This window comes from Platalea leucorodia (genome assembly GCF_965183815.1).
Source record: "Platalea leucorodia genome assembly, chromosome: 4".
Taxonomy (NCBI): domain Eukaryota; kingdom Metazoa; phylum Chordata; class Aves; order Pelecaniformes; family Threskiornithidae; genus Platalea; species Platalea leucorodia.
The window spans coordinates 1,189,171-1,259,930 of record NC_138826.1 but is presented as its reverse complement, the minus strand read 5'-3'; the positions used below and the strand labels follow the sequence as shown (position 1 = coordinate 1,259,930).

The 70,760-nt window shown below is 45.1% G+C and overlaps 2 protein-coding genes across 6 annotated transcripts; one reads left to right on the top strand and one right to left on the bottom strand.

Annotated features, from left to right (window-relative positions):
• The first annotated feature begins 13,339 nt into the window (after positions 1 to 13,339).
• On the top strand, positions 13,340 to 44,029 carry PPP2R2D (protein phosphatase 2 regulatory subunit Bdelta). Of its 5 annotated transcripts, XR_014227834.1 has the most exons (11): positions 13,340 to 13,456; positions 13,823 to 13,915; positions 27,966 to 28,063; positions 31,318 to 31,483; positions 33,183 to 33,295; positions 36,074 to 36,251; positions 37,096 to 37,260; positions 38,720 to 38,889; positions 38,978 to 39,069; positions 41,346 to 43,029; positions 43,872 to 44,029. XR_014227834.1 is itself a non-coding variant. In XM_082308237.1 (10 exons), the coding sequence occupies exons 1-10, from the start codon at positions 13,450 to 13,452 to the stop codon at positions 41,623 to 41,625; spliced, it is 1,362 nt and encodes a 453-aa protein (XP_082164363.1). In that variant the 5' UTR covers positions 13,340 to 13,449; the 3' UTR covers positions 41,626 to 43,803. The 5 variants fall into 5 exon arrangements, 4 of the variants coding, with proteins under 4 accessions (XP_082164363.1, XP_082164364.1, XP_082164366.1 ...); XM_082308237.1 differs by lacking the exon at positions 43,872 to 44,029 and having other exon boundaries at positions 41,346 to 43,803; XM_082308238.1 differs by lacking the exons at positions 31,318 to 31,483; positions 33,183 to 33,295; positions 43,872 to 44,029 and having other exon boundaries at positions 41,346 to 43,803.
• Positions 44,030 to 50,827: 6,798 nt separating this feature from the next.
• On the bottom strand, positions 50,828 to 60,929 carry BNIP3 (BCL2 interacting protein 3). Its single transcript, XM_082309263.1, has 6 exons — positions 60,806 to 60,929; positions 57,736 to 57,919; positions 56,478 to 56,562; positions 53,748 to 53,854; positions 53,493 to 53,642; positions 50,828 to 51,808 (listed from the first exon to the last, which is right to left on the bottom strand). The coding sequence occupies exons 1-6, from the start codon at positions 60,840 to 60,842 to the stop codon at positions 51,757 to 51,759; spliced, it is 615 nt and encodes a 204-aa protein (XP_082165389.1). The 5' UTR covers positions 60,843 to 60,929; the 3' UTR covers positions 50,828 to 51,756.
• Between the last annotated feature and the right edge of the window lie 9,831 nt (positions 60,930 to 70,760).

Sequence of the window (70,760 nt, the reverse complement as noted above, 5' to 3'; positions counted from 1 at the left end):
CAGGGAAAACCCCCTTATATCCCATCATACCGCATCGCAGCCCATGCTCCCTGCCCCCCGACCACAGGAATAACTTCAGAAGTAAACTTTAGTCCTTGAAAACCTTCCACTTCCCAAGGACAACGCAACTGTCTTTACCTACAAGCAGAGGTTGCTATGAACACTGAACGATTTAAGTACATAAAATGCTACTGCTTTAGCAATTAAAATTACGTGTTTCTGTATTATCCACATACTACCTCAAAGACTAAGGAATGTGCTTGCTTACTCTTAATTTTTTATTTATAATTACAAGGGAATTAAAGCTGGCATCATCCAGATCTCGGTCAAATCCCACGCCGTCGCGGATGGTCCCCCCGCCCCAGGACTCCCACCCGGGTGCTGGGTGGCCCCCGTGGCCCCCGCGGGTCCCTCGGAGCCCAGCCTGGCCTTGCAGCCAGCTCTAGGGCAGAGGAAACACCATCCCACACCTGCGGAGAGGCGTGTTACGGGCCGGGGACCCGTCTGAAGGCGAAGCATCCATTCCATTCGTTTGAATGAAGTTAAACCTACCAATGGCCAGTATCCCGGAGGAGGGCTGTGAAATCACCGATGGAGTCCCCAAAGCACTTGAGCCTCGGGGAGGAGCAGCAAAGGATCAGCTACAGCAGATTTCCCTGTTGCGGTTGTAGCTCTAGGACGGCAGAGAGCACTACTGCACGCAGGAAACACCACCAAGAGATGATGAGCGTTGTGTGCTTACAGCTAGAAAGTAGGCAAGCAGAACAGCAAACACGACAAAGCATTTTCTTCTTGTACAAGAAGCGCTGATAACAGGCAATAGTTGAGCACAGTATCAATTATGCCACATAAAAAAAATAAATATTTGCAACACATTAAAGGTGCTACTTTAGGAAAACAATGTATATTTGAATATTCGATACCCTAAGGGCTAAACTTCTCACAGGAACTGTATCTCGTGTTCAGAATTAGCCTAACGTTTGGTTCCAGAGAAGAGAGGAGGAGCTGCTTGGGTGCAGGAAGCGATGCTTTACCAAATGTCCTAACACTGCCAAGGGAACCCAAGAGACCACAGCCAAATGGTCAAAGTCAGTAACATTTATATTAAAAATAAAGTACAGCACTTCAAAGAAAAAAAAAAAACTGCATGAGTTTTAAATTTGCTGGATGGATAACAGCATATTTGCATAAGTCTTTAATTGCAGACTACTAACTAGTTCAAAAGAAATCAAAATACAATCCTTGTAACTTCAATCAATATTTAAAACTATATGGTCACAGCTGTAGATAACACCTTGTGCTAGCTTTCCACGCCACAGGGGTTAGCCAAATTTCCCTTATCAGTGTAAACATATAACCTGGGAATGACACATCATTCCCCCTGACAATGTTCTTGCCACTGTGTAGTGAAAGACAAGATTTGAGAACACCGTCCATAATTTATTTAGCCTAAACAGCATTAAATTGATACGAACTACCCGAACAATGCTCCAAATGAGGAGGAATCTATAAGTATTACATCCTAATTCCCAGCAGCCAGCTTCATTTTCTGTCTGATTGCACAGAAGTGTCGGGATGCAGCATCTATCCATGTTACTGTCAGTTTACACGGCAGTTTGAACATAGTTACCATAGCCTAAATTCTCAAGACAAGGACAAGCATAAATCTCCATAACCCGGTAACAGAGAGCGCCAGGGTGAAAGCTCAGTGCCCGCAGAACGGGTACGGCACACGGGCAAGGTCGTAACACTGCGCGGACAAGCAGAACTCCAGATCGTCTCAGCCCTCGACAGCAATAATCAGCAAATCTACGATCCCGCAATAACCTCCTCCCCATCCGACAGCCTGGCCCTCTCCGATCGCACCCCGGTCGTTTCAGGTATTTGCCTAATTCCGAACATCCTGGTGTGCCCGATTTTCTCCGCTGTCTCATCGGTCCCCGTTGTCCCCCAGCAACCTCTTGGGCTACGTCAAACTGCTGATGAACGGAGGGGCATTTTGTTCCCCGGCTCTGCCACCGCCACACCTCAGCACACTTCTGCTGACACTTAACAGAAAGGCCACGGGCTGGAGAGGAACTTACAGGCAGGAGATACGACCCCCTCCGCAGAAGCTGCTAAGCCATTTCCAGGCAGGTAGCTTCAGAACGAGACACCAGACTCATCCAGTTCCTCAGAAGCAACAAGCTTTCAACAGCCAAGGTGGGAGATGGTGGCTTTTTCAACCCCATCAGCTCGCCTCTCTGGCAGGAACAGTAATTTACTTTTGATTTCACAGGCAGGAGGAACAGCACTGTAGAGACCTATCTCATTGCTCTGACTGTTTCTGCAAGCCATCCATGCAAGCGCCTTCTTCCCTAGGTCAGCACCTATTCTGAAATGCATTACATGGCTTCATACTTCAAAATAAGTTTCCCTTCTCTGAATTTTAAGCAGCTCAACTTCCCATAAAAAAGTCTGCCATAAAGACACTTTGCTGTAGAGGCTTATTAGCAAGCCCAGCTCTCCCTACTGCTTCCCACATCTTTCGAATCACTGGAGAGAACAACTTTGCTTTGATTAGAGGAAAAACACCTCTCTTCAAGTTTCTGTCAGAGTGCTTGAACCTGATGTTGAATTCGGGATGGGGACCTCATACTTGTGCAAGACAAGTAACTGAGAGGTTCACACAGGCTGGAGAAAAAGCAAAGACCAACTGCAAACTAAACTGGATTGACGGACGTCGCTCAGCAACATTGCTCAGGGCAGCACTTTCAAGCTCTCAATGGAAAGATGTTTTTCCATGACCTTATAATTGAGATAATTTCACTGGCTGTTTATCACTGCTTCTCCCCTCCTCCCGGCCTGGGGAGGCTGAAGGCCCACAGGCCCTGGGCTCCCTTGCTCCCCTGTGGCCGTTCGCTGGGCTGGAGCCCTCAAGAGGGATTTTCTTGGGATGCTTCAAGAATTAATACTCATTACATGTCTAAGATAAAAAGAGGTTTTAATATAGAAGATTTGTAAAATGAGAAGTACGATGCCCGTTTTCGATGTGCTGAATGCAGGAGAACCTGTGAATGGGCTTGTGCACTGTTATCGGAGCGGCGAACCAAGAGCCAGCGTCCGCAGCAGGACTGGGAATGGTTTCGAACAGAGGCGCAGCTGGACGGGCCACCACCAAGGGGAAGGCTCCAGCAGCCCAGGCATGAGAAGAGGAGAGTTTTGACAAAAATATTGGCATGTGGGTAAAGAAGAAAGGTTAAACCTTGGAAACACTGTACAAAAAGCAGTAAAGTTTAAAAGCATTAACCATACGTGTGCTGCAACGCTGGAGTAAGCTGACTACACAGCTAAAATTGTCCGTCTGGGTGACAGCAAAAGCAAACCAGCAAGGACAGCTGAACTTGTACCTAGCGACTCCTATCCCAGCAAACCTCCCTGAAGGCATCTTCCCACGTAACCACCCAGTGCTTCTAATACAACAAAACAAGAACCTTAATACTTCTTTTTTAATGGGTATGCCTTTGTTAGCAGCTTTTATGACATTGAAATGTAAATTAATCAATGCAAAAGACTTGTTTGGAATTTTGACTTTAAAAAACAGTTTAAAAGTAGAGACAACTTGCACTACTAATAAAATTTGTAACCGTATACAACTAGGATATTCCGTTTCAGTCAGTAATCCTCAATCGGGAAGTGGCTGTAAACACTTTACAAGCTTGTGGTGAGAATACAGGGTCGTTCAAATAATTGAAACAAATATTTAGCAAATACCTGTGTTCCTTTTCTTCAGACTGTTGTTTGCCCTGGCTCCCTTCCCCGTGCAAGCCCACATCTAACAGCTCTGCTGAGGACACAGCTGTAGCTTCACTAGGCACTGGAGGACAGAAGCTAACGGCCCTTTCTTTAGCTGACCAGTTTGAGCAGAAACATTCAGCCAAGAATACCGGTAGCCAACACACAACAATATCTACTATGGTGACAGCTCTCTAGTTTTGCTTAGAGTATCTGTGACGCTACATGTTGTGGCAGATGAACATTTAAGGGCTTCCGTTGTGCAGCTAAGAACTTGCAAAGAGCTGCCGGTCTCTCAAGCCAGGCTAAGTTTTCTGACTGCTCTTCCTTTTCTGATGCCTGGCCTTGGCCGTGCCTGCACACGGCGACATTGCTACGACACCCCGGGGATACATCCATGGCTGTCTCGCAGTGGTTAGAGCCCAGGAGCCGCTTAAAGGCTTGCAGGTCTATTCCCTGCCACGTTTTACAGGTCAAACTGTAACTATCATAAGCACTAACATTCCTTTTCTCTTTTTTGATCAAAACTTACGTTTAACATTCTGGAAGACCTGCAACATGTGTGTGAAGTTCATAGCAAATCGGTGCATCACTGGCACGTGTATTTTGAATAATGGGGACTTCTGAGGGTTACACGAGCGTACACAGACGTGACCCGCGCCTCCCTGGCATGAGTGGAGAGCATTGATAACTTCAGCTGGTGCTGAAGCAGCTCGTGAGCGGGGACAGCAGTGCTCTGTGGGGCATTAGGCTTGGCCACTGTTTTCCGCAGGCTGGGACACAAAAGCACACTTAATGCGACAGTTCTTGGCGTTACACTGAGCTGTGCATTGTCGCGCACAGCCTGCCTTTCCAGCAGGAGCGTCCTTGTCCCTGCTTACATTCCTGAAGTGGCACAGTGGTGCAATAAAACTGTCCAAAATACACGTGGCAGCTTTCACTGGTTTGGAATTTACTCCTCTTCACACACCATTAATGCTAAAGGGTGCACAGGACAGACAGATTTAAGATAGAAGAATTTTATAATCCTTTAAAATTGCACCATATCGAGCCTGTAGTAAAACGCCTATTCTGTTACCAATATCCACCGACATCTCAAGTGCTCTTTCTGAGTCCTCCAACCAGGCTTACCTCTAGCATATGTTAGTGCTACTTATTTCAACACTGAATTTTCTCCATTATTTCACTATCGTTTAAACACTCTTTGGTTACCTTCCATATACGTTTAATTCTTACTGAAAAGTCAAATAATTTAAGAGGATGATAGGTCTGGAAGCAATCAAACTTAGCATCACCCTGTTGGACAAATAGTAGGCAGTATTCTTGTCTGGCTGTGAAAAGGTTTTAACGTTTCATTTAGTCTCATCTCTCTTAAAAAAAACCTCACATTGTTTGAGAGTTTTGCTTAACTCTTTTCCCAAATCAAAGCCTCATGAGCAGACCACCCCAAGGGTTTATTACAGCGCTGCTGCTGGAACATGCATCTCCTGCAGTAGCTAACAATGAACATAGAAGGGCTTATTGATCTTGTTTAATTTTAAGTCATGAATTTGGTCCCTGTGGCCCTTTGTTCTTTTGCCCCTCCCAAAATCATACACTGCAGTCAGCATGGTATGAGGGGGGAAAAAAATAGTCTTCACTCAAGACTTCTTTATCTCAAAATAGAAAAGCTGCATCAAGAAAAAAATGCCATTTCCCACAGTTATTTATATCACCACACACAGGTCTTCAGTGCTTCTCTCTGCAGCCTGTTCCAGTGTTCAAATAAATAGGTGTTTTCCCAACTTGAGTGTTTACAGTAGAATTCAAATATTTTCATTTCAAAGAGAAGTGTTTCTTTTTCTTCTCCTCCTCCCTCAAGCATCCATATTAGTTTTATACAGGAAGAAATACTTTAGAGCTGAGTAAGTCCTATACCACGCTTAATTTGCCAGACTGTTAAAAGGTGGGTAATGACTGACTTCTTGAAGTCAAAGGAGTGGAGTATCTGCAGCCACACCTAGCTGAAGAAGTGACTCATAACTCGGTTGTGACAGGTTTATAACTTTTCTTCTCCGGTGGAAAATGCACAAGTTGCAATTAAAATCTGGGTGAGGCTGGACAAACCCAAAAATGTTTGGAATTATTCTGAAGTTTTAACTGAAGTTGCACAGAATGGAGCAGCTGCGGCTGGGGGGGAAGGAGACTTTGACATTTAGCAAAGTGTCACAGAACAGAAATCTTGCTATCACAGATATGACTAATTCACTTCTGTGTCTGACATCCATCTTCTCCAACTTGCGAAATCGAGATAATTTCTACTCTAATCCAAGAGAAGCAGAGGGATGAGCAATTCCATTCAAATCAAATAATACAAGTTCCCTTGAAAGGTAACTTGAATATTTTCGCAAGATGTTCATCATTCATCAGCTGCATAGGTCTTAAATAGCATTAAGGTCCATCTGGATGGACAGCACGTCACAGAGCAGTGACACCGGCTATCCCCCAAACCAAGACTATTTAGATGAGAGACCACCATGTCTTCAGGGAAGCTAGCCACTAGTAGAAAACACAGCAAGTGACAAAACAGATTTGGTTTTCATTACATTAACAAGTTTGCAGCTATTTGGCTCCCATTTTAAACTGAAAGACTATAATGACACACCCAGTTCCTTTTGATAGCTATTCCAGTTGAGAAAGAAATGGATAGCACTTCTGCAATGCCCAGTGCTTGGAACTGTGATGAACAAGCCCTGAAGCAAAAGGGCAGAGACTGGCTCTGGGCAGGACAAAGCAAAGAACCACTTATGTCAAAGGAAATAATGACCTTAAAGCTAGCTGAGATGAATCTCATTTGAAACAAGACGGAGTTCCTAGCTTTCATGCAAATAAATCACACAACCCTCAGCAGTGCTGCACAACAAGGAAAACTGTGCATGGGAAGGGAGGTCTTTTAAGGACTTTACCTGACGGCAGGGAAAGCAGACATAGGAAACAACGCCTAGGGTTTGCTGGCACTTTCCTACTTTGACGGAAGAAAACTGAAATGTAGAAACAGATTTGCATCTTCACACAACATACTATCTGAGCTCCTCTTAGAACTAAAAATTAAGGGCGGCTCCGACCGAAGCGATTACAACCTCCTTACATTCAAACGGCGCATGTCCACAGCCATACTTCATGCCCTCGATGCTTTAAAATTATTTGTATGAGCCAAATCAACCAGAATAAAGAGTGCAAACAGATGCAAACCCACATGGAATTGTTGTAAGAATATTTTGCTAAATGTCCAACGATCCACTGCTGAGGAAGTAAGCCACCTTCAAGGAGAACTGAAAGCAACTGTTACCCATTACCATCAACCACATTACTTCTGTAAAGGCACTACGGGCAGGAGACAGCAAAGAGGATCTACATGAAAGACTTTATTTTGGAAGAAAAAAGCTGAAAAATATGGCTTCTACAATAGCGTTCTCTGAAGGGCCCCAGTAACCTGTACTGGAGTGATCCAGGCAACAGGCAGTTTTGATACCTGCTGACAGCGGTACCTGGAGAAACTGGGCCCTTCACCTTTCAGACAATGGTTTCGGCTGCCCAGGCATAATCAGAGGCTGCGGAACGAAGACAAACAGCAGAAGGCTCCGATGCAGGAGGAGAAACATGCCGGAAAGAGAGACAAGGGCATGCTGCTGGTGGTGTAGTGCTACAGCAAACACAGAATAAAATTAAATAAAGAAGCCAGCCATGAGTACATGTGGACTGAAATTACAAGCCAAAATACAAAGGCTACAGCATTGATCAAAATTACTGCCTGTCTGCCAGGATGGCAAAGCTGACTGCAATATGCTAAAGGGTACCCGAGAGGAGAAAAGGGCAGGAAAGGCAAAGGTAAAGTCACTCATCGTTTTCTCAATCTGCATAGATGGGGCCATAATCTGATCTGAATTCTCTCGGTGCCAGGAGGCACACAAGGCACGAACATCGTTCTTCCACTTCGATCGGTCCGCGGCTGCGTGCTCTGGAGTCAAGGGCCACAGCGCAGTCTTCCGTCGGTTTCCCCCTCAGGACACGACCGATCCAGCTCCATCTCCTGCTCCTCACTTCGTTACCGATTTTCTCCATCCCCGCCATTTCTGATGCTCGTCGTTTCTGCAACTTTTTATTTTTTTTCCGGGAGGAGGTAGTTGGCCTCCTGCCCAACCCCCATGACTTGGAGGGCCAGTGGTTTTTCTGTCAGGGTGGCCTTCCCTTAGGCTGCGTTGGTTCGCAGCACCTTCTTCAATTTTATCCGGTGCACCCTCCAGAGAGGGATCCCCTATCCACCCCCAGGGGACGCGCCTGCTAGCCGTGCAGCCCCAGCCGAAGGGATGGGGCCATAAAGGCTAAACTAATCTCCAAACTTCGTCTTAGCTACTACCAACTACTGTTTTATGGAAGAGCGAGTTACTGCACAAAATGAGGTGTAACCCCTGGCTTGGTCCTGAGTAAAATGCAAAACCATTTTCAAATCCACGCCAATGCAATTTAGTAGAAAAGTCTTGTGGCTCCTCAACCAGGCATATGAAGCAACCGTTCCCAAGATCCTCTGCAAGCAGCAATGTTTCTGACATTACTAAAAAAGTGTTTTATATAGAAGTGTTCACAGAGTGCTGAGAAGCTGCCTGAAGTTTTTGTTTAGCTCAAGATCTTTCCTTATAATGCCAGAGAGCAATTACTGGATCACAGCATGAAAAACACAATAGAACAGACGTTTTCTTCAGTCAGGAGGTGATTCAGCTATCGAAGAGTTTCTTTTGTTTCTATTTTGGGGAAAAAAATCACTGCTTTCAGATGTCTAAAGCTGACATTCCCAAGGCATACTCATCATGACTGTCAGCTGCAGCAAGGTCTCTGCGGTTCTTCCCTTCTCCTCACATTCTTTCCTCTCTAAACAACCGTGTGAAACGCCTGACAATACTACTGGAAGGCAAGGAGGACAAGAAATTGTGACTAATTAGGGCTCACTTTACCTTTGCAGCTGTAAATAGAGAGCAAAGCATATGCCATCATCCCTTCCGTTCCCTCATACAGAAACTATCTACAACACACAAATGAAATGCGTGGCAGCGGCCAAGCTAGCTAGGAAAAAAGGTTGTGCTGCTTCTTCCTGGAAGAGCTCCCCTCGCCGGTGCCGTGCATCAGCTGGGGCCAGGCTGGCAGAGGCGGCCGCAACGCGTCACAGGGATTTCTGCACGGGACACGCAGCCCGGTGGCAGCGACGAAGGTGACGATGCTGCCTGCAGGACTGGCGTTTCATGACAGCAGGAAGCCGAGAGAAAAGCTGAACCGCAAGTTTTAGGACATTAGGCTGGACATGAAGAAAAGGACTTACTTTACTGAGGGCTTGGATACGAGGACTCTCTGGTGCAGAAAAGAGAGCGGGTAAATGACAATATTCCAGAGAGAGCGGGGGGTGTAGCTCCCGGCTTTGGGACAGGTCTGAGAGCAGGCATGTGCGTACGAGGGGACAACAAGGGCAGCAAACTGCTACAGTTAAACAAAGACCAGTCTAAGGCTGAGGACTGAAGTCCAGAATGTGTTTATATACCATACTGATAAACACAGTGTAAAAATATACAGGTAATAAGACTAAATACAGGGCTAATAACTTACCATACCAACTTCTAAACCACACATTTTCTCTGAAGTTTGGAAGACTGACAAAAATTCCATGGGAAAAAATCTGTTGCTCTTCTCACCTAAGAATAAGCAGATGTTTTTATGTCAATTAGCACGTGATATGTATCTATTAGTGAAATCTGATTCTGTATGCCAACCAGTTGTATTTCGCTCTATGATAAATGCTATTTCTATGGCTTGCACTACGTTTTTTTAAAACATAAGTACACTTCCAGCATGCTTTGTTTTCAAAGCCACAGTAGTGAAAGGCCGCTACCAAACCATCAGCAGAGTTCAGGGCTTTGTTTAATCATAAACAGATAATGGGAAATATGATGAGAAACAACTGCTGAAGAGTTGGCAACAACACTTCACACAGCATATGTCAGGGGGCACGAGGCAGCTGGCTGGGCAAGATACTATTTCGAGAGAACATTTGGAAACATCGCTGTCAGTAGCTTTTCTTGCTAAGTGTGGCAAGAGCGAAGCGTGACTGTCTTCCAAGCGCAACTCCTAAATACATGACGCTAAACCATTAAACTGGAAACAGCCACCGCAAACGCTCCGTGCTTTAATTCTGAGAATTATACAAAAGTAGCACACCCGCCCCCATCCCACCCCTTGAGCAACGGCCTCTCCCCGGGGGCTCCCCGACGCACGGATAGCCGAGCACGGGACAACGCTCCCAGCAATCCGATACAAGTGACCAACACGAACTTCCAGGTAGAAGCAAGGGAGCGGAGTAATATTTTAAGAAAGACGCACACAAGTGTCAGACAACTGTAAACAGGTTCATAGACTGCAAAACACCCAACGGATCACGGCGGGCTGAATCTTCTTCTATCAACACATTCTTTCCAATTTGAGCTCCAACCTTTAGGAAGCTTGTAAAACCTACTAGTTCCTTCATTTTTCTTAACCTATTCTTTGAATATAATCAATGAGAACAGGTGCATTCTGCATATTAATTTAACTTTTTTAAAAAAAAGCACTTCATAACAACAGTTTTAAAAAGATCCTGCTCATAAAATCGCATACATTAGAAAATGAACAAATGCATGCACCCATTTCAAGAGATTAACTTAATTAATAGCTATTTTAACTTGTTTTCCAATTAGCAGAATATCCTCAAAACAATTTACCCATGTCAACATTTTAATTCTCTCTCTGATTACACATACTCATTAATTTACATGAGTTTATGGCACATAAAGGCATCTAGTTCACTCCAAAAGCACGTTAGTGCACGAAAAGAGTGGAAAAAAGCCCCACACAGACATACAAAAATGCTAAGGTTAGAATTAAGACAATGCATCTCATAGACTCCAACCATTTCAGCTGGGAGGGACCTCCAGAGGTCATCTGCCCCAAACCCCTGCTTAAAGCAGGGTCACTTTTAAAAGCCAGGTCAGGCTGCTCACGGCCTCGGCCAGTCAAGTCAAGACCTTCCCCAAGGATGGGGCCTCCTCCACCTCTGGGCCGCTGGATCCGGCGTCAGACCACCCTCCTGCGAAGAGCCCTTTCCGTGCCTCTGATCTGCATTTCCCTTGCCGCAACCTGCATTGATCGACTTTGGCTGTAAACCAGAGCGGCGGCTGTCCTCCGCCTTCCCCGCAGTCACTCCCTAGATGTCTGAAGACATCCAAAACATAGACACAAGAGAGATCCAACAGTTTTATTTATTTTTTAAATTTTACCATTACACATACGGCTCACCATAATGGCAACATAACGCATGCAAAAAAGCTGGTAAGAATACTGATTTTCCACTGATTTTTTTATTTAACTTTTAAATTGATGTTTCTTGTTAAAAAATTCCTAGAAGGTCAGGTCATAGACCTGATTCATGACTAGTAGCTGTCATCAAGATTTAAGCAGACTCAGGCCAAGAGCGTGACATAAAACCTCTGCTCTCGGTCCAGTAACGGAACGAAGCCAGTGTTTACTTCAAGCAGAAATAAAATTTCAAGGCACAAGGCCTAGTCTGCAGTTGACCTATACCTGTTCTGCTCATAGCATGCATGAATTTAAATTTGTTATTTAAATATGTTTCTGTTACTAATAAAAAGCAACAAAAAACCCTTCAAAAGTAAAAACTTCAAGACTGAGTTCCTTTCAAAATAAAACCAATACCGTTTGGATTTCCATTAGTGACATACTCTTCATTTTTCAATACAGAAGTTTCATGTATCTGTAAAATTACGACATACATATAACACTAATTTTATATATGGATATAGCTGGCTAATCACTATGGGCTGAATGTGCAAGTCAATCAAAAAATAAAATGGACAACTTTCAACACACAAGTAGGAGTTTTGCTAAGTGCAGAGAATAATTAATAAAACACAACTAATACCTACTGCCCTTAAAAGATTACTTTCCTATACCTACAGAGGAGACACACTCAGAAGAGCAAGCTGAAAATAATTTCATTTAAATACATAATACACTGCATAAGGAATAAACAATACAAATCAAGCGATCAATTCATAAATGGACATAGACATCATACCAAGAACTTACATAAAGAAAACTTAAGTCAAATGCATTTCTGTATCTAAGGTATCAGGAAGAGGCTGCAAGCCTGGAGCAGAAATCACCTCTGAGAGGAACCTTACTGAACTCAGGCAAGCGTCAAGACTAAGCCCTTCTGCAGAAAGATCCCGAAGCACCTACAGCTGAACACCAATTCAGTAAGAGAGGAAGACTCACTGTGGAGAGCTTTAGTGTTATTTATCACTAACAAGACTCTTACTCCGTAAGGAAGAGGACCTACTTGTCTTCTCACTTGCATTCAAGACCTGTTCATCAACGACTTTGCTTGCATCTCCTACACCCAACGTGATTTAGGAAACACACCTAACATTTAAGACACTAGCATAGACCCGTTACCTTTCTAAGCACTTAGCACCGCCGTAGAAGCAGTAAGGGCTTTAAAGTTTACATTAGACCACCGTCTGAGGGACTTGTAGGTCAAAAATACATCAACACAGGACTTTTGGAAAAACACGGTTTTGATTTCGTTCTGCTCTTTGGGATTTAGGGGCAAAAATTGCATCTTCACAGCTTTCAGTATCTGTGCTGATTTAGAAAAAAAACAATCAGCGTAAGAGGCCAAAACGAAAACAGAGCATCGGTAATATTCACAGCTTTAAAAGAGAGGAGCGTGCATCATCGCATCACTCCAGAGATGCCGGGAGGGCACGCTCCCTGGGCAGCAGAGCTGCGACGTCGAAGGCAGCAGGCGCACGCGGTGACGCTCCATTTACCAGGCACCAGCCGCGTTCCCTGACACCGTCACCGCTCTGTCACCACCTGGGCTTCAAAAACCCGGGCAGGGCCGGGCCTCACGGGCTGCCTGCCTGAGCAGGACCGGCCCTCGCAGGCCTCTGGCCCCCAGGCCGCTCCCCGGCCAGGCCTGCCCCTCCGCCAGCGCCCGGGGCCCGGGCCCGCTCCCCTCTCCTCAGGCCGGGCCGTAGGCCGGGACCCCCCAGCCGCCCCTGGCGCTCGCTGAAAGAGCAAACAAGCAAGAAGCGCGTTCATATTTTCAGGAAATATAACTGTTAAAAAAATAAGCACAAATGAATCAGCAGGCGTATCGACAAGGTTATCTCCCCAGCGGCCCCCGAGGCCGCTCCGGCAGCCCCGGCCCGCTGAGGCCAAGGCGCGTTGTAAGGCTGAGTCCGGAGCCCCCGCTCCCTCCCTCGCTGCCGGCCGCCGCCCGGGAAGCGCCTCCGCGGCACGGACCTCCTCCTCCGCCTCCGCTGCGAGCGCGGGGCCCGCCTGCCCGCCCCGCCGAGCGGGGCCTGCCCCGGCCCAGCCGCCGCCGCCGCCCCGGCCCGGCCCCGCCGCCCGCGCTCCCGGAGGGGAGCCGGGGCGATGACGTCACCGGATCAGGCCGACCGGCAATGGGCGCCATTTTGAAACCCCGAAACCTCCCGCGGCGGCAGCTCCGTGCGGCGGCGGCGGCGGCTGCGACCCGCTCCCGGCCGGCGCCTCCCCCCGCGGCCCCCCGCCCCACCGGCACCGTGCGACATGGCAGGTGAGGCCGGGCCGACCGGCCGCGCCGCGCCTCCGGAGCCGCTTCGCCCGCCGGGCGGAGGGCGCCGCGGGAGCCGGCAGGGCAAGGCGGGCCGGGCCGTGCCGGGCCGGGCCGCGCCGCGGGGATCCGGGCGGCGGGGGCTGTGGGGAGCGGGGCTGCCCCGCGGGGCGCCGGGCCGAGCCGCGGCGTGGGGCCGAGGCGGCCTGGCCTGGCCTGGGCTGGGCTGGGCCGGGCCGTGCGGCGGCGGAGCGGGCCCCGCCGGGGAAGGGGCTGGGCCGGGGCCGGGGCCGGGGGTCGGCGTGGGCTCCGCGGGGCGCCGGGCCGGGCGGGCGCCCCTCCCCTCACCGCCCTCTCTTCCCTCCTCAGGGGTGGCAGGAGGTGGAGGCGGCGGCGGCAGCAACGACTTCCAGTGGTGCTTCTCCCAGGTGAAGGGGGCTATCGACGAGGACGTGGCGGAAGGTAAGCGCCGGGCCGGGCCGCGGCGGAGCAGCCCCTGCGGTGCCGCGGGCTCCCGGAGGCGCCGGTGGCTCCGTCCCTGCCTCCCGCTCCGCCGGAGCCGCGGGCACCCACCCCCGCCTCCCGCTCTCGGCAGCTGTGTCCGGGCCGGGGCCGGGGCCGGGGCCGGCTGAGCCGCAGCATCGCCCCGCCGCCGGCCGCGGCGCGCAGGATGGGGGTGCGTTGCGATGACTAAGCTGGCGCCTGGGCTTCCAGCGCGATGTGCTCTTTTTTCGGGCGAGCATAATGGAGAAGACACGGTGGCTTCCTGCTGTTCTTTAATTCTAATCGCTAGGGAGAAAAGGTAATGACAGTGATAAAACGCAGGGGGGAAAAAAAAAAAACCACAAATGGAGTCTGTCAGGCTTGTCAAGTTTCACTCTGACGCAAAGAGAGCAACAGAGAGAGTGTGCAGGTCTGTCATCTGCGCTTAATTTAAAAAGTAGGGTTTAAAGGCTTTCTGCAGCTGTGAAGAGATTTTATTCCTACTTGTTAACGTTTGAAGCTATAAATAGGGATATTTAAGTAGGGAAAATGGGCGCACCTTCACATTTCTCTGAAACTTTCTAAGCACAGCATGTTTTGGAATGAGTAGAAAATAAGAAATGTTTTAATTGGAAAAAGCGTTTCTCTGTGGTATGTAGAAACAATGCGAAGTTTTGCTCCACTTTGATGAGAAAGTTCCTTTTTTCCTAAATTTTCTGTGTTCAAACTGTTCAGCCTGGCAATGCTGTTTAGAAAAGAGGGTGTGAGGTATGTGTGTGAAGCATAATTCTGTGCCGTTTATTTGATTTTACTGCATTAACTGAAATAGCTGTGTTTACTGTATTAAGCGAAATAGTGCCAGTGTGTGGTCATCTTGGGGTTTGGATTTTTTTTTTTTTTTTTACTGGATGCAGTAAACATTTTTTTCTTACTGTCTACTACAGGGAAATTATGCTGACAATGTTTTCATTTTCATGCCACTTGTTTGGCATTCCATTTAAAATAATAGCTATGGGAGACTTGAAAACTGCTTGAGAAACCAGTAATCAGACTCAGTTGTTGTTTTCTTCAATTTCTTTTTTTCCCTAAATGTATTTTGTAAGTTGTACTATTGTTCTGAAGTTCCCAGAATTCTTCTGAAAATGTATTTAAGTAGCTTTTGTGAGTTTCCCAAATGGTCTTTTTTTTCTTAGTAACTATCATCTATGTGACTAAAAGTCAGTTCTCCATGTTGCAAAAAATATACTTCTGTGATCACCTTATTTCCCAGTCAATTGTTGAGCAACATGAGTTTGTGTGGAGCTGGAAAGTTTCTGGTTTTTGAAACACCAATATGTCTTAAACCCCTTCAATTATTTAAGTGCCTAACAGGACTGTTCAAAGAGGAACTTACATTACTGATGAGACACATCACTGAGGCAGAGTTCTTCAGTTAGAGAGGGGAAGGCTCTCTGTTTTAAGTAACTAAGAGTGGTAAGGGGAAATAGTGATGATAATGCTCAACATTTTCCCAGATGTACCTTATTAACGTGACTTTTCCTGGAGCGAGGACTTCAGATTGTGCGTGATGCTACTATATCTGAGGAATTTAATTTTCTTTATAGGGCGATTAATGTAAGTAATCAGTCAGCACCTGGTTTTGCAGAATTGGTACTAGACTTTCAGTTTCCTGTTGGAATATGAGAACTGCTTACAGGTTTTGTGACTCATTTTCTTTATTTTGGTTTGTGGGCTTCCCCCCACCCCCGTTAGTTTTTGCCTTGAAATTGGAATTAAGTAAAGAAAATGTACAAGTTATTTGCTAGTAATTCCCCAAATTTGATTCAGCAATAAGCAATAAGAGTGCCATTCCATTGCTAGATCTTTGGCCCCAGTTATGGAAATACTTACTAATTACCATTTTATAAAGTAACTTTTACCAAACTGCAGATCTGAACCTATTTGATGGGCCACTGCTGCCTTGAAATAGCCTTGCTGCAAATATTACATCAAACTATCACTATTCACTATTGCATGTGAATTTCTTGTAATTTTTTGTGATAATGAAAACTTGCTATTTCTGTATATTTTTCTCACTTCTGTTTTGTGAAAAATAAGCTCTATAGAGAAAATCTGAAAATGACAACATAAAGTAGCTGTCAAATGTATTAAATGCAGACTTTTTTGCTAAATGTTCTTAGAGACGGTTCATTCAGTAGTTGAAATTGTGAAGCCTAGTAGTCAGGCAACTTCACCAAAAAGTCACTTCACTTTGAATTGCAATCCTAGAATACGTTTTATATTCAGTAGTTGTTTCTCACGTGTATTCCTTTAATAAAAATATTAACGTGGCTATGACAACTTGCTATAGTTAGATTTGCAACTGCTATCTCCATTCCCAGGATTTTTTCTAACTAGGTCATTAATATAGAAAATCACTTTGCCTTTTCTGTGTATTCGCTTTCTTCAGTGAGTAATCTTCTAAATCTGTACAATGCTCTTTTTAAGTAAATAGCAGAGCAGTGTTTTTATGACCAATCTGGCCATTTCAAAAAGATCAGGAGAATATAGCAGTTATTGAAATACATAGTTTTCTAAAGCAGCAAAGCTTAATTGGATTCAAGGAGGAGGATTAGAGGCTAAAACAGACATTGAATGAAAGAATTGATATTGAGGATGGCAACAAGCTTAATTAAAAAGTAATTTAAAATTGTGTTGTAATTTTGTTGTTAGTGTAAAACCTTGTGATTACTAAATCATACTGATTGCCTGTGAAACTTGTTATTCTTGGATTACCTTTTTTGGTAGAAAGTAGCTTTCTAAACACAGGCTTTTTTTTTTTTTAATGCTGCCTGAAACCTAATCAGTTTTGTGATTTCAGTGTTTAATTTGTTTTGCATGTTCAAAAAAGTTCTGTTGTGGGTTTTTTTGGCAAGCAAAATATGAAACAGTTTATTTAATAATGTACAGATATCCCCAAATTCCCTTGGGTCAGATGTTCTGCATGTAATCCATGACCACTTTTGGATGTAATTAACAGAATATATATATTTATATATATGTGTGTGTGTGTGTATATATATATATACACACACGTGTGTGTGTTTGTGTATGTGTGTATATATATATATATGTGTGTATATATATATATATAGGGCACTAGAAATCTTCCTAACTGACTTGTGCTAGTGACAAGTTGGAAATACTGGGGAGGATCTCATGCTTGTCAGAATGTGAACCTGTATGCTGTGGAGAGGATGGGTTTCCCATTACTGACATTGGGATTTCTTTGGGTTTTTCAAAGCAGTCAGTATGGGTTTTTGTATTGTGATGAACTGTTCCCTTCGGTAAATGCTGTTTTAATTTGGCAGTGGTTAGATAAATCTTCCTCTTTCAGATATAAGCAGCTTTAAGGGTATGGTTACTCCACTAAATGAAACAGGTACTGCTTTCCTCTTGGACCTTCATCAGCTTAAGTCTTAAACTGTTTTAAGTGTTATGTTTGAAACCTTTTTTGAAGCAGCTGAGTGTAAAGCCTAGTCTTGCACAGAAATGCTGGACGTGGTGCCCTTTTGTGATAGACAAGAGCTCCTTGGAAGCTCCCGTTCATTAACTTGAGGATGAACCTTGGTAAGGTATTTCACATGAGCAAAAGTTTTGTTCTTCAAAAAAAGTTGTCATTAACTTTCAGAATGCTTGCCTTATTGTATTGGATTTCCTACTTGTTAAGAAATTTTGTATCTCCATTTAAAAATCAAAGAGAAATACTGTGTTGTTTTTTTTTAAATTCTCCAACTATTAATTGGTATTGACAGCACTGATAAACTAAAAGATACCTTGTTATCATCAGTTTAACAAATTCCTTACTTCTCCTTTTAAAGCTTGTTACAGTGCTAAGAAAGTGCACCTCAGAAGTTCGTCAGAATGCAGAACACAAGTAGAGAACACCACCATGATCTAGTAAAAGTATATTGGACTATAATCCTGTAGTTGTTCTCAAGTCCGGATACAAGAGTATAAAAACACTCGTAGCGTTCAATCATCTTTACAAATCACTGGTTTAAAAAGGTTTTCGTGTGTTGTTCAGGACTTTAACTGGCCTATTCTCACTGTTTTTAAAGCAAATTCTGACATGATTTCAGACTTGTAAAAAAATATTCCAAAAGAGGTACAGCTATTTGACATCTGATTAAAACTGCATGGAAGAAATGGCAGAATTGGTTGATATCTTTATGATTTTTTTTTTTTTTTTCTGTAAGATCTGGAAAATATGGTAATAATGACTCCATTATTAAGCCATATGTATTGTTTCCTTTCATTGTAAATAATTGGTTATCCCTGAAGATGTCACTTACTACTGGAATAGGGCAGAGGGTGGGCTTTTAAGCTGTGTTTTGTTTGGGTTTTTTTTCTCCTTGAGAAACGGTGTTTTGCCATAAACAGGACTTTAGATGCCTGCTCTTTTGCTCTCAGTTTTGACCTGAGCACATGTTATGTTGTGGTTTCCTGTTGATAGCCCTGATGTTTCAGGTAGACCACTTCAGTCCCAAGTCTTTGTACAACCCATGGACCAAGAATTTGTCTTCACCCTTTATTCCACAACACTATTCCATCAAAATGTTGTTTTCAGCCAGTAGTATTTAATAATAAGTGTTCTTTTGAATTCCAGTTCTGTCAGACAACAAGTAAACCAAGGTGTTATGCCACTGGAAAGTAAATTGCACTATCTTACTGTATCTTAATGTATAAGTAACTGTGAAGCCTATTAAGACAAGGTGTTGTGTGTGCGAAATGCTGTATTAGTGAATTTCTTGAAGTTTCTCTCTGATGATCTTTACAGTATGACTCCTCATAGTGAGGAAGCCCAGATTTACAAGTGAATAGCTATGCTTTTTTTTAAAAAAACAAAAAAAAGTTCCAGGTGATCTTCAGGCTTCATAAAAGTGGTCATGTCAAGTGATGTCTTCTCGGTTTTCTGTGGAGAAGAGAATCTGTCCTGCCAACTCAGATACTTACAGTGAATTTAAATCTGTAATCTTTACTGTGGTATCAAATGTTGATGGTTTTTTTCTGGCATATGCACATGATGGGTTAATGGAACTGCAGGGGCAGGAGGAGGAGGAGGAGTATGAATATAAGTACAGAAATGTTTAGCGTTCTGAGAATTGTGAAAACTATGTCTATCCTTTTTGTAAAGGAAACTGGGAAGTTTACGGCCTAGGTGGAGGCCTTAAAGGCAGTCAGAAGTGGTTCATAAATGCCTTATTTCGCTGTTGAAGTTCACCCATAGCTTTTGTATCTAACATCTTTTTCCTGACACAGATATGTAAAAGAAAGGACAATCTTGTCAGAAAACTACAGAGGTGTAGGTTTATGGGCATTAAGGGGAAAAGAAGTTCTCGATACCAGTGAAAGATGGCAAGTAGAATATTAAAGAATAGATAAAAAAATCCTTTAAAAGACTAAGCGACGACTAGGCTACAAGAGAAAACAAATTACTAGGTGTAGCTGGATGATATTTTGATTACAATGGGAAGCTGCAGGAATGTGTAACTCATGAGTGAATGATAAACAGCTTGGGTGAGCATTGAGTATCCATTGCAGAGTTGTAAGGTGGGAATGCAAAATAAAACATTTTGAGTAGCAGGAATATAGAAATCAGTAGAAGTCTTTACATCCGCACTGTTAATCTGCGAGCAGTGAGGGCCGCTGCCGTTTGTCTCTCCGCAGAGTGGCAGGCTGTGGTGACAGCAGGCTGCATTACCTAGTGACCCGGGAAACCTTTCGTACGGGTCCCATGCGCACTCTCGTCACTGTGCCGGTTGTTGAGGATTTTAACATCTCGGGGGAAGCTTGATACAAAATGACAAAGCCCATTTTATTTAAATTTTAAAAAAAAAAAAAGGGAGAGGAAGGTGCAAAAGCTGTAACTGGATGAAAAATTTTATTTACCCATCAGGTTAAGGTTTTTATTAACTCTTAATAAAAGTACAATGAAAAGCATGTCAATTAACTCCTTAGGAAAAAAAAATTTAACAGAATAACACGAATTAACTAAATACACTTCCAGTAGGAGAAAGGTTATTGGAATTACTATTCCAGAGGTTAAAAAAATAATACTGAGGCAGTGGATTTGCATACAGAATACTGGATTGTGTCCTGAATACTATAAATAGACTCCGTAAGTTCTCATTGCTTGGTAAGAAAAGGCATGGCACGCCTTGGCAAGCATGAAGGTAAAGTTTATTTCTGTCTCACTGAACTTCGGCTTTACTACTCTCTTCTCTTGCTCCCGCTTTACTCTTTCTTTGTACTAACACACCCAGACAACTACATGCACTTTAAACTCAGCAAAGACTTTTTTTTTTAATATGATTCAAAGGACTTGCAGAATCAGATTACGATCTGGTTCCATTGAAAAGAAAATGCAAATTTAAATAAATGAGGGAATTGCACTAATGGTCTCTTACGAGATGCAGAGTCTTAGGTGACTGTTAAATCAGCTGGACAAGCGTTTGGTTCGGGGGAGTTTGCTGGGCAGCCTGGCCTTTGGAACAGGTCTTGGGAACAGTTTGACACCTTATGTTGCTTCTTTTCTACCAGTTGGTTACAGCAGTCCCAACAGAATGGCCTGCGCGCGCGCTCCGCCGAGAAGCCAAGTGGCTTAGCTCCAGACGGGGTCCGGGGCGCCCGGGAGCTGGCGGTCTTTGAGGGCAGTGCTCTCGTTTGCCGTTTGCCACGGCCTGTCAGCGGCGGCGCTGACTTCAGCCAGCTTCTGCTGCTTCTGGAGCTGGGCTGCGCTGGCCCAGCCGCCGCGCCGCTCTTCGTGCAGCTCAGGTGCCTGCTTCGTGCCCTTGGTTGACCTTAAATCTGTTCAAGGATTTAAACTCGTTCAAAAAGCAGGGTTATTTTGGACTGAGTTAAACTCTACCGGGTACTTAAAGGCAATTGAAGTAATTTTGCAAGTTGCTTAAGTATTAGGGCATGAAAAATCGTTAAACCTGATGGATACTTTAAGTGGGCAGAGTGCTTACCGCTGTAAGCTGGAAGACATTTGGTCTGAGCAAAACTCTACCACCTTTGGCTTATTCTCCTGACTTGTGACACATCTCACTTCTGTGTTAACTCTTCAAATAAATCATAAAAGTGGAAATCTAAAAATTGAGGATATAAAGTGGCTTATTCTGAAAGATAGGTGACTTTGAGTAACTTCTATGTATATGTATATTGTCAAATGATTATTGATAGCTTTAAAGTTCAGCTCACCTTTCAGTACAATTCAGAGATAGAAATCTGATTTCTATCAACTGTTAAATTAAGAAACAGTGCTTTAGGAGAGCTTGGGCATGACAATCATGGCAGTCCCAGCCTTAGTCCGTCCTAATTGCACAGTAATCCCAATCTTTTTCATTGACTATCCTGCCAGCCATAGTATGGAGAATCCGCGTTCACCCGTAAGCAAACCAGCGAAAGGTACGGAAATGAGAGAGAAGGGGGAGGCTGAGGGCTGGAAATCAGAGCTGCAGTCAGGGGCCTGCGGCAGCGGCAGTTGCGCTAGTGCTGCCCGCCCCGACGCGTAGAGCAGGAGGGTAGGCCTGCTTGGAGGCCGAGTGCCTGCCGGCGGCTCTCTGCTGTCGCCTGGTCTGGTAGCCGTAGCGGCCCAAGGGGGGGTAACTTCCAGCCTTCACGCAGCTGCTCCCCCCTCCCCACCCAGGGGCCTTTTCGTGCCAATAGGTACCATTGGTGATGTCTGGGGAGCGTTCTCTTGCGATTGCTGTAAATTAAGTAACGAGCAGTTCTAAGGCCCTGTGTGTCTGTAACTTGTTACGCTCAAATGTGATTTTGTTTTTTAAAACTTTTCTTTCTAGTATTTACTGTTTAACAGGCATTAGCCTCTCAATTTCTTTATTCTCTTTGATTACTCTGTTCCCTCTAACAGGTCTCTTAACAGATCCCAACTTCGATTCCCAAGTTGATTTGGGAGCGTGTAACCTGCACTTACCCCCTCCTACTCTCTCTGCTTCATTCCCATCAACTGTAGGAGACCACACGGTACCTCCTGCAGCTTTCCCCAGCCGCAGAAGAGAACGCTCTGTAGAATGACAGTGTGTGTCGGAGGGAAAGGTGTGTCACCTTCGATCTTGATTACAGGCGCAGAAATGTTCTGGCTATGTTTAGTTTCCACTGGCAATCCCTTAGAGTTTATGCCAGCCATCTGGCTTTGGTCCAGATCCAGTCATTTCCTCTCAAAGCCTGAGCCTCTGCGGAGTTTCATAGTCCTCAAAGCAGCTCATTCTTTGGAGCTGTAGGGCAGATCATGGAAAAGGTGCTGTGTGTTAAAAATATTTTTTCAAGGGGAGGGAGAGGAGACAGATCTGCTAACATGCATGTTTTTGTCAGTCCGTGTACTGAACGTGAAGCAGTCTGGTGTTCATTACGTATTTGGAAGACTTTAAGTTAAAATCCCCTAGAAGTTGGAGCAGCCCCCTTTTTAGATAATGTCCAAAACCAGTGACTGTTTGACTTCCTTGCTCATTAAACGTCTGAGGAGTGTCCTTTTGACCAAAGTCTTGGAATGGCTTATAAGAATGAGAGAGAAGTTGGTGCTGCTTGGGGCTGGTTAGTGTTAGTCCTAGGTGTGGACTAGAGCTGCGAGTTCATTCATCTACTGGGTGAGCTATGAAGTAATTATGTTTTTTTCAGTTTTTAGATTTTAATCGAAGTAGCAATGTGTGCAGCCAGCTTAGAGAGGAAAAGTTCACAGTAGCTAATTTTAGGCATCTAATTTAGACGTTCTGGATCTCTTTGCATTCTCCATTACCTAAACAGAGAGCCCAGGCGTTGGTATCGGTGTCAGTTAGACGTACCTAGCATGAATCCTTCGTGGGATTAAATTAGCTTGCAGGTATAAGCTTGCTGTCATCTCCAGATCCTAACAAAGGTTGGTCTCTGTCATCCACCCCCCGTCGCCCCCCAATATGACTAGCCAAGGAGGCTTTGGAGGTTATAGAGCTTCAACAGAATTGTGACAGGAGTTTTGTAGTGTAGGGAGGTTAATATTCAGCTGTGATGTTAAAAGGCTTAGAGCACTTATACTGAGTTCTGAAACATCTATCAAGGCTCACAGGACAGTCTCCTGAGTCACTGAGAATGGTTTCCACTACATCATTATAAAGATGGATATTTGTAGCCTTCTGCTGTGTTGGGAGGGTGTTTACTACCCATGGAAGTGCTTAGTGCTTTTAAATATGGGGATTCTACAGAACCATAATTTAGTTGCCAGCAATCCTTTTAATATACTAGCTTTGAAAACAGCTAGGAGTTTCGTACTCTGTATGTATACTGTAACTAAGTTAGAACTCCTTCCAAAAGTGAGGCTAAACATAAATTTTTCATGTCTGGAAAGAAATATTGCCAGGCTGATATCTTATTGTAAAGCCATAGGTCTTGCTGCTCTCCATAGTTTACTGGAGGAAAGGTTACATGGCTACTTCCAGAACAGCCACAGTGGAACAAAAACGGAGGGAAAGTTGGACAAGCCTCTCTGTTTCTGGAAAATCATAATGACAAAGGTGTTTTGTATATGAGAAGAGTGTATTAAGGTGCTGTACGTGAGCAAATATCGTGGCAGTTCGTCTTTCCGAACCCTTTTGTACATTGCGTTGTGAGTTATTTTGCTAGTGTGGAGAAAAGGCTGAAATACTGCACTGGGAAATAAGACTGGTGCTTGTACACATAAGAAAAAGATATGACATATAATAAAAAAGCTTTAAAAATTCCAAAGTTAATGTGATGATTAAGAACCTGAAAAGGCTTGCTTTGGTTTTTTTTCTAAAAGTTTTAAGCTGACTTGGAAATAAAAAGTGAATGTAGATGGGTACAGTGTGTTGAGCGGAACACAGCGTGACTGGTTTGGAATGAACTTTGTGGTTTACCTCTAGTCTTGTAATTTCTTTTTTATTTTACCTGCTTTGAGAAAGTATAGTGCTGAGGATACTGGATGGAATTATTCTGGGGATCGATATGCTTCAATTAAACATGCCAATAGGGAAAACTGTTTATAAATCATACTTTTACATATAAAAAAGTATAGTGCTGTTGATTCATCATATTCCAAATTTTTTAACTTAGAAAGTATTTGAAGGAAGTTTCTGTATTTTTGTTCTGATGTGCCCCCTCCACTTAGCTATTTCCATATAGCACGTTGGCAACATACTATTCCAGTGCTGATTTGAAATGTCAAGCTGCTTTTTCCAGTGGGTAGTCGATTAGGAAAGGGAGATGTTCTCCACTGGCATGATTATTTTACCTTTGCGTGTTATTTACCCTCTTCTCCCTGTACTTTTTGTTTGAAACCATAGAATTTGGGTAGCGCCTGTGTTTTAGCATGTTTCCACAGTTCTTAACATAAAGGAACCCAAGATTGTTTGGCTAGATAGCACTGATAGTAAATAATAGCTGTGTCAGACAAATGATGTTGACTTTACCTGCATGTTGAAGCAAAAATGGTGCACAGTGTATGTCAAGCACATAATTCAGTAAATACTTTGATAGCATACATGGGAAAAAGTATTAATATCTTTTTCCCTTTCTGAAACTTAATGGAAAAGTGGGTTTTGTGACTTTGAAATAATTGCAGATGTTAGGGAGTCATTTATTTCTCTAGGATGTTTGCTGATGTCTCGAAGGGTAAAAATGATGCATGCTAGAATGGCTTTCAGATTTTTGTGGTAGTGGAATATTAGTTTTGCTACTGATAAACCTTTGTAACTCAAGGGCTACTTAATGTTTGAGTAGAGTGCTGAAAATGTCATTGCTCTGTCAAGTCACTTCACCGATTGCTTACCTCGTCGGTTCGCTGCTTTTTTCCTTAGTTTACTACTTTCCCGTGGTGTCTCTTGAAATGCCTGGGGTTTTTTCCTGCGTATAATTGAGTGATAATGGGACGTAGGAATTTTTTTATTCTAGCAGTATTGTCGGTCTTGGAGTAGAATTTAATTAAGGTCACATCTCCAGCTAGTTCACTAGCTTTCTCATTTTAGTACAAAATTCTTTGCTTATGCCATGCTATTTGGTATTTGTAACTACAAAACCTCTTAGCCAGCCAGCCATTTGTAATGGCTTATCATTTATACATCACACAATTCAGGCACGTATTGGGCACAAAGCAAACATATAATTGTGAAAGTAATTAGCATGGATCAGTATGAAAGCCCAGCAGCAATATTAGCCACATACACAGAGGTCTCTTTTTTTGACATTGAATCTCAATTCTGACACGTCTTGTTTTCCCCATGATTGTCAGGCAGGAAGAATGAGTCGGCTTTAAGACATTTTCACAATTGCCATATGCATATGTTACACAGATTGTTACGAAAGGGCCTTGTTTAAGTTTGTTTTCTTTCTTAAGAAAGAAAAATGTTCCAAATTAACAAAAACCTTTACCTAGACCAGCTCATACGCTTTGTGTGTGTAATAATTCTTTGCCTGCCTGAGGAGCTACAGTTACATACAAGGTACCCTGTACATTCTTTTGGCTTGCTTGGAGTAAAAGTCTGAACAGGATTCCCTGGGAAATCAGTGAGCTAGAAACTGGTCTCTTTGTAGCCATCTAAACTGTTTGTCCATCCTCTCTTGAGTCCCGTTTGTTTATAGTGTAGGAAGGACAGGTATTAATATTGATAATGTGGTTGTAGTGTATCAATAATCTGAGTTTTCCTTAAGCTTGCAGAGAGAGGAACAGAGGTCCCGTTCACATGCAGGCTGACGGATCTTGTGTCATGGTTTAAACTTAGGCATTTTGCTTCTTGTTTTAACACGGAGGTTGGGTGAAATGTTAGTGCTGTGCACACTAGTACACACTATACTGTGTAGGTATAGTTTTGACGCAGTGGATCTTTATGGTAAGTGGAAATACGTAGCTTTTCTATTTATATTTTTTGATTGAACACACACTGTACCACTCCATAGTCAATTTTTTTTTTATTTACATATTTGTGTGTATAAAAATCCATATGAAAATATATATATATTTAAGGATGTGTGTGTACATGTGTATGTGTATATATCTTAGGATTTTCAGTGTTGTGCTACTAGAAGCTCATAATTCTAAGGTAATTTCTAAAGTAAGAGATCATTTAGTACTAGTGAAACCTTTATACTGTATGTTATTTTCTGTAGGTAACTACTTATTGCTGTAAATTAATTTTAGCAATTTGGGGAGGGGAAGGATTGTTTGGGGGGTTTTGTGTTTTCAATACTTTCTACATAGTTTGTTATGGAGGCAAGTGGCCATGTACCAGAAATTGGCTACAAAATGTGAAATTGGTGTAAAGGCAATAGGGGGATTAATTTTTATTCTATCAGTGTTCATAGTGAAAAGCCAGAAGAGTTTGCTTTTTAATTGCTTGGAAGGGGGTCGGCAATGAAGGGTCGGGTTTGCCGAGAGCTCTGTGGGTGATGACTTGAGAGCTTGCGAGGTGGCGGTTGCTGTGGTTGGGCGGCACCATGGCGGGTGAGGATCGCGGCGGATGGGGAGGGGGACGAGCTAGAGAGACCAGTTAGAAACTAGCAATAGGGTTAACTTGTAGGTCAGCCGAGGAAAGATTGGCGTTTTCCATATGGAGTGTGTGCAGCAAGGGTGTGGGGTTTGTTCTGGTGGTTTGGGTCTGTTGAGGATTCGAGGTTAACCATCGTCCTGTTCTTCTCCAAAATGGAATCTTTTCATAACCTTTTAAAGAAAGGTGAATATAAAAATAGATGTGTCCAGAAGCAGGTTAGTAACGCGATTTTGAAGGCTGGGACAAATCTGTAGAAAGTTTTGTTTGTTTGTTTGTTCGCTTGCCTGGTTTTTTTAATCAAAGGTAAATCATGATCTTTATACACTAGGAAAATAACTGTTTCAAGAGCATCTGTTAATAAAAGGTGAAACATTAATTGTATATTGGGAAAACTGATTAAGCTTCTAATCACTTTCCTCATAAGAGTGGGGGATTATCGAAAGGGATTTAAAAGATAGCACATCAAAATCAATACAGGAAAGTCATTTTCATCTAGTCTCCAATTGCAAACTCTGAAACTAATTCATATCATATACTTCAAATCTTACAATTTTTATACCTGCATAATATAATGAAATATTTGCATGGCTAGCAGGCAGCAGTATGGATAAATGTTTACTTTGAATTTTATGCCGAGTGGTTTATTGGGTTTGTTACCATAGGCCTAAAACCTGTGACAGACATTTATAGCTCCTTATCTCTCTGCCCCTTGGTTAGAGATTGTTTAAGGGCAATTATTTCTTTATTGCCACCTCCAAAGATTAATTGTGGTGTGCAGTGGTGAATAAATACTGGTTGTTTTCAAGGTTCAGTCCCAAGGGCACTTAAGTCAGCTTAAACTGGAGGTCCTGCAATCTGTTCCTTTGCTCTTCTCTTCCTTCAGCTGCAGTCATCCTTGCCTCGTTTGCTGTATACATGCTGATGCTTCTGCGCAGCGTTGGTTTGGGAAGTGCAACTGGAAGAATTTTTTCTTCTTTCCCCCCCCCCTTTGGCAAAGGAGGGACGCCCCGTTCAGGTTCCTGAACAAACTGCATGAATAGTCAGCTCAGGGGAAGGGCAGGTCTGCCTCAACCCCACTTTGATCAGTGCAAGCTGCAGTGCTACTCCAAAGTAATACCGCGGATGAACCACTTCTGAGATGATTCTTGCTTTTGGAAGCTCTGTGCAGGCATATCTCCTTTACGTATTTCGGCATTTACTGTCAACGGGTAGAACACCCAGTTTGGATCCTTAAAACGATATGCCTTCTCTTTTAGGATTGAAGGCCCTCAAAAGCTTAAAAAACTGAGAAATGATCAAGTGTTTTAGATTGTAAATAAAATTTTGTTAGGCTTTGAAATGTGACTTAATTTCTGGATACTGATGATGTAAATCAAGAAGTTGTGCTGTTGCATTAATACGAGTTGTAATTTTGTTTTGTGTTCAAGTCTTGAAACATCTTGATTTGGTTTACACATTACAGTGCTATTTTATTTCTGTTCTGTTTACAGCTGATATTATTTCAACAGTTGAATTTAATTACTCTGGTGATCTTCTTGCAACAGGAGACAAAGGTGGCAGAGTGGTTATATTTCAAAGGGAACAAGAGGTCAGTGACTTGAAAAACAAAAGTGCTGTTACTACGCTGTTCTTGTGTTGCACAGTCTCACTTCGTGTTTTCATGCCATGGGTTTAAATGATTGGATAGTTTTCCAGAAAACCCTGAGTTAGCCAAATTGCTAAATATCTGCCTTGTGCTGAACTTGGTGGGTTAGGTTGGTGGTGGGTCCCCTCCTGCCCCCTCCCCCCCCCCTTTTTTTTTAAAAGTGCCAGAATTGCAAGGAGTTCTTTGTATATGTACCTAGTATGCTCAGTGTCATTTTGCAGAATTGCCTTTGGACTTTCTCCTAAACTTTACACTTGGTCAGGTTGATCTAAGACAAATCATAATGCTTTTGAAGATAATGTAAGAAAAGATCATAAAAAAGGCTACATGTTAAGCTGCAAGGACAACAGAGTAAGATGGTTCAAAAATAGAAGAATTAAGCATTTGATGTGTTGTAGGATCCTGTGAATGAAAAACAGTGGGAACAGCTACTTCTCCATAAACACTTGAGCATTTTCCGTTCAGGGGGTAGGAAGACTCTCCCTCCTACAGTTACACAGCTTTTCAGCTGGTAAATGGTATTCAGTTGTGTGATAATGCTATAACTTATTCTGTCCATTCATCAATGCAGATATAGCACTGAGCTTTTTCTGTCCAGAGAAACAGTGCGTATTGGAAAAGTGCACTAAATGCTGAAAAAATAATTGTCATGGATTGTCATGTCTAGGAGAAATCTGGAATTGTGTTTAAAAAGTCAATATTCCACATGGCAATTCTCGCCCTCTCCCCCGCCACTGAAGAGCATGTTTATCCTTTCCTTTGAAGAGCTGAGGAGAATTTCAGCCTTTTGTTTTGAGCCTTCTCCCGGATCAGAAATACAAAATTGATCATGGAATTTTAATTCAGCTTGTTTGTGCATGAAGTATACTAATCTTTAGGTGCTGTGTTTTTTTTTTTTTTCAGCAGAATCCCACTTCTTTTGTGGTGTCGTTCAAATGATGCTCAGTTAACAAACAGCCATCCAATATTTTGCATGTCATCCTCACTGTGATACTATTTATGAAACATTTTACCAAAGGCGACCTATCGGTTTTACTGTGAGGATTTTGAGAGGTAGTGAAATGAAAATACTACTGCTGAAAAAGCTGCTGCAATGTTATACCACCACACCTAGACAGCTCATAGCTCATTTATCATTTAGTCTGCTGTATAGACTTAACTAAGGCAGAGAGAGATCAAGGTCAAAAGTGTCCACCTGCTCAGGATCTCTGACTGCCCTGATGCTTGTTTAGAGTGGGACTGTTACTGGTTGGCTTTCAGCTGTTCGTGCTCACTTGTTCTGTAAGTCAAAACCCAGCTGTCACGTCATTTCCTCATAGCATAAAAAAAAAAGCAAGCAACAAGTCAGGCTATCCACACAGGAATATTCCACTGTCTTCTTGGGAGCACATGCCAGCTGGAGGGAAGAGTTGGGCATAAGAGTTGTTTCTCTTGTCATGTGCCAAACTGCAGACTTTCTGGAGTGGAGGAAAAAATCTAAAATAAGTATATAATACCGGAACCTTAATAAAATCTTACAACCAATATTTTTAAATGGTGTGGATTTTAGACAAGGTTAACTAGGTTAATAACAGCTTAGGATAGTTATAAAATTCCCCATGCACTTTAATTTGGGAAGGCAGGCCGAAATGTTGTGCATCGTGCCCTGAACTCATACGACATTGCTGTAGTTCCGAGCAGCTGAGTATTCCTACCAAATCTGTGAGTAGAGACCACTGCCTAGTGCCAGACAAGGGAGCCCGCTCAAAATGCGGGTGGCTCGGTAAGTAATGTAGGTAACTATACGGAATAGCGTTAGTTGAGAGGATCCTGTCCAAAATGCTTGAAAGTTAAATGGCAGATAGGGAGTAAAATAACGTAAAGTCTCAGAATTAACTCATGCCATCCTTGTGAGAGATTACGGGGGGGAGGGGGGGGGGGAAACTAGCTGAAATAACCTTATCAAAGCTGCCAAGTCAAGCGTGGACACGTAAGGAAGCGTCGGAGCAAAGGTTGCCCTTGCAGCCTTACGTTGGCCTAGCGGTCCTCGGCGGTGTGAGTCACTGCTGGTGGCTCCGCGGTCACGGCAAGGTGCCATCAGTCCCAGCGCAGTTTGGGCTTCTCCTGCGCCGACGCTTGCCGGCCTCCGCGAGTGAGTGACATGCCGCTTCTCGAGGGAGCGATTGCCAGTTGTGGTCTGGGAGTTTGTTTTTTCAGAGGTTCAGGGCACTGCAGCTCTACAAGTGGGCTGTTCCCCAGACACGAATCACTGTCTAACATTAACTTATTTGAAAAGCCTGATCATAGTCGCCTCAAATCTGATACTGCGCATCTGTGGACACTTGTGACTTTGATCTCTGTTCCTTGCTACCATCCACCAAATAGGGATAATACAAAGGGGTCTTCTAGCTCTGCGAGGGGAAAAGCCGTTAGTGTATTTGTAATAGTCTTTGGTACATCATGATGAGCACCATAGAATGGCTTAGATGAAACTGTGGTAATTCCAGCCTTCAAGTTTTTATAATAAAAAAGGTTGTCAAAGCTTAATTATAAGCCTCGATGCCACTTCTGGACACAGCAGGTGTTAAAATGAGTAGGAGAGGAGCTAGATCTAATACTCGTGCTTGATCTTGCTGTCCCTTCAGCAGAATGACTTTGTGCAATCGTGTTTCTATAAAAAACATTTAATTACTCTCCATGTCCTATGTCCTTTAACATTTGTTTCCTAGTTTGGAACCCTGCGTTATGACTATATTGTGGTGATGAGAGGAGTGAGTTTTGGAAAAGGAGGGGAATGGCGATTAGGTGACCTGCAGACGCTGATTGCACGGAGCTGGTGGTTCAGGATTTAGGATGTAGCTGGCTTCTCTGCTCCAGTTCTGTCGAAACCGCTTGGGAGAGGTAGCGTAGCCTAGGACTCTTCAAGCAAAGGCAGGAACTCCTTTGCAGACCGCATGCCTCTTCAAAGTGCTTTGATGTGTTACGTTCTAGGAGTACACACATTTATATAAAATGATACATTTTTAAAAAAAGAAGTCTGTGTGCACTATGTTGATGCTAAACTCGATACAGTATCATAGAGTAAAAATGTAAAATTCATCAAGATCTGTTGTAAAAAGTTTACTTTCTAATTGACAATTTCTACTCGTTGGTTTGTATGTACAATTCCTAATGAACCAAGTAACATCAGCTTCAAGAAATATTATGTTTCCTTGCAGAATAAAAGCCGTCCTCATTCTAGGGGAGAATATAATGTTTACAGTACCTTTCAGAGTCACGAACCTGAGTTTGACTACTTGAAAAGTCTAGAAATTGAGGAAAAAATTAATAAAATTAGGTGGTTACCACAACAGAATGCTGCTCATTTCCTGCTGTCTACAAATGGTAAGGACACTTTATTTTTGCACAAAGAATTTTTTTATGTCATTTGAATATTATCTCACCTGTGATCCACTTGTGGGTTTTTTTCTGGAGTGTTTTGGGGTGGTTTTAATGTCTTTTCTAATTATATGCGGAATATGTTTTGATTGTAATACTCTGTAAATTGCTGATTTATGAATGTAAAAATAATGAAGCAGCAACAGAATAGGCATAGTTACAGAGCTACGTTCTGTGGATATGCAGGCCGTGCTGGCAATTTATATACCCTGTTACTCTGCTTTACAGTTTCTGTATAAACGGGTTCCCAGTATGCTGAACTGTAGCAGAAGTCTGAATTTTACTTGACCATCGTAATTTTTTGTGATCCTAGATGAGTTTTTAATAAAAGCATTTGAAATTGAAACACTGTGGTTACAATGCTCTTTTTGCTTTTCCAATACCAAAACATCATGTGCACTTTGAAAAGGGACTGTTTAGAAGACAGCAATCGCTCCAGGAGGAGTATTTATACCATTTTCACTGTATACCTTGGAATACATGGAAGCAGTGCAAAAATTACAAGTTGGAAATGACAAGTTTTCATGCACTTAAGTGTGTGTTTGTTTATTTATTTCTTCCAGTATTTTAGTAGTGGTTAGGTATTAGGTCTGTTTATTTTGATGCATCATGGAGCAAGCTGTAAATGTAAATGCAGAGCTGTGCACGGAAAAACTTGCTCTTATTGTCAGAGGGATACGTTTGTTTGGATCACTTTTTGCCTTGTACTTAAATGACTTTATGTAAGGGCTAATAGCCTGCCTGCTGTATGAAATTTTAAAAGCGGCAATGACTTCTGTGTACTGGACTTTGAAATTCAAATAATCGTACTTCGATGTAAGTCTTAGAAAGTTAAAGCAGTCTTTAAACTGTGCCACGTTAAATGCTTTAAAGACAGGCAGTAGTTCGGGGAGGAGAGGTTTGTTTCCAGTTAGCTAAGGATCTCACCCTTGGTGTATGGTTACTTTCCGCACTTGGAAAGGCTTCCCCTGGTAAGACCTGGGGAGTACCTGCCTTTGGGCATGGAACCCTAAAACAAAGGGGCACCTCCCGTTCTCGCTTACTGCCTTCGGGGGTCTCTTAGCAGACACCTGGGACAAACTTGGTTTTCCTGAAGGTAGTTGGTGTAATTCATGGGTTGGCTGGGTTTTCTTCCCTAGCATTTATCTGTTCAGAATAATTCCGATGGTCATACAGGGCTTATCGGTGAGTTTTGGTAATCGGTGTGTGAAGCTTCCCTTGTGAAGGGTGGCCTTGGTGGGCGGTAGGCACAGGGCCCTCTTGTCCAGGCGGAAACTTGTGTTCAAACTGAACGTTACATTGCAGTTAAAATGGAATCCGTCTTTTGTTCCTCTCCATTTACTGATATTTTCATGCATTTCCCATCCGCATCCTCCAAGTGCATGTATCTGGTATATTTTTTGTTTGTTTTTCATGTATCAATTCTGCTAAACAATATAGCTGAAGGCAGAGTACTGCAAGTGTAGGTAGGGAGGGCTGTACTCCATATTACGTTGTTGTTTAAAGGACTCCAGCAGGGTCCTTTCTCTTGCAAGCAGTGGAAACCTAGAGAGATAAATAGTATCCACTCTGCTGACTCCATTATTTAGTGGTTTTATTTTGAATTTAATTCATTCTCAAGCATGTGAATTTTTGTTGGTTTTAGATAAAACTATTAAATTATGGAAAATAAGTGAAAGGGATAAAAGAGCCGAAGGTTATAATTTAAAAGATGAAGATGGAAGACTTAGGGATCCTTTCAGAATCACAGCACTACGGGTATGTTTCTGCTCTTTGACTTTAAATATGTTTTTGCATGTACTTCTCTACCTTTGTATCACCAAAGTTGTCAACTGAAATGTGTAGATTAAAAATGATGCTTTGGTCAGGGTCGTGGAAAACTTTATAAAAAATGGAGATGCTTCATTATACGTATGTAACTATTAAATAAGGTTACTATGGAAAACTTGAGGCAAAATTTCATGATTATAAGATTATATTATTAGCTTCCCGATAGTTTGTTGGTTTCTTTTCTTGGAACATCTTAGCATATTTTAAATGCATTTTAAATTTAAACTGGTTTTTAAAATTGAAATATCATGTTAGAGACAGCCTTCATCCACCCCAGTATATGCAAATTGTAGAAAAAGATGTACTGATTTATTGACAGCAATAAAATATAACAAAATGTTGTTATTCAAGCCTGAAAACACAGCATTTTGGAGTATCTCTGTCTGGGGCTGCACTACTGTGTATTCAGTTCATAGAAAGCATGGACTCATCCTGCTGTGTTCTCAAGATAGCCTAATGTCTTAGTGCCACATGAAGAAGAGTGCGGGGAATGCATTTATTTCAGAGACCGTAACGGACTGACTTCTCTTCCTGGCCGCGACTAGCCATAGCGGGTGGCGCGGTGGTGCCTGTGCCCCTGGCTGGCAGGGAGCAGCGGGTGCCCAGGGTGACCTTTGTGTCCTCCCGCAGCGCTGCTCTGCGAAACGGGCAGGTAGGGGCCTTCTCTTTGGCTTGAAGCACGTGCCATTCTGAATTTAGGAAGAATTTGGCTTTGATGGTATTGATAATCTTTTTTTCCTCAGTATTGCTCATATTGAACTTGTTTGGTCTTTTTCTAAGAACAAGACTCAAAAATTTAAACAGGGTGCGGGGTTTTCTGTGGTTAGGTAGCAGGTGTCTTTGTTAGAGGCAAGTTCTGAGCATTTGGAAAACCTAAGGTATACTTGAATAGTCCTTTTTCCACTTGCATAGTGATGTACTGGTAGGGTTAGTGCTCCAACTTGGGGTCATTTAAAGCAGGAGCTCAAGAAATGAAATCATGTGGGGCTGGGGGTTTTCTTGTTGGGTTTTTTTATGTTGTTGTTGTTACCATAAATAGGAGTTGAACTGCGACTCTTGCTACTTTCAAAGCCAATGCCACTCCTGACACTTGTAGGGACTAGACAGTTGCATGTTTTTGTTGGGGTTTTTTGCCTTGCCTTTGCTTAAATTGAATATTGAACTGAACCTTTAGGTATACGTGAGCCTAATGCATAATTATGTGGGAAAGGATACCCGCTTCCTCTGGAAAGTGTCTTTCTACTCAGCATGTGGGAGCTGAGATCTGATTGAGTATTCTAGTGAAAATATCTAAAAACAAGGAAATAAATTATGATACGATGCCTTGGCCCAGTGGCTGGAAGTAGGTACAGGTGAAATTTTGGGTTCTACAGCCTTGCCCTTATGTAGGAGTAGACAACCCATTTGGGAACGTGGAGAGTCCAGAATATGGCCTAATGGTCTTACAAGCTACTGGCTAGATCACTGAAGGAGCACATTAGCATCTGCTTTAAACCCTGTAATGTATTTAGGAATCATCAAGCCGAAGCGGGGGAAGCAACAAAAAGCAAGAACCTCTCTCTTAAAAGATAGTCTTCCAAATTTGGCCAGGCACTACACCTTACCAGAAGAGAGGATGGAATGAACCAAGTGTGAGCAGCGATTGGCAGAAGGGGAAAAAACCTTGCCTAGAGTTACCTCCATGTGTTAAAATGATCAGGTTTTAGAGATCTGGAATGTATGCACCTTGGGCTTTTATGGGCTTTGTTTGCATATTCTGTTACAGAAATATAATCCCCATTTGTTTATAAAGAAGTAGACGTGGAAGAGAAGTAGCACTTCAGAGCTGCATCCTTTGCATAGAGACCATGGCATTTCTAAGTACCATTCCTGATAATGCACATTAATGCATTTTAGGTTTCACAGCCAGGCTAGGAAAGACTCGTGTGGTGAGATAGGAAAATTGCCTAATAAAAAGTAATGGATTAATTTTAATCATTACAGTTTGATGTAAACAGACTGTGAGATACAAACATGGTGAAAGCAATTACAGAGCTCTTGGATTAACTTGTTTCTTGTTCCAGGAAGACAGATTGTCTTGGACACTGTCATAACTTTTTTCTTGGTTGGATGATGTAAGTTAGTGTTCTCTTGAATTGTATGTACTGGGACAGCGGAGCACGTCCTTGGGCAACCTTAAACTATTCACTTGCTGCTCAGTGAGGAGGAGCTAGAGGGAAGCTTAATCCGCTTGACCCTGGCAGACCACGGCACCCTTTAGATCAGCTAGTTGTGGAAACAGGGCATCCACGTGTTCCTGAAATCGTACTGGCTCTTCAGTGAACAAACGGGGGATTTTCTTTGCACACTGTTCTTCCCAATTTCACAAGCACCCCTCTAAGATGTGGGGGTCATTTTTAAGCCCTTGCTTCAAAAGAAGATAATCTTTTACTATCGTTATAAACACACCCCATTTCCCTGTTGGATGAGGTACGAAGCTGCTGTATTTGACAGGTAACTCCTGCAGAAGTCAGTGTCTGAGGTTTTGTGTTGGCAGTATGCAAAGTCAGCATTCATAGGCTATTTTATTACTTTTCTTGCTCAGTGGATTTGAAAAGTGTTTAGACACTAAGTCAAAAGAGAAATCCGTGGTGTGCAACTAATTAATATCTTCTGAATCAGAAATCAGTTTTACGCCAAAATTGACTGTTCTTTTTCATGTTTCAGGTGCCAATATTGAAACCCATGGACCTAATGGTAGAAGCAAGTCCCAGAAGGATATTTGCAAATGCACATACTTATCACATAAACTCTATTTCAGTAAATAGTGATCATGAAACATACCTTTCTGCAGATGACCTAAGAATTAACCTATGGCATTTAGAAATCACAGATAGAAGTTTTAGTATCCTTTTTTGGTTCTCTGTGAACACTGGGGCACATCTAAGTTGTGTATGTTTAAGAGAATCACTTTAATTTTACTAATTAGAGTAGGTGTTTGCACCTAGGGATTAAAATACAGGATTTTAAAATCTGGAGGCTTAATACAGTGAAAGCAGGCCTTAGGATGCTCTCATTCATTCTTGAGTGCAAGCATTCTTTCAATGGAAAACTGCCAGTAGAAATATCATAGATGGTTTGATTTCTAAAGAGAAATTGAGGAATTTGGGGAGCATCCTTTAGTTGTGGAGTTCAGTCAATTTAAATAAGAGTTGAAAGATTTGAAAAGTAGATCCTTTCTTACTGTAGATACTTGTTTCCAAAGTTGAAGGTCTCGAAATTCTAATTTTTTTCCATGTTAAACAATATAATTAACTGCAGAAATAATTTTCACATCTTTTTGCAAGCCTGTGTATCCAAAGCTAATAGTATGTCCTACATTGACAAATCTGCAGTAAAATAAAAGTTGCAGAAATACTAAATATTAAATAGGTCATACACAAGTTTTCTAAAGCTTTAGGTAAATAGATGAAGTATGTTCAGTGTTCAATAGGAAGCATTAAGGAGGCTTGAGAAGAGTCTGAAATTATCTCCAGCATCTGCTAGAGTTGATTTGTAAAATCTAGATTTATTTTGGTTTATTTATTTTTAAATCCACTCAGGTCACTTTACTTTGTGTAGATTGCACATGGTGGAAATTAAGATCTTGCCCTGGTTTTCTACATTGTATTTTTAACGTTTTTTAATACTCATCTGCTAGAAGTGATTTCAATGTGAAATGTTATACGTCTTTACAAAACCCTTCCCAGATATTGTAGATATTAAGCCAGCTAACATGGAGGAGCTGACAGAAGTGATTACTGCTGCAGAGTTCCACCCTCATCACTGTAACGTGTTTGTCTACAGTAGTAGCAAAGGAACCATTCGCCTCTGTGACATGCGTTCTTCGGCCCTCTGTGACAGGCATTCAAAATGTAAGTTAGGACGTGTCTTTGGCTTATGGGTTTCTTGCTTTGTTTTCATGCAAGATAAGAGTGTATAGGTGTTCTGCTTCTAAACAAACATACCGAGTTCTGCTTATTGGTAAAGAGCATACGAGGTAAGGGGTGGTAGTTTTGTAGAATGGAACATTTTAATTGTCTTGTTCTAGGCCATCAACAAGCAGAAGTGTAGCATTGACGATCTGACTCTGCTCCTGTTTACCCATTTATGCATCATAAACTGATGGGAACAAGTGCTTTTGGCACCAGTGAGACCTGTCTTCTGTCCAGACTCAGTCTTGGTGCTTCTCAAAGGTATCTGCTTATCAAATGCCAGTTCAGGGCAGTTTATTCACCGTTGTGCATTAGAAACTGGGCTGATGCTGCCAGAATCCATTTACTTTGTGACCATTTGCAGCTCCTAGGTTAGAATTAATTCTTAAGACTACGTGCCGCATTTGAAGCGAGTTTGCAGGGGTGAAAGGTGAATGCTCTTTAGTCTGCTGAGCCACGTAAAGTTACGTAGGTGAGGAAGGCTTTTCTGTTGAAGTCATGAGGATAACTGCCTGTGCCTTGCACGCAGCCTCTTGTTTCTTGTTTGCTACTGTAATAGTTGTGGTTTATTAGTATTACTAGTCCTGTGGGGTGACCTACCATACTGATGCTTGCAGGTAAGCTTTTCATAGTGCAGATAAGGTTTTCTTCTTGGAAGGAAATATTTGTGCAATGGGAAATGTAGAGTGCTAGGCCACGGCATTTATTTGACTCTAGTGTTGCATTAAATTACTTAGAAGCACTTTATTTCTTAACTGCTGGTCGCTGAATAACATCCTGTTAAAAGGGGTCTATTCAAAAATGAAATAAATAGCTCTGGGTAGCTTGTGTCATGACATGTTAACTTCAGAGATCAACGCTGCAATTTAAATAATGCGGGTTTTTATTTGCTTTCTAAAACCATACAAATTGCATTTCAAGTGTAGATACTAATATTTCATTTCAGTAGGTTGTGTTGTACAACTTTTGTTCAGATCTGAAGAAAAGTACGCTGCACAGTAGTCTCAAAATGCAGGGGCCATGCATTAAGATATTGTGTTTGGGATGCTGGTGTTTTCATCTGCTCTTGTTCAACATGATTTGTAGATAAGTTGTAACGTTTACTGTACCCATGTGCTGTTTTTTAATTTTCTTTTTCTCTGATTCCTCCCTAAGACCTGTGAATTGTAGTTTGCTGATGCTGTGCTCCAGCTGAGAATGTTGGAGATAGTCATCAGATTGCTAGCTGCCTAAGAGCATGACATTGTTTAAAAAGAGATTACTTCTAAAAAGTTTTAAACAGCAACTTTCTTTAAAAAGACACTAGTATATTGATTTAAAACTTCCCAAGTACTGAAAAATGTTCGAAGCTGTAAAACTTGGTGTTGGTTTCATTTGTAATTGTGTTTTCTATCTACAGTTTTTGAAGAACCTGAAGATCCTAGCAGCAGATCATTTTTTTCAGAAATAATATCATCAATATCTGATGTAAAATTCAGTCACAGTGGTCGATACATGATGACAAGAGACTACCTTTCTGTTAAAGTGTGGGATCTCAATATGGAAAACAGGCCTGTAGAGACATATCAAGTATGGTGTTCAAGTTCTCTTAAATATCCCTTCCTTTCCCTTTTCTTCTTTTCCTTTATATCTAATACCAATTTAAATGTTCAAAAAGGTTCATGAGTATCTTCGAAGCAAGCTTTGTTCCCTTTATGAAAATGACTGCATCTTCGACAAATTTGAATGCTGCTGGAACGGTTCTGATAGGTAAGTAGGGGGGTCGTTTGGGTTTGGTTTTTTGTTTTTCCCTCAGCATTAAGAATTGGGTTTCCAGTCTTGAAACCCATAAGCAGGACTTAACTTTAAGGATGTAATTAGTTCCATTCAAATCAACTGGGTCGGGGGCGGGGGGGGGTGGTTTTTGTTTGGGGTTTTGTTTTTGGTTTTCTTTTTGCAAAAAGACTTCATTCTTCAATCCTTCACCCTCCAGTTGCAGAAGTGGAATAAACTTGTGTGTGTCAGTTTGCTTCTAATATGAGTTACTGTTGCAGTTTCATGTAGTCAAGACTGGCCATCTCAAGCCATGAAAGTGGGACTCGGTTTCATTCTTAAAGTGTATCCAAGAACACGCATTCAGTGTCTTGCAAATTGAATCTTCTTTCCGTGTTTTCTGTAGGCTAAAGAAGATAAAACCGCGTTAGATAATTACTTGTATTTGTTGCAAACAGTGGAAATACATGTCTTGCCTGCAAGTTGTAGAAGCATTAGAATCAGGTAGCAAAGGCGCTATACTGGCACGCGTAGCGTATGACTCCTGCCCCTAGCTATGGTATTGTCAGCTACCTGTTAAAATGCTTTCAGAACCCACGGATAAGATCGTGGCAGATCTGGATCTTACACCCAGATGCTTTGTGTTGACTTGCCTTGGGGATTTTTTTTTTGTAGTAGTAGTAGTAGTAGTAGTTTTATGAGTATATCTGAAATACCTAAACCAGTGACTTGTCTGCTACCAAATGCTTGCAAGCTGTTCAATGAAAAGGTATCAATTTTGATTTGACGTTAGCAGGATCAGCCTGTGAAACAAGCTTTGGCCTAAGTCTTGCCAAATATTGACGACCAAAAGATCCACCCCGTAGTTTAGATGGGGACAGCGACCAGGGACGTCAGATCTCGTAAGCTGTGCACCGGAGCCAGCAAAGAGAGTGACACCTACCTACGTTGCTGTGGCAGGGGTAGCGGAGATGGCACGCACCGCTGCCTGCCGCGTACCGCTGCCTGCCGCGTACCGACTAAGTTCTTAAGTAAACAGTGTTAAAACTGGTTACTCTAAATACCACGTTGCAAGTGGCTTTGAGTTATTGAGGGGAGAAATCATACTGTATCAGGCAGTTTAGGAAGAAAAAATTGCTAGTGGTATTTACAATATCTAACATAAAATGCATAAAATAAGTGGTGGATGTTTTTCACTAAGCTAAAGTGCAAGGAGACTGACCCTTACTGCCATGGGGGTTTTTCAAGCAACTCCACTCAGTCTTTTTTGGAGGGGTAAAAAAAAAGTCAAAGCAAGGTCATCTCATTTTAACATAAGAACATAAATTGTTGGCATAGAAGTTGTGATGCTCCTCTCCCTTTGAAAAAGAAAAAAATATTTGACTCGGCGCATTCCCTAGTACGATCTGACTGGTATATGTTGTGGTAATGGCATCTCCTTCTCCTCCGAGTCATTAATACTTCAATGCCATGAAGACAACTTGTATCAGCAAATAAGATGACAGGGCTGAGGTGGTTGCGGTTTTGACAATCTGTGGGACTTCTGCCATGTGCGAAACGGCTTTTCCAGTTTCAAGTGGTAGAGATAAGTGTTCAATACAGAAAATAATGAACAATTCGGCCTCAATTTCAGGCGTATTTTTTGTGAGAGCTACAAACAAGCTGTTCGTTGGAAGTTAGATATATGAAAGCATTTTCAGATGCAATTTTTTTTCTGCCTCGTTCGAAAGCAAGTTTGATACTGTACAGAAAGTCTGAATTGTTTCTGCAGGGCTGCATCAGACATTCGCACAAGGGGTTTCTTTTACTGATTCAAGGCAATTTTTCATAATTAATCCATCGGCGTGCTCATTGTCAACGTGTGCACAGCGCCAAGGAAGGCACTTTAATTTGCGATAGTCTGCTGAATTGAAGCTGTTTGCAGTGGCTCTGCTTCTACCGTGACTTTTGTTGCTGTGGGATAAAGGGACGGAGTGGCAACGGGGCACCCTGTTCGCTCGCGTTAAGATGAATAATCAGGCCGCTGCTGAGTGCGGGTGGCAGGAGGGGGGACCGGGGGAGACCTGGCAGGGAAGGTGGTGGGGTGGAAGCAGTGCCGAAGTCCAAACGCAGAGCTGAGCGACGGTGTGCATCAGAGCGGAAGGGAGCGTCGTGCCACGTGCTGGCTGTGACCTTGGGCTGAGAGGCGCTTGGTGTGCGGGAGAGAGAAGATGGGGGTTGGCTGCTGTTTCTGGAAACCTAATAAGATTTGCCTTTCTTCTGCTTTTAAACAGCGCTATCATGACTGGATCTTACAACAATTTCTTTAGAATGTTTGACCGAAACACGCGACGGGATATCACTCTAGAAGCATCCAGGGAGAGCAGCAAACCTCGTGCCATCCTAAAGCCGCGCAAAGTGTGTACAGGTGGTAAAAGAAAGAAGGATGAAATAAGCGTTGACAGTCTGGACTTCAACAAGAAGATCCTTCATACAGCGTGGCATCCCATGGAGAACATCATTGCTGTAGCTGCCACCAATAATTTGTATATATTCCAGGACAAAATTAACTAAAGATGACTGACTTGAGGACAGAGTCGTCGTCTTGCATAGTTAAGCTCAGTTGTTTATCTGTAAAAGAGAAGGCCTTGTTGTCCTACCAGTGAAGAACATTGATGCACTTACTTCCCTTTAGATAAAGGAGAGGATCTGGCCTGGTTTTTGAGTTCATGGTGTGGTTCTGCCTTCGGCGGGGGTAGGGAGTGTCAGCCGCCGTTTTCTGGGAGAAACCCTCCAGAGGCAGAATTGATGGACAGTGCTCGATAAGGCCAATACTCAAAACAAATGTATTTATTTAAGTCTGAGCCTTCCTTTCCAGTTTATAGACCAAAAATTTAACACCCAAGAAGAAAAAATTGTCATAAAAATGTAATTTCTATCTCTCGCGCTCTTTCTCTGCTGTAATATTTGGGCCTTTCAAAACATATATTGTGCTTAATGCCTGTAAACATTCCTCCTCTGGCCTGTATCTAGGCTTAGGTGTTTTTACCTTTGAGCACTTAGGTAGGTCTTGAGTTGGGTTCGTAGACAGGTTTCCATGAATATTTACTCACCGACTGTATCTATAACCACACCTTCTGGTGTAAACCACTTAATAAAATAACAAACTATAAAAAGTGTTTTTAAATCTGAAGGTATGTATTCAGTCTTTTTATTTTTTTTATTGCATGTACTGAGATTGTGCAAAATAACTCTGACGGGCAGATTTGACAATGTTTGCCCCAAAACATTGATTTTTGGCAGACTAATACAGACTTTTTTGTGTAGTATTTCAAATTCTAAATTTAGAATTTCCATGAAATTGTCATTTAGTTTAAGTTGCACTGGTTTTCTTGTAAAATGCTGTCTGTGTAGCAAGTAGGAGATTGAAAAGGTTGGTATGAAGACATCCACAGCCTTAATAGAAAGTGACCACCTTGCACAGAAGGGAAAACAAAACATTTAACAAATTTTCTTCTTTGAAGATACAAATTCAGTTTATCTGATGCCTCTCAATGTTAGATAGAGACATACCTTATGTGCATTATGTTTTTTAACCTTTTTAGTATTTGTCACGAAGATATCGTTTATTTTAAATATTTGGCATAATATATTGTATTTCACATTGCAGTTCAAGCCAGCAAAAAAAAAAAAAACCAACCCTATCTTGATTATGCCAAGCAGCAACGCAGCTGGGTACGCGTTAGCACGTTCCGACCTCAACACCGGCATGTCGGAAAACGCTGAGGCCACGAGCTGGTGTTAACTGCGTTCGTTGTAACTCTGTTCTTGCTAACGGTTTTTTTTTTTTAAGCCTTAGGTACTTTTTTTTTTTTTTTTCCAAAGAGGCCTAAAACGCCCGGACCTTCTCTCCACCCTAGGCTAGCCCGGGTGAGACGCTGTTCCTGGAGCTGTTGCGGCACGTTTTCGTAGCATCAGGTAGCTGTAGACATTGCACTGAGATGTGCCTGCAAGCTCAAAAGTCTTTCTGAAAAACCAGATCCCTTGAGCTTCCCAGAGGAAACACAGAAGTGTGGTTTACACTCCATTTTTCTTAAAATGAAGGTGTACTGTGATTACGGAATCAGATCTGCATATGCAAGAGCAAAATGTCTCCGTTCTTACCCTCCCGGTTAATGTCCATAGAGTGCCACTCTTGTTCGCAGTAAGCTATAAGTACAACTAACTTTGAGGTTCTACAAATAAAGTTTAAATTAAAAAAATCTTATACTGTATATTGGTTGTGACACTATTTGAAAATCTTGAAACGTGGAACTTCTGGGTCACTAAAGCATTAGATTTGACCTTGTTCCTAAAATACCTAATAGAGCTAATACAACGGGATTGTACATACTTGTTCAATTATTTTGACCAAAAAGTTTAATAAATTTTAAATGTTTACCTGGACTTGCTCTGTGTATTTGGACAACTTTTTCTTCCGTTTGTGAGCTAATTGGCCAGACGAGCCAGCCCGACGATTGTTTGTATTTCCATTTTAAATGGTCCGGTTTTGAATGGTCGTACCTCTGACTCAGAAAGCTGTCTGTTCATATTCAGTGAATATATTAGTGCTGTCTATTTTTGATCTATTTTTTCAGCAAATGTAAGTGGAATATGAGTAAAAAGAAAAAGGATATGATGAAATCTTCTATTATATAAAACATGATTTGCTTGTACCACTTTCAATTAAATAGTTTTTGATGATTAATGAAATTTTTATCATTTTGTTTTATCTAAAACCAGATTTTATTGTCAATTTGATAAAATTATTGTTTTTTCAGATATTTGCCCCAAACCGCCCTTGACTTCTGGGACCGGTTCAAGAGCGTTGCACTACTCGCGCTTACAGTCCCCGGAGGGTTAACTCCCAGGAGGTAGAGCACCCGTAGGTAAAGCTGGCAGGGGCGCAGGGCTGCGCAGGGCTGCGGGGACGTTGGGTTAGCGGCGGCCGTGGCCGTGACGGGATGGGGATGGGGATGGGGATGCTGGGTTAGCGGTGTTAGCGGCAGCTGTGGCTGTGACGGGATGGGGATGGGGATGCTGGGTTAGCGGCGTTAGCGGCGGCCGTGGCTGTGACGGGATGGGGATGCTGGGTTAGCGGCGTTAGCGGCGGCCGTGGCTGTGACGGGATGGGGATGCTGGGTTAGCGGCGTTAGCGGCGGCCGTGGCTGTGACGGGATGGGGATGCTGGGTTAGCGGCGTTAGCGGCAGCCGTGGCTGTGACGGGATGGGGATGCTGGGTTAGCGGCGTTAGCGGCGGCCGTGGCTGTGACGGGATGGGGATGCTGGGTTAGCGGCGTTAGCGGCGGCCGTGGCTGTGACGGGATGGGGATGCTGGGTTAGCGGCGTTAGCGGCGGCCGTGGCTGTGATGGGATGGGGATGCTGGGTTAGCGGCGGCCGTGGCCATGACGGGGGATTCGGCCGGGTGAGCTGCGTGCCGGTGCAGATCCGCTCTGCCAGCGTTTCCAAACGGCAAGGTAACCTCAGGCCTCGGTTTTGCAGAAATAACTGGAGGAGCAGAGGTTGTCCGGACTAGAAACGGGAGGTGAGGGTTTCGAAACTTATTTTGAACAGTCCCTTGGGTAGGATGAATCCTTAATGCCCACTTCCCTGGGGCTTGAGCGAACGTTGCGTATCGAGGACGGTCTCCGTACACCCGAGAGAGTTTTGTGCACAGTCCTTGCTTCACAAGACTCGCGCGTGCGTTTTGAATTGTCAGTGTGGTGGTTCTTTGGTGAACAGAAAGCGGGCACCCGTGAGACCTGCAGGCACCGGGTACGAGGAGATGCAGCACCCTCCAAGGCCTGCTGCTGCCTGGCCGGGAGGGGCTCGGAAGCTGCCAGAATGGGATTTAAGGTTGGACTCTGAATTCCATTGTCATTTTACACCGAGCACAAACGCACACGGAGAATCGGCCTTCCTCAGGGCGGTGCCGAGCGGCTCCAGGACAAACACCTCGGTAAGGTGAAGCAGGAATGAACACAGCCCCGGGGGCTCTGCTGAGGGCCGGGGCTTCGGCGCTGAGGCACGGAAAAGCAGGAGCTGGCATCGGCGCCCGGGGATCAGCTCCTGCCCCTGCGCTGGTGGCCGGCGGCCGGTGGCCACGCTCCATCAGATGCCGACCTGCGGGACTAGGGGTGCGGGAACCGCTCGCGCGCAGCGGGAGGGCGCCGAGGGGTGCTGCGCCTGGCTGAAGGACAGCCGAGACGCGCTTTACAAGCTCATGAAATAAAACCTGCTTCCTAGGAGTTCAGGCACGCGCTTTGTGCTTTTAATTGCCCGGGGAAAGGAAATTGGGAGGGGAGCGAGAGAAGACGTGGGCAGGGGAGGAGCGGAGAGGGGCTCCAGCCCTCGCCAGGCCGCCCCGGCTGGGGAACAGGGGCGATGCTCACCGTAAGCCGTGCCGGGCGCTGTTCCGTGCGGCCTCTCGTTTCTCCTGTGAGATGGCCACCGTTCAGACTCGTCGGGTGTTTCTTGTGCTAGACGACTATTTCTAGGCTCAAAAGTCAGAGAAATCGTTTCTATCAAGCTTTTAACCAAAGGTCTTTGTGCTGTGCCCTGCCCAAAGGCCGTGTCTGGGAGGGAAGTGGCCTTCCAGGCTCCCTGGCAGGTGGGCAGGGACCTTCCCGTGGAACTGCTCTGCCCTGGAGTTACAGACGGGAGGTGAGCCCTATTTTCCGATGCCTGTGATTACCCCTGCATCACCAAATACATCCTAGTGTAGGTGGGCTGGGATTTTTCCTCTCTCTCGGGTTTCCACCTCCTGGCTGCCCGAGCGGCTCTGGCGGCCGGTGCTTGGGCTGGGGGACGATCCCCCATCTCTGCCGACGGGGCCCGGGAAGACGAGCGAGCGTCGCCTCGTCAGCAGGAATCCATAACGCATGGCCGCTGGGTCCCCAGCTGCGCTGACAGCGGTCCGGAGCAGGACCCGCGGCTGTCCCAGTTCACGACGCCTGCTTCAGGTGAACGTTCGGGGAGCTGGAATGCAGCGAGACGGCCGCGGCCCACCCCTCCCCTGGCAGGCGGCGCAGGAGCCGGCAAGGGGCTCAGGCCGGAGGGGCGCGGGGGAAGGGGAGGGCGGGCAGCGACTCCTTGGCGCGAGGCAGGTTTGTTCAGCAGCTGTAGGCAGAGTACTTGGGGTTTTCTTGTCCTGTTCCTTGCATCCAGGGTCTTCAGTAGGCAGAACAGAGCCCCGTGCTGAGCGGGTTGGGTAAGGGAACCAGCCCGACTCTTCCCTGGGGCCTGAGGCGCTCCGAGCAGCGAGCTGTAACTCGGAGCAAGCACGTCTACGGCTCTTCCTTGATGCTCAGCACCGGGCAGTGCGCGGATGCGTGGGCGTTGTGCACAGGCGTGCCGGGGAGCTGAGCACGGCCCCGCACCCGGGCGGGAGCAGGCCCACGCCGGCCCTTCCCGCCCCTGCGGGCCGCCTGGCCGCGGCCGTCGCCGCCCCGCTTAACTCACCTGACACAGACACCCAGTTTGATCCAGGCTGCTGCGGTGCTTACAGAACGGTGCTGAGAAGCCACGTTCAGCCTTGGCGAGCATGAATTTCACAGGCACGCTGGAGCAGACGCGCATCCGCGTTTGGCTGAGCTTCCAGCAGGGAGGCGGCTGGAGTCCCCGGGCCCGGCCGCAGCGGGGCGGCTGCGGGAGGAGGCGGCTGCCGCGCTGTGGAGCTCTCCCTGGGCTGGGAGGCTGCGCCGGGCGGCGTGCAGCAGCAGCTGCTGGAAGTAAAACCTCCTCCTCCTCCACGCAAACCCGCGGGGTGGGGGGGGTCTGCAGAGAGACAGAAACTGGGTTTGCACCAAGTCCCCTCTGTTGTAGCATCCTCGAAAGCTTCAGTCTCAGAGCTCAGCTTCTCGCCTTGCCTTCGCCGGCTCCTGCTGGCGGCCCTCGCAGGCCGAGCCCACCCAGGCACCGGCCACCCTGGCGCTGTCCCCTGCGCTTGTCGGTAGCACGGGCAAGGCCTCCCGCGTGCCCCAGAGCCGCCGGCGTGGCCTCTGACTCCGCTCGTCGCTGCTGAGGATTACTTCCCGCTAGGAAAGCAAAGCACGCTGAAACGCAAAGCTTTAAACCCAGGCAGGGAAAATACTTTAAGACTGCAGGGAACTGATTGCTGCTGTAGAGCAAGAACCGACTGCTGGCGCCTGCCTGGGGAGCCTCTGGTGACAGCTCGCCCGCGACTTTAGAAAACGCCTGGGTCCGTAACAGTTCTTTCATGACTTCCTTTTCATATTTGCTAAGTTTTTAATGCCACAACTTTACTGAACACATTTCTTGCACAAAAGTACAGAGGCCTTCACTGTGCCCTGCGCCAGCTGCTGCTGGTCAGAGCTTGCCAAGTCGGCAAGCGCTAAACCAGAGCACGACAAGCTCGGCTTTGAAGAGGGCTGGCTGCCTCCCGCAAGCCGGTGCTGCGGCTGCAGCCCTGCGCCGCCCCAGCAGCATCTCTCTGCTTAGGAAATGTTTCACCTTCCCGACCTCTGTCTTGCCTGAACCGTCCTTCCGCAGCGAGAGCCACCTCTGCCCCTTTCCCAGCCCCCGTGGCCACGAGGGCTGGTGGTGGCCAGGGTGGCAGGAGCCCGGGCAGCCGCACCGGCTCAGGGCATCCGAGAGGCGGGCGAGCTGGAGAAGCGGCTCTGTGGCTCCCTCGGTGTTGGAGGGCAACGGAGCTTCTCTGCCTCTTAAATAAAGCTCTGGCGAACCGAGGCTCCAGAAGCCGCCTACCCCAGCACCCGCTTCCCGAGAGCGCTCGTCTCCGCGTCCCCCCCGGCCGGGCCCAGCAGACGGCTCCCGCTGCCGAAGGGAGCGGCGCAGGCCCGCGGGTGCCCGAGGAGCGACCCTGCGCCCGCGGCTGGCGTCCTCCCGTCTGTCCTCCCGTCTGTCCCTCGCGCCGGGCCTGCCTGCGGAGGGGTGGCCCCGGCGGAGCCCCGGGGAGGCCGAGGGAGCGGCACCGGCGCCGTGGGTCCTCAGCTGGAAGCACAACTGGGAGTGAGGTTCGTGAACCGAGTTATGAGGAGTTCCTGCTCGTTCCTGTCTCTCTGAAGAAATAAAGCCCCGTGGACTGGAAGCGTGCTGTACGTAAAACGCTACTTATTTATGCCGTGAGCGTTTCTGGTTTTTAAAGAAGTTTAGTTGCAAAATTGGCTGAATTTTCCATTTCCTCTGGTATGAAGTGTGAGGATCAAAGGGCTTAAAGTCTTCGGTGCAGATTTTGTCAGTATCTAGTGTGTTAAGGCAGTTCTCAGCCATTTCTGTTAGTATTTATATTTCTTTCGGACTGCTCATCCACTGGTTCCGTGGCTTTATAGAGAAGCCTGCGCACTTGAAAGCTGTTTTAAAAAATTGATAACTGAAATTTGTATGAGGCAGCTATTACAGAAATCAATGCTGAAAACGCAAAGGCGAAAGGCCAATATTTGACCATGGAAACCTGACGTAGCTCTGTAAGAATGCCTTGAGCAATAATTCGATAATGATATCCAATATTTTGCTAGTTTAATGGCACCACGATGACTGGGTTTGTTTGTTTGTTTGTTTGTTTTTAAATTAACTTTTCTTCTTCCAATCATGTTAAAAGTAATGATCACGTATACCCCATTTCAGCTTGGGCCAGGGCAGCCTGGGAATTTGCTACTATAACCATCAACCTCCGATTCAGAAGTTGCCCTTCCGACGACTGCCTTGGGTGTTCCGCAGTGTTTTTTCTGAACTGGGTAATCGTCGCCTTGGGCCCGGCACAGAAATACGGCGGCCGGGGGGTTGAAGATGAGGTGTTCGGAATGACAGTCCTCAGAGTGGGGGTAAGTAGGGCGCTACTGGTGCACGGTGCCTGCGCGAGTCAGCGCTGGCTGCCCGAGCGCAGCACGAGGATCCCCGCGCGCCCCGCTGCTGCGTCTTGATGAAATAGCGAGTCACGGTCCAGAGTAGCTGCAGACCAAGTATCTGTGCTTATTGCCTTCAGGCGTCTGTAATAACGGAAAAACAGACAAAATATTCCTGGTTGATAGCTTTCGGAGAAGTAGCACACGCTTGCACGTGCGCACCAAAATGCTCTGTTACAACTAGGCTCCCCCACGGCAAGATCAAGGACGTCGGATCAGGTCCTCAGAGATAATTATGCAGGTAATTCTAATTAAAATCAATGTAAATTAAGAATGAGCAAGAACGAAATGTGTAACTACCTCTCCAGCCCTCGCTGGTTGTGCCTGACCCGCGCTGCCCGCGGGCGCGACCCCAGGGCGGTGGAGCCGCGGGAATGCCAGCGCCGGGAGGCGGCGAGGCCAAGAGCTGCTCCTCTCAAACCGCAGCAGCGCTGCGCATTGGAAACGTTTCCTTAGCGGCTGCGGCCGGCGACGGGTACGTCACTTGCCAAGGTGCAGGCAACGAGCCGTCGGCAAACGACAGGGTGTAAGCACAGGGAACGCTTTTCCGTTTCGCTGCTCTGATCTGTGAGAAGCTACCCGGGGACCGAAAGCGCGGGAAGAGCGGGCGGGTGGGTGAATTTCGCGGGTGGGACGGCGCCGCGGCACCTCGGCAAACACCCAGCGCCACGCCCTGGCTGCTTCGGACCCCACCTTTGCGTTCAGCGTTCAGGCTCCAGCCTGGGCTCGAAGGTTTCCAGCTCCGGCGAGAGCTTTGCGGGTCCGGCGCTCCCTGGCCTCTGCGCTCCACGGGAGAGGAGAGGAGCGCCGAGCCGCTGCCGCGCCCTCGGTCACGACGGCTGCCGTCGCCGGTCCGTTCTGCAGTCGCAACAGGAGCCTTCAAGCGAGCGTTGCTTCAGCGCAATTCTAAGATGCCTTTAAGGGTTTCTGTGAGTCTCGCTTTCTAAAGCACCAGTCGGCACAGATTATGAACCCGGGGGCTTCCAACGCAGCGGGGCAGCCTCGCTTTCCGCGAGAACGAGGGACGCCCCACGGAAACGGCAGGGAAAAGGGCAGGGACCCCGGTTAAAGGCGAGGCGAGGGTGAGCGCGCGCGGAGCTCGCAGAACGCCCCTCTACCTGCCCTGCTCCCGGGGCGGGCGGGCGAGGTGCTGGGCCGTTAGCAGGGGTCCTAAGGAATCTTGGCTTTACATTTGGATGCAGCGGTATAAAAAGAAAAAATCTTGCCCTTTCAAAGGGGGAGAAGCAGTTGATCTAACAGGAGTTCTCATAGCAATGTTTTCAGTACCGTTTTGGTGGAACGCTACACTCCAACTGCAGTCAGATTAAAAAAACTGATTTCATATATGGGATAACTATTCAGACATCAAAATAATTCTATAAATCCTCTTTTTATTACACATACAGAAAAAACCCAAACAGATCCTGGTCCAGGAGGCGTGCGATTAGGCTCACACGTGTGAGAACAGGCCCTTTACCCGCCTGGCAAACGCTGTTGGCACAGCAGCTCCCGGCCCCCGGAGCTGCCAGGTGCCCCCGACCGCGTTCGTACAGGTTCCACTTCGAGCACAGCAGAAAGAGTCGGGACGGCCAACTGACGACAGAGAGAGCAGAAAATAGATTTATTTTTCAGCGACGAGGGCGGTACAAAGCGCATTTGCAAGTTCAGCGAGTGTGGGGTTACTGAGCCGTGTTCAGTTTAAGAATAAGCAATGAAGTTGTTTCCTCTAGGAACTTCTTACTTACTTGTCAGCTATGCAAGGCAACAGCGTGCAACTCTCGTTTAAAGACGAAGAGCTTTGTCAGCCACTTTCAACAACCGTTAAGAGAAAAAGGAATGAGAAAACTCTGAATCCACGAGGAACCTTTTTATTTAAATATATAAAACATGATATTTTGGCAAACATTCATTTTCTTCTCATTAAATAAGGTAAAATCACTGAATGAAAAGGCATTCCATTAGTAAAAACAAATAAGCAAGCAACCCTTTTTTAAATCTACACAAGGATGAGGCAAATAGATGCAAATTTATTCCTTTACAGATAAAAAGGCTGAGAAGCAATAGTCTGCAAGTAGATACAACAGAGGGAACGTCTATTGAGTGGGGACTTAAATAAACGTCTCTGCAGGAGAAGCTGTGTGCTAGGCACTAAAGTCCAAATTGTAATTGGGGCTGTTGCGCATCGCGCTCTGAAGTAGGGAAAACCGAGGGAAGCCTCACTCGTACGCCAGCGTCTTCCAGCCGACTTCAGCGCCTCCCGACACCTCACGTCTCGCACAGATGTGAAAGCGAGGTAAGGAAGAAACCGCCCCGAGCGAGGCAAAAGCTGCTCTGAATTCCCATATATGATCCATAAGGCCACGCATTGTTTTGGGCTAATCCCTTATTGTCGGGATTACAGCAGCAGTGACAAATATTCACATCTATGAAGTGGAAAGGAACAGCAGTGCAGGCGAATACCTAGCTGAATCACAACCGCTCTGTTAAAGCTAGGATTGCTTTTAAACATCAAGTTCTTTTAATTTTCAAAGGTACGCCACTACAAAGCAATGTAACAGATGTTAATGCCGCTGAAAGCTCTACGAATGGATCCAGAAGGCTATATACGATACACTAGCTTTAGTGTCTCTCTTCCCATTCTCACTAAACTAGGAACACGACGGTTACAGGACGAGTACACGCCGATCCGGTGGTCATCGCTAGCGCAGACGCGTCTGCTGTCCGCCTCCTGTATTCCCAGGTGAGCATTTGCTTTGCTCTGAAACTACATTTCAGGTGCCTTTAAAAGGTACTGCTTGAAGCCGTGGTCGTAAGGCGTCTTCCAATGTAGATCCTGAGGACCAAGAACACGCGGTCAGCGAGCGCTGCGCCTCATTTCAACAAGAACGTACAGCGCCTAAGGGAGACGTTTTTCTCACCAGGTTACTGGTTGTGGGAGCTCCAGCAGGAGCAGCTATAACTAATCGGGCAAATCGAGCGACTGCTAGGAAACTCGGCTGTCAGCTGCCAGTGACCGCGCGCACAGCCCTGCCTGCCAACGCTCCCCGAGTTCCACTGCTGAGTAACGCTGCGTGAGCTGCTCGGTTTCAGGGGTGCAAGAGTCAGAGATAAGTATGGGGTCAGCAAGAGCGCACGGCTTCAGGAGCTCTCCGAGTCAGAGGTTTTATTACCTGTTTCCATTTGTTATCTTTAAGTTTTTCCATTTACTAAATACCTCTGAAATCTGTAAACCTCGCATCTTGCTGTCATCTTCATGTACTTCTTACTATTTCTCTGGTCGTTACTTCCCAGCTCGGTACGCTTTCACAGCTGCCCTACGCTGCGTCTTCTATTCATGTACTTCTTGTAGCTTAAAGAAATTACTATTTTGAAGGGTAACTATTCTCCCGATACTACACTGCACACTTTCTAAGATGTGACTTTGTTTCTCTCTCATTGCAAAACTGGAATGATGCAAATTTGCAGCAGTGGTGGAAGTGACCAGGAAGAAAGTAAGGACTTACATCACCAAACTTGCGTTTATTTTGGAAGGAAAATTCCATTACGCTTTTATTCTATCCTGTGCAGTTACTCATTTTCATTTTGGAAGGAGTTAAATTAGTTTCACATTACTTTTACAGTATTTTGTGGCTGAGATCTTGATTTTGTACAGGGAGATAACCTGTGCCTTCACCCATCCGCAATGATGCGGGGAGCACAGATTTGGGCTGTCCCTCCTTCCAGTTCCTGCAGCTGCGCGGAGCCCTCCTCTCCCCCTCCGTCTCTTGCATCCCCTCACTCTCCACTGTCGTAGAGAAAACGTTCGGGATTTACGCAAGGGAGCGAGCAGAGGAAGAGCAGGAGCAGAGCTAACGGCAGGCTCCCTGGAGAACAGGCGAGACCCCAGAGCTCGGACCCTGACGGGAGAGCGGCCAGGCGTGCCTGGATTCCCACTGCTCTTCGCCCATACCAAGGAATCTGCCAGGCTTAGGCGCAGGCAAACTCTGATCCTGACTAAAAGGCATCTCATCTCTTCCCTTCAGTCTGGGTCCTGTAGCTGCTTTTAAAGAAGGACCGTCTAACCCCTAAACCATCTAACAAAACCCAATTCCTCTTTTGTTTGGTGTCCCCCATCCCTCCCAGGTGTGAGTGGAATTTTAAAATACATTAAATAGTATCTTTTTCCTTTGCACTTCGTTGTGAGATTAGAAGTCGTATCTCCAATGGAACCAAGTACTGTGTAAGTATAACTCCAGTTCATATATAAAACTCATTTCACTGCCCCTTCATTATTTTGAAAAATTCTTAACTAGTGAGAAAAGCAGAAAAGGAAAACTTGATACAGTCAGCAACACCACAAGCAGACAAGTAGAAAGCGCTTCCTGGATAACTATCTGTCCCCCTTCCATGGAGAAAAGGGTATCACTCATCTTTTAGACAATGAGGGAACTGGGAGTCAGAATTAGGCCTCAGAAAAAACAGGTTAAAAAAACCCTACCTTTTTTTTTGTTCTGTTTTGCTTTTAAATTTAAACTTACCCTAGTCCAATGGCAAGCAAGTGAGAAAGAAGCAGAGACGGAAGAAAAACCTTCAAAAATTCCGCTGAGAATATCCCCCCTTTCTTCATTACACTGGTGTTTCTCATGCTGAGAGTAGCTGTGCGCCTGGGATGTTTAAAAAGGAATTCCCTAGTTTTGAGGAAGAAAACGGTCACAGCATTAACAGGCACATATTTAGACTTGTGGAAGTAAAAGCTGCATCCGAGTTCATCCAGAAAGGCTGACAGCACTCACTTTGGGGGGATGTTCTCAGGCCTGCTGGACCAATCCCATATCCAATCTGCATTCTTCTTCAGCAGCCTTTCCACTTCTTTCCTCCTTTCAAGAAAATCTTCTTCAGACTAAAACAAAAGCCATAACCAAACAGGACTCAGAACCGACAGTATTGCAAAACACAGCTCCTTCTGCATCTAAGACCATATGCTGGACTGCCTCCAAAGCTCACTTCTCCCGTCTCGTCCCACTGGGGCTCTCCATATCGCTTCTACTGAAGTATTCAGATCCTAGATAAAGTCGGGGGAGGAGGGAGATCTGTCCTCAGAGCAGGATGTGCATGGAGAGGACCATATCCCATATTTGCTTAAGCAAAGACTACCCTGGAAATAAGACGCCAGAGCCCTGCGTGTAATCCTTACATACAGGATCTGAAGAGCTCTCCAGTTCACACATCTGTTTGACATTTGGCAGAAGAAACTATCTGCCCGTGTTCAAAACGGGATGGATGTCATCCTCAGCTGAAGATCCCTGATGAAGCTCATACAGGCCAAGTGAAATTAATTCTCGCCTCAGAAAGCGCCCCGGCCCCTGGGCCAGCATTGGGAGCGCAGGTGGAGCGAGCCCAGCTATCTGCACGCACCTCTGCGGAAAACAACCCCAAACGAACAGCGGCTTTGTCTTCAAGCGAATTCCAGCAGAAATGCTGAGTAAGAATTTAGTTTCTTGCTTAATACGTGTGCATTAAACGGAGCCAAGGTCTTGTGATAAAAATAGTATCTGACCATAGAACTAAAATAGCTATATATGCACACATACGCACTTAAGAATGGAAATAAAATGGTCCGGGCAACTTTAATTCTGTTTGCTAACTTTTGATTATTTGTTCTCAAAGTCTAAATAATGATCTTTAAGCATATGAAGGGTTTTCTGGCAATATAAAATAAAAATAGTTAATTTCCACTAATGAATTTAGCTAACCTAAAGGCGGTGATTCATTCAGCTAGATTCCTGCAGGAGTCGTAGAGAGTTGCAGATAAAGGAAGAGGCAGTGGGACCAAGCACATTTCATGTAATTTTGAGAACAGATTAAATCTACGTATTATTGATACAGCTGTGTAATTTAGAAACTGTATGAAGCTGAAACCCCACAAGGTTAAATACTGTACAAACAGCAAACACATGACTTTGTTCTAAAAAGTTCGTAACCCTGGGTAGAAAAAGATAATCCATGAACCAAGGAAATCAAGGAGAACTCGAGATGATAATCCCCAGCGCACACTCAGCTACAGATGATGAACGGTAGTAACTGAAAAAGGGAAGTGATGGAAGAAATCGGCTGGTTTGGTTTTTTAAAGTAAAATGCAAGGGTCCTGAGTTCTTACTAGAATTAAAGACATAACATTGCACAATGGAGCATGAGTAACTGTTCGTGCTGGTAGCTTTTGCCAGTTTATCGTACATTGCTGTTTCTTTTCATGCAGAGGCCCCAAGTGAAATATAATCTTGATTTCTAATTGCTAACTGCTAACCTTGTAAGAATTAGTCACAGGCACAGAATATACTTCAATTTAATGAGAAAATAGTATCTCTTTGTACATAAACAGTGCAGGGAGAGTGATTTACCCAAGATAATACAGCAAGTCTTTGGAAGAGCAGAGACATTTCCTTAAATACTTTTAATACTTCACTCCTCAGAATGTTTTATAAGTAAATGTTTTCATATTAAAGGTAGTATCTAATTACAGTGAAGACTTAAGCTCTTAGCCTGTCATCATTTATATATTGATAAAACATGGTTAATATACAGTATCCTTTCCCCCCACTCTTTTCTCAAATGTATTTACTCATTTTCTTTGCAAGTATGTAAACGAATGTACAAAATGAAATGAGAAATAGCAGCGGGTTTTTCAAAGCAGCATGTAGAAATGCTAAGTACTAGCTGTTAAAGTGGAATCATAAAGCTATGCAGTGCTTTGAAAATAAATGTCATTGGCTGAAATTCTAGAATTCTTGCTGCTGTCAAATTCACTTTTTAAATTCATAATGCCCCGGTGGTAGTGCATTTAAATAAAATTTCGTTGTAGGGGATGCATGAAATGCACCGAGTTGACAGTCAAAGGGGGAAGAGGAAACTTCTGCATGGGAAGTTGTCCACAGAACGTTAATGTTCACCTATATAGCCACGTATATGCCCACCCTATTGTTGCGTTTCCTACACATATTAACGTAAACCCTCATTGTCTCACAATCTGTTAGACTTACATCACAATCGACTATTGAGTAGAGAAGAATAACGCCCACTTCACAGGGCAAGAGAAACCCTGACAGAGAACACGTCTCAGGATCACCAGAAGCTGGAGGCTTAGCAAGGTGCTGACTCCAGCTCTCTCGAATTCTAGACTAGCAGTTATCTTCTGGATTATCTTTTTTCCTAAAAGCTACCTGTAGGACCTGAAGGTTGGCATATGAGAACCCAGCCATTTTAAAAGACAATAGATTAGGGCACTTAAATCCTTCTGAAAAATCTCAGGTTACAGATTAAAAAAAGAAAAAAAAAAAAAACCAAAACCAAAAACAATCCATGCAAGTCAGATACAAATACACAAAGCCTAATCCTGCAAAGATTATTCTAAATTACCAAATTGTTTAAGACTTTACATTAGCAGCTTCACCTCTTATTTCCTAATGCTGGTTTTCAAACAAGGAAAGTAAGAAATTCTTTCTCCCAAAGCAAGGTGAGATTTTTACCTGAAAGCTATTCTTTTCTCCGCTGCTGTGACTCTCTATTTCCAGAGCTCTGTGACTGTCCTGAGGTGTCTGGGAACGAGGGGGGCTTGATAAAAAGAGAAATGCAATAAGAAAGAACTCATTAAATTTTTTATGACATTGTTTATGGTATGAACTAAAAGCTAGTCAAGGAAGCTTATGTGCACAGTTCTCCCGAAGAGCTATAGGGCCCTGACCATAACTTAAGAGATTAATCTGCCAGTGGGGGACATGATCCAGCCCTCATACTCACTGAATCTTTGATTTTCTAAGAATCCGCCAAGCAGCTTGCTGCACAGAGCTGTTTTTCAGCAGTGCAGAGATACGCCTGTGAAGCTGTATGATTTGGCCCGTGTTACTTGCTAAGTAACAATGGGCAGCAAATAATGAATAGAAGTGGGGTTTGGTTTGAATTCATACTAGCCAGATAAGGCTAGGAAGTTCTGTATCCTACTGTCTATTTATTTTGAGTCCTGTGGTTCCTTTTTTTTTTTTTTTTTTTTAAATATACTTTGGGCTGCAGACTTCACAGCCCATCAAAAAAATCAAATAAACGAATTAACACTGATTGACAATTTGCATCAGATCTAAGTTGTTTTGTTGTATTATACTCCTAGAAATCTGTTATGTTTTGTAAACTAGATATATGACGATTCTTTAGCAACTACCAAAGAACTATTAACTGACGTACCTCATTACAAAACACAAGCTGCTTTTTATCACCTTTCCCTGACATTTCTGTTCCAGGCAGCAGCATTAGCAGCGCTATATGCTCTTAAGAACAGCACTGACACTGCTTGCACAAGGACCGATCCTTTAGAACGACAGCCACACACGGCTCCCGAGTATTTTATTTACTAGAAGGCAGCTGCTGCCTGTACACGAGCAGCACACCCGTGGGACGTTCAGCTGTTGCTGCTGGCCGCCTTTGTCAGGACACACCAAAACCCCAAGGTGGCATCTTCATGAGACGTGAGCACTCTTCTAGAGTCCTCTCTCCTGTAACTTCTTTCTGGTTCCAGGACAGGCTTCTACCCAAGCATTACTCTAGTATTTAAATACCAATCTTTTAAATAAGAAATTTTCCTCTCCCTTCCTCTCTGCATGTGTGTATATGCATGTGCATATGTATACACACACACATATGTAAGCATTTCTGTATTTGTCTCTGCCTCTTGCATAAAAACGGTTTTGTGTAATAGTGACCTTTACTTTGCTTACAATAAAGCATTTTGTTTACCTGTCGCAATGTGAGCTTTCTCTTGAACTGCTTCTTCCAGATTCATGTTGAGCATCGAGGAGTATTTTCTCCATGTCACCATTGTGAATGGAAATAGAGGCAGGTACTTGTTCTTGGCTCGTCGGAGTGACAGTGTTTCCACTGCCATTTCCATTACTGCTGAAGTGGAGTTCTACCCAGGAACCTGCCCGGCATAATTGAAAACAGAACCAGAATAAACCAAGTGGTTTTGCGTAAAAGGCACGTAAACTATGAGACTGTTGATCCTCCCCAGAGTGACACTACAGTGTGACATGCAGAAGTACCAGCATCGACACCTCAGCTAATAAACATGATGAAATGCCAAAATGCGGGGACGCTTTTGTTAGCAAGCTGGAAAGTCTCACAGAACTGAAAAGAAGCTGGTCAGTACATTGTGTCTCTTTCTGCAGCTGAAGATCTTTTATTTTGGGGTATGTTTAATTTTTATTGTTCAACATAGGCAGTAGCCAAACAAAACAATCTCAAGGACTTTCTCTGCCAAAGTTTATTTATTCATTTATTGAAAATATTTTAGGGTCAAGACTCCAATAACTGTGTTTTGTTTAGCCTTTTTTTTCATAAGCATTTTTAGGTGTCACTCTTAAGCAACAGAGGATATGTGGCAACGACTAGATCATGTGTTTGCTACTGGCAGTATATTTAACACGGACAGTCACATGTTGCTTTGTTTTTTTAAGAGAGTGCTGAATAACAACTCTCTTCTGGGCCAGCAGTAACCAATGCACAAAAGGACCTGTATCTGTTGCCTCATTTATAAATCAGCTCAAGGGACAGATAATATTTGAATTATATTAATGTCAGTGGAATTTACCTATGTAACATGGTTATGTGTGTAAACAGCAGCAGAAGTAGATAGATGTACTGTGCCCATCCTGGAACAGTTTACAAGAAATATAACAGTAAGGATAGGAGAAAGGGGGCAGGTGAAACTCCCCGAATCCTGGTGAGCACAGCAGAAAGGATGTCTGAGGCCTAGGCAAGGAAGGGGAGAGACCCAGCCAGTGGCGTCTGGACCGTCCCCGCTCCAGAGGGAGCGAGGCTGGGGCAGAGCTCAGGCAGTAAGCCACCTTCAGGAGAACAGCAGAAGGGATAAAGGAGCAGCTTTCAAGGTACACAGAAGGGGGGAAGCCAATGCAGAGATCTAGCGTGAAATACAAACATCAAATGAAGAGGATATACCGGTTGTGAAGAGACTGAAGGCGGAATGAAAACAGCGAAAAGCCAAACTGCTTAGTCTGCATTAGTAACATTAACCTCTCTCTTCTGAAAAGCCAGATGACCACAAAATCTTTTGAACAGAAATGTACTGGGTTACCGAGTTTTGAAGCAACATTTTTCCGGATAGCCTCTTCTACTTCACAACTGTTTTGTCGGTTTGGTTGGTTTGTGGCTTTTTTCCCCTCCACGTGCCCATATACGGTATGTGTCTGGGTATGTGTTTATACCCAGACAAACTTTTCCCTACTCTTTCCCCCCAAATTTATGAAAGCCCAAGTTGTTACCCAAGAACGATCACTGAAGTTTAAATTAAGATAGCGTGCAAATGGAGCTCTGGCTCCAGCTACCCTGAGAGTATCAGCTAGCTCCCAGCCTGCCTGTCCTTGCTCCTCAGCATATCCCGCCTCAGCTTCTGCTCCTCTGCTTACACGAGCACAACAACTTCACGCTGCCCGGACTGCGCCACAACGATTCGCACACACGGTCATAAGCTATTTTCTTCTCTGAAGATGCGTACTATCTGAGGCACGCTCACATCTCGGCAACCGTCAGCACCGCGGGCAAACAGAACCGCTTCGCACAGCAAACCAACGCTACCCACTGAAACCTCTCCGGATACAGCACAGCGAGCGTACGATAAGACATGGAGAAGATTAAGATTACGACAGAAGGCTCACAGTACCTGTGTCTTACACATTTCCTTTTTTTTTTTTTTCCTTTTAAACACTCTTGAGAGTAAGGTTGTGCTAGTGCACAACGAATGTGTTGTTATGTTATCATTTAAAGATAAAAGAGCCTGTATTGTTATGAAGTTGGAACTATAAACAGACAAGAGCACGTGTAACGTGGCAACGCAAACGGAACAGAGTGAGCCGTGGGGAAGGATTTTAGAACGGAATGATCTTGTGTGATGTTCCAGGCCAGGATACGTACTGCGGGAGTACAGATTAGCATGAAAAAGGTCTGGAAATAAGCTCCGGAAGTCTTGATTTCTTAATATATGGCTTTCAAAACTGGAAACAAAAAAAGCAAAATTCCACAGAAAGATGAGAACGTCTCCTTAAATTGCTAAAATCACCGTGTGAATCACGCAAATTAATGCGTAGCTGCACACAGATCTTTCACTCGTAAGGCCAATTTGCGTCCGACTTCTGCTAAAGGCGCGACGCACGCCATTGACCCTGATCTCTCCTCCAAGGCACGTCCCAGACCGTCCAGAGACGGCTGCTTTTGACGAGGAAGGATTTACGTTTAGCACAGCGCAAAGCCTCACGAGGATCGACGTTAATCTGCCCGTACTGGGTGGCTCAGCTCCACAACCGAGCCATCACGGCTTTTAACGTTTGACCTCTTCTTCCACCCGCGCCTGGACTGCTCTCCGTTACGGCGAGGCGCCGCGGGCGGCTGAAGGAGCGCTGGCCGCCAGGCCGCTGCCCCAGCGGGCAGGGGCTGAGGGGGGGAGCCGCGGGCAGCCCCCGGCTGAGCGCCCCCGGCCCCGCCGCCGAGCCGCCCCCCGCGCTGCCGCCGCCTCAGGGGCTGCAAGGGGCTGCCCCGCCGCTTCGCCCTCCGCGAGGCGCCGGGCCCGGGCCGCCCGGGGACACCCGACCGCCCCGCAGCGCCCCTGCCCCGGCGGCGGGGGCTCCACGCAGGCCCGAGGCGGCGGCGGCGGCGGCCCGGACGCCCGCCTCAGCGCCGCGCCGCCCCTGAGGGCAGCGCCGCCCGCGGCCGCGCAGGCCGGCGGGCCCCGAGCGAGGGATGCCGGGCCCCGCCGCCGCGGCCCCCAGGCCCGGCCTCGCCCGCCCGCCCTTACCCTGCAGGTTCTCCTCCTGCGGGCTGAGCCGCGACATGGCGCGGCCCCGGCTCCTCCGCCGCCGCGGCGCAGCGAGACGACGGGCGCGGTGCTGCGGCCGCGGCGGGACACGCACCGCGCGGGACACGCACCGCCCGGGACACGCACCGCCCGTGACGCCCGCCGCCGCCGCGCTGGCATTGGCCGCGACCGCGGGGCGGGGCCGGGGGGCGGGGCCGGGCGGTCGCGCGGCGCTCCCTCAGGCCGCCATCGCGGCGGCGGCGGGGGCCAGAGCCGGCGGCGGCGGGGGGCGGCGGGGGCCAGAGCCGCCCCCGGGGCCCCGGAGCGGCGGGAGGGGTCCCCTGCGGGCCTCGGCCGCGGCCGGCAGAGCCCGAGCTGAAGAACGCGGTAACGGCCTCGGGGAATTCCTCGTTTTCCCGCCCCGTGCCCGCTCGGCGCCGGACACGACCCCCACCCACATACCCACCCGTGCCCCGCGGCGCGCCTCCCGCCTGCCTCTGGTAACTAAATACGGTGCTTCTTACACACGGTTACCCAGAGCAAACAGAAAATGTACTTGGATTTCCAGGGAAACCGTATCTGATTGCGAAAGCACGAGTGCTGGCCTCGAAACCGGCCTGAGACGGCTGCCAAGCCGATGGCGCAGGGCCCCGCCGCAGGTAACGCTGAATTCCCTCCCCTTTTCAGTGCCGGCTAAGGCTGCAATGCCATCCGAGCAGGCAGCGAGGGCTCTCCAAAGAGGAAACCACTTAGTAAATACTAGTGTTGCCATTTGGCAGTAGATCGTGATTTACTGCTGGGAATTTGTAAAGACAAATACATAAAATTTTATTTTATTTAGCCAGAGGATAGGTAAAGTGTTGATCACTTAATTGGAGGATGCAGGCATTTTCTCTAGGTTGAAGTTGCTTTCATTTGTGCCTTTCTGCAGTAGGCAATCACGAAAGGCAAGTTAAATAAATCTCCTGGTACATTTTCAATGACTTACTATAATAGCAAGGAGTGTTAACCTACAGCCTTCCCAAAGACAAAGTCAGGATTTTATTAATATGTGCATTGCGCTCAGTCCAGCCAGTGGATTATCGGACAAAGCGGAGCAAGGGTTTGGCCAGCGAAGGCACGTTCAGGGTCAGTTGTCCCGCTTTTCGTCCACCCTTAGCACACCCTTTTTCCACGCCTGGGTCCCAGGCCTCCTGGGGCTGACACGGAGCCTTAAGCCGGACCCTCTCTGCGCTTCTTCCTTAGCGCAGCCCCAGGGCAGCTCTCCAGACGAGCCCACCGGCCCTGTGCTGTGCACACGGGTAGAGCTGCAGAGCCCTGTCCTGGCAGCTGCACATCTGGGCACAGCTGGAGGGCTGCTGTACCGCCACGCGCCTCCCCGGCGGGCAGGCAGGCAGGCAGCAGTGAGAGGCGGGACATGGCATGCGTACAGCCCCTTCAGAGATCAGCCTTTCCAAGCACGCCAAGGCCTAAATTATCTTGTTATGCCTGACCACAGGAAACCTGCTGAGGAATTTGTATTTAATTTGCGTGATTAAAAATCAATGTTGTTCTGCTAAGGAACTGAGGGCAAATTTGTCCTTGGCAGAACAAAATACATTTTTTAATTGAATAACTGTTCAAGAAGCAAGCCCCTTATGTTTCTGCGTTTATTTGTTTTGTGCTAGGCCGGATAGACACGGCGCTGAAAGCTGGAGGCCACCTCGGGGCTAGCGGGTTTGGTGCTCATCCCGTAGCTCTCTGCTGCTCTCTGCTGTCCAGCAATCCTCCCTTTGCACCTCGCCCTGAAAAGGCAATCCAGGCAGCCTTGAACACGGAAAAGAAGATCAAGTTCATCATTCCAGGAATGTGTTAGCCTTCGCCACGTGGATGCTACACCTGCGTGCCTCGGGGACAGCGGCAGTGTTTAAGGAGCAGAAAGCTCAACGCTGTATTGACACGAGTATGCACTGACTGGCTCAGGAGGGAGGAGGGGGTCACCAAAGCAACTGCAATCCCCCTGACACAGCCACCTTTTCAGTCTTCTCCCACCAAAAAAAATCTGCCTGGGGGAGATTTACAGCCGCGGGACATCCCCCAATCAACGGGCCTGAGTAGCGCTTTCCTCCGCTCTAGGAACCAGCAGTAACTCCATGATACTCATCGCAGGCGGAAATGTGCTCTGACAATGTCTCCTGCGAGCACAAAAAGCCCCGACAAGTATTTTGTCTTCTGGTGCCGCACATATCCAATGTGAAGCAGTGTATTTGCCATGGGCTGTTGCCTGTTTCGGCAGCACAAATATCACTTTGTCTCTGAACTGGCTTCCTCTGCTATCAGTTTTCAGCAGCGACAGGGTCTTCTCTAGGAGGAATTTAGGAAAACGTAGAGCTCTGTTAGGGTTTCCTGATGAAGTCGCTCCCCTGTTGTTCCCCTGGGAAGAAGAGAGGAGCTGACCCCACCTTTTCCCCTCTGCAGGATGCGCTTTATAATCAGGCAACTGTATGGGAAGGTAAGAAAGACAAGGCATCGTAGTTTCAAGCCCACTGTTTTTCTGGCGTGGTGGAAATACCTAGCTGGTGTCCAGTGTATTGAAATTGCCTACAGGTCATTCGATTCTTCAGCTGCCCCAACGTGCTGGGTGAAGCAAAAGGGCGAGGTATAAAAGGGAACTTGGAGCAATGCTCTACCTGCCACTGTTAATGCACAGAGATTTTGTTAAGGGATTTCCAGCAATACTCTGGAAGGACAATGTGCGGCTTGTGGGGCAACTCTTCTAAAGTAGGAGCTTGATCATTCATAGTAAAACTATGTTTAATATTTCCACCAATACTTGACAGTACTGCCTCGTCCTCTGCAGCGCCGCAAGGAGCCCTGGCCAGAGCACCGGGACGGACGCGTGTCCGTGCGCCGGCACGCTGGGCAGGCTGGGGGGGGTGGCTGGGTGCTTGCGGCTGCACCCCTGCGAGCGTGTCCGTCAAACTCCGCCTGTTTCAAAATAAAATCACTTTCTCCACCTTACAGGAGGGGAAATTGATTTTATTTTGAAACAAAAGTAGCAGCACAGTTACAATGTTGCAAAGTTATTTCCCAACAAGGGACCAGCAGGGAAAGTTCAGTATGTTTAACCCCTGGATGTGCATTTATGATTTTACAGTATTCATTACCCTAAACATCACAGATAAGGGGCTTGAATTTAAAAAAATAATTACATTAAGAGAAAAAAAGTCATAAATGGCAGGAAAAGGTATCACTTGGGTAGTAAACACTGATGTGTTAAAATTAAATTTTCAGGAATTTTTTCTGTTAACACTTCTCTGACTTTGAAAAACAATTTATACTGCAAACCATGGGTCACAGTCTGCTCTGACTTTGGTCATCTTAAATTAATGGGAAAAAATTTACTGCTGTAGGGGTAATTACAGGTATAGCAGGTGTAATTACATGGGTAGTTATAATAAATACACATAAGCACCTAAAATGTGCTGTCTGTGCTCAAGAGCTGGGATACTCTTCAGAGACCCTGCCAGGGCCCTGAGTGCACTGGCGGCCCCCTCACCCTGAGCAGCCGCCCCTGGGCCCTGTCCCACCCACCCCTTCCTGCGGCCCCGGAGCCTGGGTGAAGCCCATCCCTGGGCCTTTGCTCCTGTTCGGAGCGGTGCCGCAGGTGCTGTGCCTGCTCCCAGCCCTGCTCCTGGATTATCTGGATTTTCTGACCTGGTTTATGGACTTGCCTTTGCCTGATGATTGCTGGACTGTCGGTGGGTCGCGATGCTTCCTGTCACCACCCCGCCCTGCTCGTCTGGTGTGGGGGAAGAGAGACCGGTCATCCAGTCAAGTCAAGGAGGACGTGAACAAGCTCAGAAAAGCTTCAGACCTTGACAAAAAGAAGTGACAGCCCCTTTCTTCAGTCTGAGCCCTCAAAAAGGAAGATTAGAACCATTTGCAAGTCCTTCGAAGGCCAGCAGCCGAAGGTGCAGCGTGTCGTGCAGATGTCAGCTGCAGTGCTGCTTGCCAGGGCTCTGCCGTACCTTTGCGAACACCTTTGTGCTTCCACTGCCACCCAGCACTGAAATGTCCCCACCGCACAACGCGTCTCTGATGCTCCCTTCCTCTTTGTCCTGTTTTCTGCTGGCTGATCTTCCCTTCAGGAAATCGATTTACCAGAAGCCTTTTCTGCTTTAAGGCAGGTATAAAAGAGAGTCAAGTTAATCTTCTTCTGTACTAGTAGATAACACGATATAGCTGTGACAGCTTACCTCTGGGATCTTTCATTAGTAATTGGATGAATGCATTTATTTTCATATAAATCTTTATGGTAAAAGATTTTCAGTTGTTGCCAGAAAAGCACTCTGCTGTGATCACAAAAAATTGTAACTTGTATTGGATGAAAACTTTAAAAGCTTATCGATTTGTTAAACTGCAATCGTCTTTCAGGTTGGAACCCGCTTTAATTTTGTTTACTTGCACGTCAATAGAACAATCATGTATTGATTAGTTGCTTTTAAATCAGAGACAGCGACCCACCTCCTCCATGGACTAAAGAAGGCGACATTTTACATAGTTAGGAAGTCACGCTTGCTGCTCAGACAACTTCAACTTTGTGTTTAGTTTGAAGCACGTGGTTTTGTACTGATGTGTCAGCTTGCAACAGTTGTGAGGAACAATTATTTTAGGCATTACACAAAAACTGTTTGTAATCCCAAACTGATTATAAACTTAAATTAGTTTAAAAATGGATAATGTCTTTGGTTTCTTATCGATATAAATCAAAGTCATCTGTACCAACTTTATAATGCATACAGTGTAAGATACGGTGCAGCCGGAGGGCGGTCTCAGGACTGCCGTGGGAGAACGTGCCTACGTCACTTCAGATGGTGACATCACTCCGCACAACACAAGAGATGGAGCTCACTGCTTTTGTCCTCTCCAGCGCCATGGCGCTGCCATCTTGCTCAGCTGTGCAAAACACAGGTCCTTAAAGGCTGCTGAAATCTGAGAACTACCCATTTTCACCTGTTTCTTTCACTGCCAGCAATGGCTTAGTTATTAACCTCCCTGGCTGCCTCTGGAAATCAGCCCCGCGTGTATATTTTTATGCTGTGCACTTCTTGGAATGGCGTTCATCATTAACTACCAAACTGCTCTCAGATACTCGTTTCTGAGCTGTTCGTGCTTATCCAGGCTGTTGACATGAGGAGATCTGACAGATACACATAGTCTATTGGTTTGACTTCTTTATATCTGAGATGTAAAAACTGAAACAATCTTGAGACACTGAATTTAACGATCTGATTTAATATACAGTCTAAAGAAGGAAAGGAATTAGGGGTTAGGTCTACATGTGACAATCATATCAGTTGAAGCAAAAGTATTTCTGAAGTGATTTAAATGGGAAGAGTCTTACGTAAACACTCTTAAACTGGCTTATATGAGCTTAGAAGTGGGTGAGGTTGATCAAAGTGTTGGGCACAAGCCGTTGGGTGCTGCTGGGGAGCCCGAGCCCACTGGCACCACAGGCTCGGAGCCCCCGGCGCTGCCTCTGGGACGGCGTGACCTGAGCCAGAGCCTGCCTCCACACCTCGGCCCGGCTCCCCGCCGCCCCTGGAGCCCCCAGCAAAACGGCAGCCACACATCACCAGTCCTGAAAGCTGCTGGAGAGGACCCTGAGTAAAATAGTATCTCCCCAATCCATCAGGACTCGGGAGAAACTAAATGAACACAGAAGTTTCCTTTTGTATAATTTTTAATGTTAGGTTTTAAAAGGCGTTTGCACTACAGGGGTAGAGGACAGAGGAAATGAGATCCCGTCACAGGTGAAATAAAACCAAGACTTGGGTGCAAAAGAGCCCGAGTCTTCTGTTTGGGCCAATCTTGTTACGTTTTTGTGACATTTGATTTCTTTGAGTTTAATTCATGAGTGTGCATCACTGTTTCTTGTATACGCTTGTCTCTTTTCTATGTGTTATTTCTTTCTTACAGCAATTTCTCGTGGCCCAGTGACAAAAATCTGATCATTAGTGCCATTCATTCCTTACAGAATCATCAGCTGGCTCTGCAGCCTGGACAGGTGCAGGAAACAGGACTCACTGACTGTAAGTAGGACTTAATTTGTTTTAGATATTCAAATGGATACTCTACTGTTAGGACTTGGAAATATCATTCTCTTACTTCTAAAAGATGCTAGCAGAACCAGGTTTGACATTAGAAATGCAGATTGAAGCTTACCTGACAGACAAGCAAAGAAAGGCTCTCTCAGGACATCTTTTTTCTGGCATTAGCCCCAAGGTGGTGTTATTCTGCTCCAGAGGATGAGGTGCAAAGCAGTCCCCTGCAGAGCAGGGTCTGGAGTGAATGTGGCTGTCTGTTGCTCTTGCCGTCTGCATATTCTTCGGCAGAGCAGTGTCCCCGGTTATCAAAGCATTGCTTAATACCCTCTACCTCAAGATCTCATCGCAGTATTTTCTTGACTAAGAAGGTTTCATTTTGTTCCATTTGGAGAGTGAAAAAAAAAAAAAAAAGAAAAAGCTGCCTCTGGCATAACTGCTGCAATCCCGGGGCTGTGCTGTGCATTTTGTACGGTGCCTTTCACATTTATCTCCAGCAATTACTGAGCAAGAGGCTGAGGAAAAGATTCGTGCCCCGTTTCTGTAGATAGCTGCGCAGTGCTACGTTTAAAATCACCTGGCTGACCTGCTGATCTGTATTACAGATAAGTTGTAAACAGTGTGCTGAAATAGCTGAAAAAGACAGAAATCAGAATGTTTAAACCAAAAAGCAGACTTCTGTTGGTTTGCTTTTCAGCCTCTAAAATGGAAGAAATTCTCACCGCTCTAGTGTGAATCAGAAAAGTGGAGCATAAAATTTTTTTCAGCTCTTATTTACTTGCTAACTTCAGGTTTTTAAAGATCATTGACATTTTTGTTCTGCATGATAAAGCACTGTGCAGCGGAGAGCTTTGGAGAAGCCTGCGGTGGATACAGCCCAGGAAATGGAAATTGCCAGAAGAATGCGTTTTCCTTAGCACTTGCCAGCTGAAAAACAAAAACCGATTCTTTGAGTGATGTAAACTAACGATGGCATCTTGCTTTATATCACTTACAACACTGCGGTCAATGTTATTTGTTTTACTTACAAACTCCCACAAAATGTTGCAATTCAACTCTAAAAATAGAAAATAGTTTTATTTATCCAACGGTTCAAAAGCTATTGTTTGCACAGCTCTCATCTGAGCCACAGCCAACCCTTGCGTCTTGAGGGAGACGGTTGCTGGGTTAAACTGGGGAACCGGCTGGAATACGTGTGATTTGGTGGTCTGCTCATTGTGGAGTGGGCCGAGCTGGAGCGGGGTGATCTGATTTTAGCAAGTATTTGTGTGATAAAGGAGCAAGGACAAGTGCTGAGTTTTTTTCAAAGCTGAAGATGGATTTCTGGAGTTGGTGGTGCACCCGTGCCCGTGCCTGACACTAAAGCGAGTAGCTCTGTGTTTGCAGACAGAGGCCCTGATCCTGCAGTGTCTCTTGCAGGCTGGTGTTGCATTCCCACAGAGACTCACTGACTTCAGCGGGATGCCAAAGAGGCAGAAGGTTTCAGAGAAGCAGCCAGGACTGGGGCTTAGGAAAAACCACCCCAGTAAATGGAGAGTCCGTGTCTGTGAGTAGTAGTACTGTTCCACACCATGCAGCACAGCATGGATGGACAGAAGAAAGGCAAACTTTGAGTGTATGACTTCAATACCAAAAAACAAAGAGATTCTGTTCTTGCAGCTTCCTATCACTGGAAATGTCATTTTTTTTGTCTTTCTAGGTGTTTCTATGAAGGAAATAATAGAAATTTTGTTCTAATGGTTTTCTCCAAGTGCCACTACATGTACCTTTGTCAAAGGATAATTAAACTGCAGAGCAGGAGGAGAGGGCATGAGAAATACAGCAGTGGTTAACCAGAAAAATAGGAACAAGTTTCTAGGAATCTGGTTAGAAGTTGCACGCGTTTCTTGGCTTTGCATTCAGGTGCTGCACAGAGTCGGGGACTTTGGACTCAGGGAAAACCAGGTTTTTAAATGGAAAGTTCCAGATATTTAGGTATTGTTTAAGGGGAAAACCCCCACACTCTCCTTTCTAAAAACTGAGAATATACTTCAGGGTAGGTTTCTGCTTTCCAGTCCTGTGCATCAGCTCACTGTCATGCCTGTCAGCAGTCCACTGACATTCACTGGGAATGGTTCCCAGTCTTCACTGTCAGGAAGATATGGAAAACAAATAAATGGGCCCCATATCCTCTTTACTTCTAGATAATTTTGCAGTGTGGGGCTGTTATAAGTATCCTGTAACCAAACACATCCATTTTATCTGTGTTTGTTATTCAGTTCTGACGTAAAGGAGAATTTTCAGTGTGGTGAGTTTGAATATTGAGAATGAATAATTTTTCAGTTATGAAAAGTAGTGAGAGACAGCAAGCTAGGGGTTAAAGATACGCTTTTCATATCTGCAGTGCTTTAATCCTGAAATCCTACCTTACAGGAGTTTGTAAGGACACCTGCCTTTTTTCTACCGTATTACCAATTCCACATAATTTCAGAGCAGGGGGTTATTCAGTAACGGCATTCCTGTAAGAGAGAAGCTCCAATGCCTGGCCCTGCACTTACACACGTAAGGATTTCCATATAACTTGGTTCCGTCTCCTTTGCTAGGAGCAAGTGCAAAGGCTGCTAGCTATTTTTAAATCCGAATATCCTTCAAATCGGCTCTGCCCTTTTCAGTAATTTAGCCCCTGCTTCGGGAGGAGTTCAGTTCAGATTCAGTCTGTGCTGGATGCAAGTCTTTGGCTTAATAATTAAGCTGAAAATGCAAGTCCTTCTAGCAGCATCCAGGTACAAGGGGACCTCAGGCTGCGTTGGAGGTGAGCTAGTTTTATACCAGCATGCTTGACTTAGATTTCTGAAAGGGAGGGCTTTCAGTTTTCAGGGAGCTCGTGCGATGACGTGCCTGCACTCAGCTGCAAGCTGCAGTGACACTGCAATGGCTGAGGGGCGGCTGCTGGATCTTCGCAATGAGCTCATTCTCCCCGGAGGGAGCAGGATTTACAGTGCATCACCCAGCAACTGCAGCCTTCTTGTGAAATTCATCTTTAGCTTCTCCTCAGTTAGGCTGGTCTGATTCTTCACTTTGGGGGTGTGTACATGGTGAGCAGATTTTACTGTATGGTTGATTTTTTTTTTTCCTTTTTCTTCTCTGTCCTCTAAATGCTTCCCCGGACTGATTGATGAATCATTTCTCATTCGATTCCACTATTCAGAGGATAGAGATGGAAAATATAATCTTATGCAGCAGGGACGGATTATTTTTTTTTTTAGCCTTTTGCAGCGTGAATCGTAAAAATCCTTTTAAATCTGTCTGCTAGGAACAGCCTACAGGTTTTAAAATGAAGTGCACTGCATACAAGGAATGGTACTGTCCTCAGGTAAAGCAGACAAGCAGTGTGCATCATGATGGAGCATGCCTGTGAGGTTAGTTCCTATATGTGTTTATGCATATATAAATATGTACATGATGTGTGTTTTATAGATAGCTGTATGTTACACATGAATCATCTACTACCTAAAGGCTTTGTATAATCCATTTTCAAATTCTATGTTTGGGGTTTCCCCCTCCTCCCCCCCCCCTCCCCCCCCAATACCTAGTTTCTCTTTGGTGTGGTTAATAACCATAGCTCTGATTTGCAGCAGCTTTGCTTTAGGGTGCCAGCAAGCCCACGGAAGAGCATGTCTCTGCCCTTCCTTGGTTAAGTGGGCTGCACCTTCCTGCTCTATTTATTCGTCCGGATCTTCATAGAGTCTCTGTCATATATGATTGAGTCGAAATGTCAGGGCCTGTAATTGTTGATAAATGTCCTCTGCAGCCGTGAACGTTGGTGTTTCAGGGTAATACAAGTTATGATGAATTGCTGTAACAAAGTAATCTGGTTTCTGTGCTCGCTG

Excerpts from the sequence above, each read along its gene's own strand:
- PPP2R2D (XM_082308237.1), top strand. Across the intron at positions 28,064-31,317 it reads TATTTCAAAGGGAACAAGAG|AATAAAAGCCGTCCTCATTC; the intron begins GTCAGTGACTTG and ends GTTTCCTTGCAG. Across the intron at positions 37,261-38,719 it reads CTGTGACAGGCATTCAAAAT|TTTTTGAAGAACCTGAAGAT; the intron begins GTAAGTTAGGAC and ends TTCTATCTACAG.
- BNIP3 (XM_082309263.1), bottom strand. The coding sequence starts at position 60,842 with ATGTCGCGGCTCAGCCCGCAGGAGGAGAACCTGCAGG. Across the intron at positions 53,855-56,477 it reads GAGAAAAGAATAGCTTTCAG|TCTGAAGAAGATTTTCTTGA; the intron begins GTAAAAATCTCA and ends CTTTTGTTTTAG. Across the intron at positions 53,643-53,747 it reads CCTGAGAACATCCCCCCAAA|GGAATTCCTTTTTAAACATC; the intron begins GTGAGTGCTGTC and ends CCTCAAAACTAG.